The sequence below is a fragment of the Parasteatoda tepidariorum genome, chromosome 8 (genome assembly GCF_982258835.1).
Source record: "Parasteatoda tepidariorum strain Cologne lab strain chromosome 8, Ptep-v5.0, whole genome shotgun sequence".
Taxonomy (NCBI): Eukaryota; Metazoa; Arthropoda; class Arachnida; order Araneae; family Theridiidae; genus Parasteatoda; species Parasteatoda tepidariorum.
Genome location: NC_141762.1, coordinates 53,520,562 through 53,592,650, shown reverse-complemented (window position 1 = coordinate 53,592,650; position 72,089 = coordinate 53,520,562). Strand labels below are relative to the sequence as shown.

Below are 72,089 nucleotides of genomic sequence, written 5' to 3'. Positions count from 1 at the left end.
GGACAAGAAACATTCCAGTGAGAGCTGGAATTTCATAAGTAAATAATTCGATTAATTTTTTTTCAAATTTTTTTTTCTAAATGCCTCTCTATTTCGGAAATGTCCCAGATATTATCTTATAACCTAGAAAGAAATGTGTAGAAATTGTCATTAAATCACGTAAAAACCATATATTTATGTAAAAAATAATTTAAACTTAAAAATTATAAGCAAATTACGATGATACACGAGCGAATTTAAATTTTAATAGAATCGGTTCAGAGCGAAGTTATTTGTTTTAAAAAAAAAACTACAGAAACACGAAGAGAAAAAAGTAATAAAATAGAAAATGTTATAAATTTAAAGCAGAAGATAGTAAAAAACATATTTACGGAACATAACAGAAATGCTTTTATATAAAATACCATAAAAGTTACCGGCTTTTACAAGCAAACTTAATAGAATCGGTTGAAATGCAACGAATTTTTTTTCTTCTTATTTCTTCTAATCAAATACTTAACTTAGCCCAGTACTTACTGTCAGGGAATATTTGAAATAAAGCAAATAAGATGCTTTTACCTTATTCATCGATTTGCCAACGATAGAGGCAAATTCGCATTCCATTTCATTTCTATTAACCTTTATGTTTGTCTTCAAGCAATTTCTAAAGATTACTTTCTGTTTTGTTTACAGAATGGAAATTAAAGAGGAGTAGTCAAAATGTCATTTTATTTCTAAAACTAATTAGTTCGATTAGAGTTTATTTTCATTCGGAGAATTCTCGCTTGTTCATTAGAATACTATATTCAATTTGCTGACAAGTACGCTACAAACAAGAACGTAAGAACTTTTCCAATTGCTTTTGAACAATACAAACAGAAAGAATTTCGGGATTTCCTTTAATTTGAATTAGACGTGATGTCTGTGTGTCTATATATAAAAACCATAGTTTGAAGAAAGTAAAGACGATTACATAATACCACATTTTAACTTCAACTCAATTTATTATTAAATTTAATACGATTTTAATATAAATATTGTATAGAAATAAAGTGCGTATTGATAAGTCCGTAAATATATATATACAATAGTATAATATGTTTTTATGATGCATGAAATTTCAAATCAAATAATGAAGTTTTTGTTTACAATAATATTCAATTTTTTTTGACAACATTAAATTTTTGTTGTTCAGTGAATGTAGATTTTGGCAACCATTTTATGATAAATATTTTTCAAAAAAATCTCTTGTTTTTATCCAGGGAGACAAAAACAAAAACGTAAATATTTTTCTAGTTTAAAACAATACAAACAGAGAAAGATTTTCGAGATTTCATTTGATTTGAACAGGACGTAACGGCTGTGTTTGTAAATACCAACGTTTTGAAGAAAGTAAACACTTGAATTTTGCCCGCTCTGTCAATACAATATCCTATTGTTCTTTGGGTTTAAATGCACGTAGAGTTTCTTTTATTTCTCTATCCGCAAATTCAAGAATTTTTTCCTTGGAAGGAAATTCCGAGGCTTAAAAAACCTGTAGAGATGTTAAAGTATCTGTTGACATACATTTTATAACCGTCATTGAGCAACCGACCCAACCTTCGGGCTCATGACCCCCAATGTTCAACTCCGTAGTCTTGTAGAAGACCACGAGAACCTCCCACGGTTAGCCTGGCGGCAAAGGGACTCTAACCCATGATCCATTCACCATTGAGGATATTTCACGTCAGCACTGTGGTCGGTGCAAGCTGGATGCGGATTCATTTCGACCAGCCATCGCCGGGATTCGAACCCGGTGCACCACAGTGGAAGGCGAACGCTCCACCCTGAGCCATCGTGGTTCTGTTGAAATACATTGTAAAAACTGTGGTGTAATACCTAACAGACTTTGGTATTGAAAAACTAAAAATTGTGTATTATTATAAGTTAATACCAAATCGTGTGTTCATGCATACTTAAGGGATGTAGTTAAATCCAAACACCTGTTTTCTCTGAAACAGGGTCTTAGGGGAATTTCTTTGTACTAAGTCAGGTGCATTTATTCCATTCATGGTTGGCAACAGGCCGGAGGATATATTGTTGTCGTTTTTTAATGCTCCGTAAATTTTCGAGAATATAGTTAAATTGTAATTTCGTTTATGCTAGAAGTGATATAATCGATGACAGCAGACTCCAGCAGCTTAATGTGGTAGTTTACTTATTTAGCATTATTATTTTTGAATATGTACAGTAAATTTTGATGTTTATGTGGTATGAATTTTCTATCTGTGATAGCGAACATTGAAGCTGAACTAGGCTTAGCTATTGACCTCAGTGTAAGTTCCAAGAACATAGTCGATTATTAGTCACCATCTGCTTGTCGATTTGATTTGACAAATTGGTCATAGTCTATTTATTATCTAATAAGTTTCAATCCTCTTTACGGATTGAACGAGAATGCCACCATTTTAGTTGATTGTGGTCGATTATTTGACAAGTAATTTCAATCTTCTTGCCGAGTGGATTTGACAAACTGATTATAGCTAATTTAATACCAAGTAAGTTTCAATCCTCTTTAAAGATTGATGGAGAATATCGATTGTGGTCAATTATTTGCCAAGCAATTTCAATCTTCTTGTCAGATTGATTTGGCAAACTGATCATATAAATTATTATATAACACGTGCATGTTTTTAGTTGTATGATAAAGATATTTTTGTTTTCATAAGAAGATTCACATAAGCTTGTCTGTATAAAGGTATCCAACATTTCCGATTCTTGCGTTATACTGCATTGTAAAAGTAACTGTGCTGATTTTTATGTGCATCATATCATACTGCAATTATAAACTTAAATGATACTGAATAAAAAACATGGTGACAGCTACATTACGCCAAGCAATAAAAAAGAACACTCTAGGTGTTTCACTACACCGAGTGCAATCCTTGGTTTTGATGAGCAGTAGAACACTTCGAGGAACTTCGCTTTTGTTTAAAATAGTTACCACCATTTTTGGTGCTCAGACACACGAAAATGTTTGACATTATTTCCATGACGCCATTTTTAGCTATTTAGTTTATCTCACTCTCAAAGTCTGAAATTATTGCACCCGATTTTTAATATTTATCAACTGTAAAGCCCAACTCGACGAAAAATATGGTAGTTTGACTTGAAACACAACATTTTGTAAGACGAAACTTATTCGCTAGCTCTAAATATTCTGTCTGGCGAGAGGAAATTTTGCACCTCAATAATATAAAATAAATTTAATATAAACAATGCATATAAAACATAGCTTAAAAAAAGCAGTCCTGCAACAGCCTGCAGTGAGCCACGAGATTAAAGCTCTGCAATTTTGAAACTCGGTATTATTATGGCACTGTGGTTATCATTACACACACGCAGCCTTTATCTAATTTTTATCATCTAGAGCGCTTTAATGTTATTAATTAATTTTACAACTAGTTTTATCTATTTTTGGACATAAATGGCACCACAACAATTTCCTTCTTAATTTAGTTCTTATATTAAGAGATGATTTGAATATCAATAATTTTAAAAGCTATACTTAGTACGATGCGAAGTTAATAATTGTTCGAAGTTAATAACATCTTTTTCAAGAGAATATTTGATAAGTTTAATCCTTTGATTTTTTTCTTTTTTGATGCCAGCTATATTATTCAAAATATTATTCCATATATTGCATGCATCCCATATCTGAAATTTCAACATCAGGCTCAAAATAAGAATCTTTTTTTCGTAACGAAAAATTCTTGAAAAAGAATACTTCATATTAGTGGTACTTAAAAATGTTACATAAAACATTAAAGAGAGAGAGAAAGATTCATGATTTACTGTAATGCTCATCATGTTGTAGTAAAAAGTTTATTTAAAACATGGTCTACTACAGCATTCTGCATTAAGTTAAGCTTATTCATCTCAAAAGCAGGAGGTAAAATCAACTTTTATTTTTCCCTCATTATTTTCCCTTTTTCCTTCCTTTTATTCTCAAGAGATAAGAAACGTGGTTAGGACACAAAGGCAAACAAATTACTATGTGTCGTCCGTAAGCTTATGATGGAGACATAATATTTCCTGACCAAGCTTTTACAAATGCATTATGGGGCGGCTGTTTTCGTAATCTTATTATTGTAGTGCTCTGTTTTCCGAATAAATCTGTTCGGAACTTCATTTTAGGACATATAATTTCTTATAAAATTATTATAACTTCATTATTTTTGTTTACGTAACGTTATATGATGAATTTATCAGATTTATTAGGAGTATAAGACAATACGTTTTTTTAGAGTTTAGCAAATAATTTAAAGTTCTTATCCTTTGATAACGGCGAAATATGCAATTATTTCCAAATAAAATTCAGAGAGAATATTTTTGGATTACTTGAAATAAAACAGAACAGCATACTATTATCACACTTAGTCATACTATAATAGGCTTGGTCTTGCTTTTTGTTAACTATGCAGAGTAGTGAATAATGATATCTGTAAATTTTGAAACATATATTCCGACCAAATACTCATGTTTTAGATTAAATAAAACACGTTTCAATTTTCCCGTGTATCGTAAATATGGATTATTTTTAATACCCCAGTGGTATCCAATCTGCGTAATGCGGGCCAAATCCAGACTACCACAACATAATTGATATCTGGCCCGCCGTAATTGTATTTTATGTTTCATAAAGTCAGTAAATCATACAAAACAATTTTCTGAATAATCACAATAACTTACGCGCAATAAAATTGAATACATAATTTAATTGTTGTCACTAATCCTTCAAAATCTGACGAAGTCAAAACCAAAAGACTGAATTGTAATTCATTTGAATAACTGAACTGAATTTATATGAACCGATTGAATTGTCCAGGTCCAAAAGACTGAATTGTAATTCATATCACAATAAGTGACGTACCCTTGCACCATGGATTGATTGTTCACTTATTTTCGAGTTCTTAAACGAAAATCTTTGCGCAGTTTTTGGTACGAGAACTTTAATTTATCAGTACACTATGAGGTATGTTGAAATCAGTCAAATAACTCAAACTACCATACCGTAAGAAATACAAGGGGAAAAAAAAGTCTGGGAAAATGTTTAAAATAGTCTAAATAATTATGCCCGACTAAATAATAAATGGCTCTAATAGTTCTGGCCTTTGGGGCTTTGTGGAAGACTCATGCATAGTGGCTTTTAGGACTTAGTAGAGGAGTCGCGCAGTGTGGTTATTGGGACTTAGTAGAGGAGTCATGCAATATAGCCTTCGGGTTTATATATCTATATATACAACAAAATAAATAAATACAAGAAAACACGAAGAAAGTTAAGAAAAACAATGAGTTTCATTTATTGCGCATAAGCTGCAAGTAAACAGAACTCATTACCTAAGTTCAAAATGAAGATAAAACAAAGGAAAATAATAGACATCTGAAAAAAGAGGGGGGGGATAATAATGAAAATAAAAGAAACAAACAAATAATTTAGAAGGGGAAAAAAATGATGAAATTTTTTTAAAAAAACCGGAAAATAAAAGATATAATCTTTTCATCAGCCCACACGATTATATCCTTTTTTTTCCTTCCTAAATTAGTTGTTTGTTATTTTTTTTTTCGTTACTATTCACCCCCCCCCTTTTTTTTTCTTCATATGTCTATTATTTTCCTTCGTTTTATCTACAGTTTGTTTTATCTTCATTTTCAAAATATTTCGTATGTTAATTACTTTATAATTTATATTAATAACAAGTAAAACACTCATTCTTTATTTATGCTTTATCATTATTTGTTACTCTGTTATATATATATATATATATATATATATATATATATATATATATATATATATATATATATATATATATATATATATATATATATATATATATATATATATATATATATATATATATATAACCGCTTCGTAGAACAGCCGACCCAATTTTGGATTTACGACTACCAATGTTAAACTCCGTAGCCTTGTAATTCTGAATCATATTAGAAGACAAGAAAAATCCTCGATCAGTACCCCCAGAGTTATGATTTGTTATGGGAACATTGAGGACTTTGTGACTCGACAGATTTAACGTGCATCAGTCCCCATTTACTACACGGGAAGTCTGCGGTCGGCGGGAATCGAATCCACGATCTCTTGGATTTGAGCTCAGTGCCTAGCAACCCGGCTATCCCGGCGCAACCTTCGGATTTTATTTTATTTTATAACCGTCGTTGAACAGTCGACCCAATTTCATGGGTTTACGACTACTTACGTTCAACTCCGTAGCCTTGTAATTTTGAACCAATCCAGAAGACAAGGAAACTCCTGGATCAGTACCCCCAGAGGTATTGATTTGTTGTGGGAACATGGAGGACTTTGAGACTCGACAGATTTAACGTGCATCAGTCACCATTTACTACACGGGGAGTCTTCGGCCGGCGAGGATCGAACCCATGACCTCTTGGATGTGGGCCCAGCGCCCTACCGACCAGGCTATCCCGGCCCAGCCTTCAGATTTTATTTTATTTTATAACCGTCGTTGAACAGTCGACCCAATTTCATGGGTTTACGAATACTTACGTTCAACTCCGTAGCCTTGTAATTTTGAACCAATCCAGAAGACAAGGAAACTCCTGGATCAGTACCCCCAGAGGTATTGATTTGTTGTGGGAACATGGAGGACTTTGAGACTCGACAGATTTAACGTGCATCAGTCACCATTTACTACACGGGGAGTCTTCGGCCGGCGAGGATCAAACCCACGACCTCTTGGATATGGGCCCAGCGCCCTACCGATCAGGCTATCCCGGCCCCCCCCAGCCTTCAGATTAAAAAGTTTGGAAAACACTGGATTAGAGCATTAGTATTACAACCTGCAACTGTAAGCCTACAGTCTATTTCGTAAAAGATAGTTCGCTCAGTCTATTTAAAAAGCGAAAAAAAATCTAACATGACTTCGGATAACTGCTTCTCTATTTGTTCACAAAATAAAAGAATTAAAACATAAATTAAAATATTTAAGACAAAAGATAGTGGGGATAGACTAACTAAAATTTGCAAATACTTGAATAATCTTGCTAATTTTTTAAAAGATTTAACATGGCATAACTATAATAAAGTGGTGAATATATAAGCCTACGAACTATTTAGAAATAGTGGTGAATAAAAGTCTAATATATTGAATATATTAAACAAAGAATCACAATTAATGAACTACCACTCGAAAATATTTATTCGCTGTCCGGAATCAAGTTGGCATCTCTGTAATAGATACTAATTGAAATAAAAAAACAAAATTGATGGAGAAAATTCACTTATTCTTTACAAGGAACCATAAAAAGTGACTGTACTATTATTGAACTCAATAATGCTAAATTTTGGTTATAAAAGCTATTGACACCATGGTAATCGACGTAGCTTCGTTCTTCCGTGCCACAGGTCCTGGGTTCGATCCTCGGGCCGGGCAAGGTTGACTCAGCCTTTCATCCCTTCAGTGGGTCGATAAATGAGTACCAAGCATGCCTGGGAACTAAACACTGGGGGTTCCGCGTTCGGCTGACCACCTGACTGGAACATCTACTTCTGCCCCCCAGAGCCCAAGGTCAAGAAAACTGAGATGGGCACAGTAGGCCTTGGCCCTTTATGGGCTGTCGCGCCGCTGAGTTTAGTTTTTTTAGTGGGGATATATAGTAAGGGAATAAGAAAATTAAGAAAAAAAATGTTTTTATTAGTCATCTTCTTTTTTATGTCTTAAATATATTTTAACTTTAATAAATATATTTAAATTAATGTTTATTTTTATACAAAATAATTTTCTCTCTCGTTTAAATGCTAAATTTTAAAAATGACAGTGTGGTCGCAGTGAAATAATAATGAAAATAACCAAAAAATTTCGTATTGTATAAATTTGATGAATGTATGTTGAGATATGTATCCGTTTCAGAGAAGTTTGGCATCCTCCCAAAACGGCCTCTCATTCTAAAAACTAGTTACTTTATTTGAGGAAAAGTTAATTATAAATGGTGCAATTTCATTTTATTAATTGAGAAAAAGAAATCGATTTTAAAGCTAAAGGAACGCATACCAGAAACCATTCATTTATCATTTCAGTGCTGCGAAAATTAATTTTTATTAACATTTTTAATGTTAGAGTTTCACACAAAATGTAAAAAGATTAATAAAAACGATCGTAAATTCTTTATGGTTATATTAAATGTCTACGTAATGGGTTTTTTGTTTTTATTTAAATCATAATTGAACAATAAAGAAATCTATTTTAAACTTTTGATTCTTTCTCATAAAGCAAACATAATATGAAAATGTGACAAAACTTTATTCTTACAAATGAAATTTTATTTACAACTTTCAATTATCAAATATAAACTAGCTGAGGGTATGACAGCACGTCATTTCCAAACATAGAAGCTGTCATACTCTCGACTAGCCCTCATCGCCTCGACTTGCCCTTAACGATCAGTTCCGCAGTGGACTGATCGTTAAGACACGGCTCCCAGCAGATCACCGAAGTCAGGCATCACTGGCTGCTGTCAGTGTGCGGTTGGGTGACCACTTGGATTAGTCTGCGTAGGGACCGAGGGTGTGCGGTATTGGTCCTCGTTAAACTGTTCTACCGTAAAGTGCTCGACTTCGCTTGCAGGTCGTCTGGCTACCGAAGCGGGGGTGCCATCCCCTCTGCAGAGGATCAAAATTGTGATGGCATGTCTTCGGATCATCCTCAGGGATGTTTCCAAGACAGTCGCCAATAACCCATTGTGCAGCTCTAGTGCGACGTAAATTAACTACAACAACAGCAACCAAGCATAGAAGATATTTATTAGCTTAGACTAATTATTAAATAGCCTAAAATCTAATTTTTACTTTTACAACCTTTTTGAAAGCTTTTAAAATTAAGGAAAGAAAATCTAAAGGCATATACATATTTTCTTAGTTAAAGATAACTATGATAGTGAGTGAGCGTGCTAAAATTAAAAGCCAATGTGGATCAGATCGCATAAGGTTTTTAGATAAAAATGTTCCCAATCTGCTAGAAGATAATAACTGATTGACAAGATTGTACATTTCGATTAAGGAAAAACGATCTTATAACTTTCAATGTTTCTTTCCCAACAATTTTGATTATTTGCCTTATTCATCAAAAGAGAGAATATTTTAAACTTATTTGCTAATGTTAAGAACCATGTTGGAGACCATGGATCAAACACCACAATGCAATATAACTGTTGTTGTTGCACGCCCCCATTTTCCGTGCTAGACCAGGTCCATGACGTTATACACCCTCAAGAAATCCAACACGGTCAATGAATCATCTGCTAAATCCTGTTTGGTGAGCCCCAGGCACACGAGGATGAGGTGAGGCGAAGCCTGGTCTGAAGAACAGTTGGAACAAATTTCAAAGTTCTTGGATCCTTCCGAAAATTTCATTGATTTAAGGTGACCACTTCGAAAGCGGGCAAGAATAGTTTGTTCCTGTCTATTAAATCCTTGGGCCAGGAAGCCTCCAGGTCAAGAACACTGATACCATGAGTGCTTTGGGGGGACATTCCAAGACGTCTTGTTTTTGTTTTTTATTTTTGAGAAGATTTCCAAAAAGGTGAGGGGTGCCGGCGGCACAAAGACCTCGCAAGCACCAGCAATATAACTGTTCCCAATTGATATGATAGTAATAACTGCTTGACAAGAATGTACGTTTATAAAAATGCAAATTCAGTATTATAAGTAAGTATACTAATTTATTATTTATTTACTTTCAAATCATATATTATCATTTGTCTCATGGTTTTAGCAGTGTGGTGTTATCAACATACTATGTTTAAGTACCAAAGTTAGTGACGTGGCAAATCAGTAAACTTCTGTGTATCTTCAGTGTATTATCTGTAATCTTCTTCTTGAAGAATAACGAAATGAACAAAATTTTACAACGGTATTGTGGGGAGAGTAGAATTCGACAATGTCAACCTTCATCTATAAAAAGGTACCCCGCCATAGAATCGAGTTAACATGCGTTTTATACTAGGAAACTGGAGCTATATTTCTGTAGTGGTCGATACACTACAGTACTCCCCCACCGGAATTTTATCTGTGATAGAATTCGATAAACGGATGCCACTAGTTGATTCGTTGTTGTTTTGTGAGAAGCCGGGAGAGCTGTATTAAGATCATCGTACTTTTTGAGTGCTGAGATCGGGAGAGCTGTATTAAGTTCACGGTTGTCGCTCCTATGTTGCCTATAGCAGTCGAGTGAATACGTTGTACGTTATGTGTGATCGAGACTGGGTAGCAACAGCGTGAGGAGGTCAATATCGCAGTCACAAGTCAACTGTTCAATGTGGAACATCAATCAAAGTGGGCTTGTTCAAATCGTAGTGGGAGTTTATGCCAAGGTAGGCGCGTTCTCATCAAATCCAGGTCACCAATGTGGTGATTGTAGATATTGACGATGTCAACCTGCATCTATGAAAAGGTACCCCCCCCCCCCATAGAATCGAGTTAACATGTCTTATATACATACTAGGAAACTGGATCTGTATTTTTGCAGTGGTAGATTCACTACAGTATTTATACATTTCATCCATTTGAAATTCAGTTCAGTTCGTTATTCTTCAGAAGAAGCTTCACTTCTCCACATTGGAGGCCTGCGAACGGGATATGAACTCGTCTGCATCGAAAGTAATGCCCACTTTGAGCAGTTGACTTGCTATTTGTGATTGAGTCATCGTCCTCCTCGCGCTATTGCTTCTCAGCGTTATTTTATATATTATAACCGCCGTTGAACAGCCGACCCAATTTTTGGGTTTACAACTACTAATGTTTAACTCCGTAGTCTTGTAATTTTGAACCAATCCAGAAGACAAAGAAACTACTGGATCAGTACCCCCAGAGGTATTGATTTGTTATGGGAACAAACAAATCAATACCTCTGGGGGGACTTTGTGACTCGACAGATTTAACATGCATCAGTCACTATTTACTACACGGAGAGTCTTCGGGCTGCAGGGATCGAACCCACGACCTCTTGGAGATGGGCCCAGTGTCCTACCAACTAGGCTATCCCAGCCCTCTCAATCTCATTTTTTTTTTATAACCGTCGTTGAACAGCCGACCTAATTTAATGTTCAACTCCGTAGCCTTGTAATTTTGAACCAATCCAGAAGACAAGGAAACTCCTGGATCAGTACCCCCAGAGGTATTGATTTGTTCTGGGAACATGGAGGACTTTGAGACTCGACAGATTTAACGTGCATCAGTCACCATTTACTACACGGGGAGTCTTCGGCCGGCGAGGATCGAACCCACGACCTCTTGGACTTGGGCCCAGCGCCCTACCTACCAGGCTATCGGAATCCTGCACATACTCGACTGCTTATAGCAAAACACACACAACAGTGAACTTAATACAGCTCTTCCGGACTTCCGCAAACACGGCAACTAGTGATATCCGTTCATCGAATTCCATCCTTGATAAAATTTGGCCAGTTTCCATTCTGAAATCCCCAAGACCTTTATTTAACTCATAAATTATCAAACGTTGTAAGTAAGCTTAAATCCTCCTCTAGCTCTTCTCCTTTCTGGGGCCCAAGCAAGAGCAACAGATATTTTTTCTCTAAGTGCAAGATACAGCCATTTCCTTATAAGAATTTTATTATTATTCTATTGTGTTTATTTTAGCTTCTGCCGAAATAATTTAATTTCTTATCTAGCATAACTAGAGAATTAAAAAAAAATTATTCTCAAAATTGCTTCTGAAAGGTTTCTAATTTTTGTCTGTTTCTATGTCTTTGAACTGTAAAGTAGAACTGCTCTAACAATTGCTTTTTAACAACTAGTTTTGCTTTTATTTCAATATTTGGTGCTATCCAGAATTTATGCAGTCTATCATAATGTGCAGTAGGTGAAATATGAAAAAAAAACCTCACCTTCCAAAAGGAAAAAAAAATTGGTTTTAAAAATCAATTTGTTTTAGGTAATAAGCTAAGTGAATTTCTTTCTATAACTCAATCTCGGTCACAAAAATATTTTGACATAACATTAATAGGAAAAAGTGGCTTTATAAAACATAAAACGCGAATTTCTCATAAGTACAAGTGTTTTTCCAAAAATAATTTCCAAAAAACGGATGGAGTGGAAGAAAAAATTTGAAAAACTAGCATTATTTCTTTATGACTTTTAACTAACAATATGTTGCCTTGTTACAATTTATTTATTATATGATTGTATTGTGCATTTCAGCATCCATCTTTTTCAGAGCTCCATAGAGACACACAGCTAAGCATTATATCTTATTACCACAAGTAGGTATTGCTACATTCTTTGAAATGCAAATCATACTTCGGTGAGGCATTTAGCTGACTGAATTTGGCTCTATCCACCAGTAATTCACTCAGAGCAATTCCAACAATAGTTCTAAGTTATGCAGGAAAGAACATGATTTGAGATATCATATGTCATTAACATTGAACTCTGATTGAATTGGGAAAAAAAAACTTTTAATTTTTCCGTTGTTTCTTATAAATATTAAGGAAATAGTTCAAAAAAAAGTTTTTCATGATTAAGCTAAAATCATAGAGTGATATTTGATTTAAATTTATGAGCTTTTATTTCTTAATATAGAAATTGGAGTTAAAAATCTAAAGAAAAACAAATTGCCCAAAGAAAAATCTGAGGAACTGAAAACATTTCCAAGTAAACTTTTATAAGAACTTTTTTCCCTGATGGAATTTTTTTCCCAGAAAAAAATATGGCCAGACATTAATAGGTTAAAATGAGTAATGATAATTCAAAACCCCTTGAAGTTCAATTTTAGGTCTCATTCACCTGGAAGGTGGCATGTTAAAATGGAGAATGCTAGATGCCAATTGTTAATACTGACTGCTGCTGGGATTAATTATGGCACAATTAAAATAACTTATTTCAGTGCTCAAATTTTATCAAAACAGGATGCATAATAAGCAAAAATTATAATTTTAAGCAGAATCCATTGTCTGCTGACATCTTATTATAATGCTATGGAATTTATACCACTAATTATACATTAAATTTGGTTATATTCTGAGAAAAATATTATTAGCAAAAAATTAGCAAGAGTTGCAGTAAATAAACCAAAATAAAACTCACTAACTTTGCAGTCTACTCACGGTCTGATTCTGGGACAAACAAAATGGTTTGACAAACACTACTATTAATTTGTTCACAGGAAATTCTGTCCCACGATTATTTATCACACATAAATTTTTGTCTTGCAAAATATCACAAGATTGTGTCCCAAGATGTTTTGCCTGCTTAATATCTTATTTTAAAATACTTGGTAGACATATCCCACAGATTTTTTTTTAATTTCATTTGTTCTATAATTTTGTTTATGATATACTATTTTTTTTTCTCTAGTGACAAAGTAATGCTTAAACAGGTAATGTTCACACAGGTAAAATTTCCTAAGATTGCGTCCCAAGATGTTTTGCCTGCTTAATATCTTATTTTACGATACTAGGACATGAGCGATGTATCCCACGGATATTTTACTTCACTTGTTCTAAAATTTCGTTCATGACAGATTCTTTTTTTCTAATGACAAATTAATGCTAAAAAATACACACACACAATTAAAAAGAGAGAGAGAAAGAGACAGAAACGTGTTAAAACATAGTTATAACACCATCACATATACACACAGGCAAATTTTCACAAAATTGTGCCCTAACATGTTTGGTCGGCTTATCTTATTTCAATATACTTGGATGGTGTATTCCACAGATTTTTTTTAATTCATTTGTTCTCATAATCTTGTTTGTGCTAATTTTTTTCGAATGGTAAAATAATATTAAATACCAAAAAAGGATAAGAAAATGCATTAAAGCATTGCTCTAACACCATAAGACACATTTACAAACAGGCGATATTATATTAATCATTTGCGTAATTCTCTTTTCTGTCGTTGTAACACCACTTACTTCCAGGGATAATCAAGAATTTACTGTAGTTTGTTTATTCACTTTGAAACTAGGTGAGATTCATTTTTTACTCAAATCAAATTATGCAATGTGAAATGCTTCTAACTATTAATTAACCAATTGACTGAAAACAATTTTAATCTTGTATTTAAACTCATAAAAAAATTTCCTTGTGGAAAATGAATTTTCTACACATTTCCTGAAAACAGTGTCAAGACAATAATTTATAGTAAAATAGTGTTTTTAAACTGGGTCACTTAATTAGTAGCTTAGGGAAACGAGATATTTAACTTCAATAATTTTTAATATATTATTACATTAGAAATTAAAAGAAAAGTCTAAAAGTGAAAAAAATTTGGGAGATAATTTTATTCTCATTATATGATTTTATAGATTTGATTATGTTTTGAAGAAAAAAATAATTTGTAATTCGGTAAGTTCTAAAAATATTTAGCTACTTTCCTTAACAAATTAAATATGAATATATTGACTAAGTTTGATACAAAATTTTTTCTAATTAATATTGATTAAATGAATTCCAAAAATATCGGTCATCTTAAATTTAGGAAAATATATGCTAACATAGGAAAAAGTTTTCTTTTACTAAAATAAATAATGCGATTTAAAAAAAAAGAACCTTTTTTGTTCATTAATTTACAGTAAGTAAATAAATTTAATTTATAACTTTCTGGCTATTTAAGACTTTTTATATACAGATATTGGCTATAAGACTTTTATATTTATTATGAAGATGTACAGTGCATCAAAAAAAAATTTATAAAGAAACGGACCCCCAAATAACTTTTGACTTGATGATCAGATCTTCACATTCTAGGGCTAATTCTTAACGATTTGAGGGGGTTACCTCAAATATCTTAATTGGTGTTGACGATATTTTATATTACGAAATCAAAAACAAAAACGTACTTTCTAAGAATAAACAAACCGTTTTTTCAACGGATTCAGAATTATGACTCCCACAATATAGGGGTAGTCGCAATGTGGTCTCCATAGATTGGTCAGGAGAGCAATCAAAAGTTTGGATCCCATGGAATAGTTCTTAAGAAATCAAATTTTAAATAAACGAATTCTTTAAAATTCGATTTCTCAGCAACTATTCAACCAGCTTCGCTCAAATTTTGTATTTTGCCCTGTAAAATTACACCCTTTGAAATGATGTAAAAAATTTTATACCTTACAATTCAAAATTGTTTCGACTATTATTGAATAAAATAGCAAAAAATAATAAATATTTACTAAAAAAAGTATTTATTGCCTGGAATTATCTTAGGACAAACGAATTTTATAATTGTGTGTAAAAATTTTTCAATATGCTTTAAAAGTTATCGGGTTAAGGCGCAATATGCAAGAAGTAAAATTAACACTAAGGGCTCCAAACTTTGGATTCTAAACTGAGGGAGCCACATTTCCCAGATTGTGGTTACCCCTATATTTTGGGGGTCAGAAATCCAAATCTGTTGGGGAAAAAAAAAGATATGTTTATTCAGAGAAAAAGTACGCTTTTGTGTCTTATTTCGTAACTTGAAATATCGTCTGCACCAATTAATTAGCATATTTGAGGTCACCTCCTTGAAGCATTAAAAATGGCTCGTTTTCTTTTTTTTTTGGTGTACTGTATATTAAACTAAACACATTTCACATCTAAAAGATTTAATTGAATACACAATATTTTTATTATTATATTTGTGTTGGTTATTTGACATAAACAATAAAAACATGTTCTTATCCCAATTAGTGTTGGTTACTTAAACTGGCCTGGCATCTTGAACAAAGTTATTCTCTCTCACAAATTTGCCAAAAAGTAGTGAACAGCGAGTAACTTTTCCTACCCATAAGTGCTTAGAATGACAATTTTCGTTTGGCTGCAATACTATATTTGTACCGCAGAGAATAAAAATAATCCTTTGTCCAACAGATTGAGAAATGGTAGTTATATCAATTCTTATGGTGAAAATCTACTGGTTGAAACCAAAAAAGTAAACACATTTTGAAAGAAAGCATAAAACTTGTGGGTCTGAAAAATACACAGACAATTTATAACAGAGTAAGTTTTTAGGCACCCAAGAAAAAATTGTGAGACACTTGACTGAACAAATTATAAATTTATAAAAGTAAAAAGTTCTTTCTTTGTTCAAATTGCTTGTTCCTACATTTCTTTGTTCAAATTCTTCTTAATACCTGTAAGGAGAAAAAGGAAAAAACAATTGTTTTTATTCTAAATATTTCTTATTTAGTATTAAGTTTACAAAGCAACATGAAAGTGAGAATTATAAAAAAAGGCAATGTGTATCAAAATTAGTCAAGTTGAAAGAGTTTTGAAAAAACTGGAAAAATTACTTTATTTAGTTTTTAAAAAAATAAAAATTTAAAAAAAATAATGATTTTATTTTTCAATATACTTTAAAAATATTTTTTGCAATAAAAACTATCGTAATAAAAGATAAAGAAACTCCTAAAATAATTTTAAATGCCTACTTCTGTCTTACGTTTAAAATGTAAAGGTCAAGAGCATACATAGAGAGAAAAAGCAATTTTTTATAACTCAGTACAGAATCGAAAGTGTTTCTATACTTTACTCTTAAAAATATTAATTATTTTTCAAAATTTAAGTTTCAAATGATTCAAAGAGCATACTTTCAACTATAGTATTTAAAATATCTTTTGTAACTGATTCTGAATCCTTCAAGAACAATTTTCCTTCATCACAACCTCTACCTAAATATTAAAAAAAATTAATGCATGACATAATGATTTAATGCATGACATAATGATAAAAAGAGTTGACACTAAATACAGTAGAGGATCAATTATTCAAATCAGTTTCACTCAAACAATACTGTGTAAAACAAAACGACTTAGATGTGTTTTTTTTCCTTTCTTTTGTCTTTTGTAAGCATATTTAGTTTTTTCTTTTCTCACTTTTAATAATATGAGTCAAAATTTATGCAACATAAAGAATCAAAAGTTTATTTTTCTATGAACTATGTGCTTTAAACAGGCATTTAAATGTTTAGTCGTGAGTTAACCTGTCACTTTTGTTTTACTCATTTCACAATAGGGACTTTTTTTCATAGTTACATGTAAAATCATCACACCTCAAATAATTTCCGTGACGAAAAATATCATCATGCCCATTAGAGTAGTAGTTTGTGTATGACAAAATATTTCATCAGTTTCATTATTCAGTTTACCCAATTAAGAAGTTAAGAAATTTTTCAGAAAAACATACTTCTCACTTAAACGTAAGCAATTGAAGTTTTTGCACTTATTTCTAAAAAAATTTTATATTTTGAGGATTTTAAAAAATATTATATTATTTAAAAGAATTTGCAAAAATTTTAGATAGTATGTTAAATATTAAATACTCTTCCTAGAAAATATAAAAACTATTAAATATTGATATAAAAAATATAGAAAAATACCGCAAAGAGAAATTTTCAGTTGTAAATTAAAATTTTTTATCCACCATATAGAGATGAAAGAAACACAACAATAGAAGGGTAATTTATTAAAGAATCTTATAACAAAAACTTTTTTCATGAACTTCAAAATAACAAAAGCTATAAATTTTTTCCCACTCTATTTCATATACCATTTCTTATACAATTGTACTTTTATAATCGATTACCAAAATAACATGAAAAAAGAGAATCATATTAAAGGGACATTAATTCAACAACCGAAGAATGAAATTGCACTTTCCACGAAGCAGTCACTCTTCTGTTAAAAGTCACGAAAAGTCACTTTTCTATCAAAATCCAAGCATAGTGCAATGAAAAATATTTAATGACTTTTGTTTTTTTACAGTTCAGAACGATTTTTTTTTTCAAAATATTATTCTTAAAAAAAATTTCTCATAAAACATTGTTTATATTTTATGTCTATGTGGTTGGTGATGAACATATTTTACATAATAATTAAAATTTCTTTTCGGTATACTATTATATCTAATTAAAAAATATATGATTCTGTTTGTTATAGCAAAAAAAAAAAAACAGTTGGGTTTATAAAAACCATATTCAAAAAAACTCTAATCAAGTGTCCTACAACAGCTGATTACAGTTTTTTTTTCACAGAACTCTTTATCATAAAATCATTATGTATTCAATTTTAATTTTTTACAAAATAAATATCAAATACAATCAATTTTCATGTTTACAAAGCTATGAAATATAATAAAGCAAATTCATGTGATTAGATGATTTTGATTAAAGCATAAACCACTACTGTAGAAAATAGGAAAGTCATATTATTCAATTTTAGCAATAATTTTAAGCTGATTTTTAAACTTAATTTTTCAATTAAATGATATCTGTAGCAAAATCAAAAAAGAGTAAAATGAAAGTATCAAAAATTATTTACTACTGGGTATCCAAATTAGGCTAATTTTACAGGGTATTTAGTGATGGGCAACATTCATTTATATTCGACACAACCATATTTAGATTACTACTGATATAGTAAGTTTAAAATTGTTCATAGAAATAATTTTTGTTACAATTGCGGCTACCCACTATATTTTGGGGGTCAGAAATCCGAATCTGGCGGAAAAAAAGGTGTGTTTATTCAGAGAAAGTACATTTCTGTCTGATTTCGGAACTTAAAATATTGTCTTCACTAATTAACTAGCATATTTTAGTTCACCCCCACGAACAATTAAAATGGAGAACTAGAACGTGAAGATATAATCATTAGATCAAAAGTTATTCAAGGTGGTCTGTTTTTTAGGGGGGGAGGAGCACATAGTACTTAGTTTTCTTATATAATTTTCTAGACAAAATAGACATTTGTATGAACGTTTTCTTCAATGCAACCACTAAAGAGTTAGCTGATTAGCATGGAATATTTTACTCTTGTGCAGAGTTTCAATTCAGAGAAATCTTGGTAAAGTGGACATCTTTCGGATAAAGAAATATGTTCGCTAAAGAGTCTCTTTAAGTGAAGAACATGCAAACAGGGTGCGTAGCCAAATTATTCACCAAAAAATAAGCACCTTTTAGCACTTTTCAAGTACTCAAAAAATATTTTTAAGTACTTTAAAAAAATATCATAACTAGGCAGGGTTGGAAAGTTTTTGACAATTGACGTTTTTATCTTGTTTTAACCGTCATGTCAAAAAAGGAAAAAAAAAACTTTTGGTATTGTTTTTGACAATTGACAAAAATTATGAAATTTTGAATCATGTAAAACGAATGGCGTTTTCATACGCTACGGACTGATAATACCCCGAAATAGATTGAGGTTGAATTAATTGTGAAAATGTTGAACAGAACAATGCAAACTGCGTTTTTTGCAAAATTCGAAGCGAAAATCAACATGGTAAAGGAAAAATCTTATTTCAAAAAAGGGAAAAATTAAAAACACCAAATGAAAAAGGCACCTTTAAGGGCTTTCAAAAAACGAAAATCGAAAATAAGCACATTTAAGCACTTTTTAAAAAAGCTGCGCACCCTGATAAACTCAAATATAATACTAAAAACTATTTTAACTAAACTAATATGATAATTAAATAAATACAAAATTAAAAATAGGGAATTACAGTGATATTTACTTAAACTAAATAAAAGCACGTTTAAAATTTAAAGATAACTTTAGAAAAATACATTACATGTGCCAACCCAGAAGTTATAGCTTAGCAGCATAAGAATATTTAATGTGATAACTAAATAACAATTTAATGTAAACTTAATTTTGTCTACATTTTAAAACTTCTTGGTAAAATTATTATATTTTACATCTGTAAGCTCGTTGCATGTAGTGTCGGAAAAACTCATCCTTAATTAAATTTATTATAATAAAATGTTAAATCATAAAATTTACTATGATTCTAAATATTCAAATAAAAAAGTTCCTATAGATTGGAACAAGTTGCCAGTTATATGTATTACTATCAAGTTTACCTATTTGAGAATTTAAAGGAATTTTTCCAAGAAATGGTACATTCATTTCCTCAGCCATTTTTTGGCCTCCACCAGTAGTTGCAGGGAAAATCTCACTAGAAACCTGTTTACAGAAAAATAGTTATTTAATAAACATTAGAGACTGAATATTTAAAAAAAAATGAATTAGTCAAATTTTGTTTGTAAATATTTATCTGAAGATATAATATATCTTCAGATCTAAAGTACCAGAATTATATAATAAATACAAATTAAACAAAACATTTTTCTAAATTCCTTTTTCTTGTTCTTGATGATAATTATTTTCTCCAGATAATTTTAGAGTAGTTAGCTGTCTGTAATGATAATAATAAAATCTTTAAATATAAAACCTAATCAAGTCAAATACACATAGATCCTAACCCAGAAATCATATTTCCATACAATATTTAAAGCGACAGCTAAAGAACAATTAAAATAAACTTATTTTGTTTAATTACTAAAGCAGTTAAAAATGGTGGTTAAAATCAATGTAAATAAAATTTGTTAAACCAAAAATAAAACAGTACAGCATGAAATTTACTACCACTTTAAATGTTCAAGAAAAGTCTTCCTTAAAAACAATTGATGTTGGCATACAATTCATGGATATATGTTATGCATATACATATAAATAATAAATGACACTGAATTTTATAGCAGAAAAAAAACCAAAACAATATCCTATTAAACATCACATAAAAAAATGCACATGAAGTATTCATGCGAGATCAATTAGCTTAAATACCTTGCACTTGGGGCAAACAAATATACTCATGTTTTCTACAACTCCCAAAATAGGCAGATCAACTTTTTGACAAAAGTTAATTTCTTTACGAACATCTAAAAGAGAAGCTTCCTAAAAGAAAGAAACAATTAAATCTTATAATCAAACTAAATAGAGAAAATGTAGAAAAAGATACCGATCTGTTTAAATTATTTTACAGTAGAAAGTACCAGAATTATTCTTCCAAAAATTCACTCATATAACTTGAGATACATTTTAGCAATGATAGTGTAAATAATATTCAACATTGTAAAAGCTTAAAATAAGATATTTTAAAAAATATATAGGAGAGAAGAATACAAGGTTAATTATTATACATTAGTAAGATCAGACAGTATAAGTTGTTAATATCACACAGGTCCCAAGTAATATATATAAAAAATTAATAACAGAAAATGTACAAATGCAATGACAAAATAATATTCTTGAAGAAACAAAATTAATAAAATGCCTTGCAAATAAATTAAGCAATGATTGTTTAATCTTAAAAAAAAAAACAGTAATGAACACTTGCATTGTTAGGCTGTGTTTGTAAAGAAGTAATATATATACTAACAAAGCTTATTTATATTTTACACTATTTTAAACTAGTAATATTCAGATTAAAAAAAAATCTGATTTTATAGTGAAGATATAAGTTTTAAAATTTGCCTTATGTTCATAGTTTTTTTTTTTTCTAACAGCAAGCACTGAATTTTTCGAACTTTGCCTCGGAAGATGGAGCAAGTGTTACTCATTTAACCATGTGGTCACCTGTGAACCTAAGTCATGGAGGTAAGCAACATTTTCCCACACTACACTGCCACAGATGCCCGTTCATAGAGTGGATCACATTTACACAACAGTGGACAACACACAAAGAGAAACATCCATGACCAGAGCAGGATTTGAACCCACAACTATTGGCTACACACTGACTACTCTACTACCTGACCACCTTAATGTTTATAATACTCTTAGATATTTAAAAGGAATTTATTCTTACCAAGTTTGATAATTAACTACAAAGCTAATCAACAGTTAGTGTGGCAGATTTGAAGGGAGAGAAACTATAATACACTGCTTCTGCTGAATGATAGAATATTTAAACTAATTATTTTTGCACAGGCATGTGTTTATCAGACTTCTTCTTCAGACTTGTTTTTAAAATAATTATCATTTACAAGAACTCCATGACGCAAATGGTAATTAACAAACATTAAAAAACATTATTTTACAGTTTTTCTCAATTAACAGCATCATTAGTTTACAAACTTTGTAACTAATTTTGAAATTTGGTGAGAATAAAGTTATCTTAAGCAGAAATGCAGCAAATATTTCTAGCATCTTCCAATTTTCTATAATTAATATTTTCAAATCATCACACATTTTTGAAACCTTCAATACATTACTATCAAGCTAAATTACTAAGTTTGTTTACTATATATATATAAAGAGAGGCAATTAAGAATGAATAAAAAAAGAAAATTTATAATAAAAATAGTAAATAGAACTAGTATAGTAGTAGGATGGTAAATAGAAATGCTATAAGTAAATATAACCCAGTATCAGATAAAAATGCAAAAAAAAGAGGGAAAGAAATTAAATAGGAAAAAGAAATCTAAGAAGAATAGAAAAAAAATAATAATAGAAAAATATTAAAAATTTAAAAAAGCACTATTTTTTGCCTTTTTGTGTAAGCTGATGATGAGATTATATCTTTGAAATTTTGACTGTTTTTTTAATTTAATTTTGTTTTTAAATTTTTAATATATTTCCTTCTCTTTGATTTCTTTTCTTTGCATTTTTATTTTATAAATATATAAAACACGTTGAGATATAATGAGAATTGATATGTATCAGTAATTTTTAAACACTACAAAAAAATACTTAAATTTCACAAAACAAGATATTAAAAATTTAGTTTACAAGCAAGGGATAAAAATCCAAATCAAAATAAACATTATGAACCTGTGGAGTGGTAACAATGACTGCACCATTTAAGTTTGTTCCTTGAAGATATTTTACAATGGATAAATGTTCATCTGAAGTGCCAGGTGGAGTATCAATCAGTAAATAATCTAAATCTCCCCAATCAACATCCTTCAGAAACTGTTTAATAAGACCTAAGAAACAAAAATAATATACTTTATATATTTAATACTTATATCATATTTAGTGGACATAGAGTTTAAAAAATTCGAGAATTTTTTTTTAAAACTAAAATGTATGAAATTGTTTCAAGAACTAGTACTAAACTTGCTAATTTTAAAATCACAGATTTACACATTTTACTATAGTCGCAAAGAATAAACATTAAGGCTTGTAATAAATAAATTTGAAAAAAGAAACATCTCTATCAGCGATGAGTTTGGTAAAAAACCAAAAAGCTAAAAAGAGAAAACCAAAAATGTTACATACACAGTTTAAATAATTGAAAAAATACCTGAGATTTGAGCTAGAAAAAAGTGAATGTCAGAAGCCTATATCAATAGAATATTGTCAATGTTTTAATAAAAAAATATTAATATGTGATATTTAAAAAAAAATTGAGTATATTAATCACAATGTGTAATTTTGAATCATATGAATACAAACAGCAAAGTTAAATTTGAAAATTTCAGCGAAACAGAATCACAAAGTGAAAGTGTAAACAATGCAAATATGATTTTTGATGCAATATTTTAAAACACATGAATGTAAGCCAAAATGTTTTTTCTAAGGTTAAATCTATCAAGGCTGGATCACATTCTTATCTGTAACAAGGTTCAGTTTTAAAAAGTCACCAATTAATGGGATACCTGCAAGAGACGCAATCTTGATTGGTTGTTGAAACATGAAATTTTTTAACATTAAAAACAGTTATTCACATTATATTTCCAGTAAGTCAATCAATTCCCTTAAGTGACACATTCTACATTTTTTCACTATATATTTCTTACTTAACACAAAGGCAGGCAGGAAGCCATGTAGAACATATGCAATCTAATTATGCATTGAAGTTGACAGGTACACAAAACAAAAATATATGGGTCTGGTTCATTTCATCGACAGGCCATTTCATCGACACCACTTCATCGACAGACCATTTCATCGACTAGGTCATTTCGTCGACAGGCCGTTTCCTCGACAGGGTTGTTTCGTCGACAGGCCATTTCGTCGACAGGGTCATTTCGTCGACAAGTCATTTCGTCGACAGGGTCATTTCGTCGACAAGTCATTTCGTCGACAGGGTCATTTCGTCGACAGGGTCATTTCGTCGACAGGGTCATTTCGTCGACAGGGTCATTTCATCGAGAGGGTCATTTCATCGACAGGGTCATTTCGTCTAAAGGGTCATTTTGTCGACAAGTCATTTCGTCGACAGGGTCATTTCATCGACAGGGTCATTTCGTCGACAAGTCATTTCGTCGACAGGGTCATTTCGTCGACAGGGTCATTTCATCGACAGGGTCATTTCGTCTACAGGGTCATTTCGTCGACAAGTCAATTCATCGACAAGGTCATTTCATCGACAAGGTCATTTCATCGACAGGGTGATTTCGTCGACAAGTGATTTCGTCGACAAGTGATTTCGTCGACAGGATCATTTCAACGACAGGGTCATTTCGTCGACAGGGTCATTTCGTCGACAAGTGATTTCGTCGACAGGGTCATTTCGTCGACAAGTGATTTCGTCGACATGGTCATTTCGTCGACAGGGTCTTTTCATTGACAGGGTCATTTCGTCGACAGAGTCATTTCGTCGACAGGGTCATTTCGTCGACAAGTCATTTAATCGACAAGGTCATTTCGTCGACAGGGTCATATCTTCGGCAATTGATTTCGTCGACAAGTGATTTCGTCGACAGGGTCTTTTCATTGACAGGGTCGTTTCCTCGACAGGGTCATTTCGTCGACAGGGTCATTTCGTCGACAAGTCATTTCTTCGACAGGGTCATTTCTTCGACAAGTTACTTCGTCGACAGGGTCATTTCGTTGATAGTGTCATGCGTAATTCTGAAACTATTTTAGAGATTTAATCTAAATATTTCTATTATTAATAAGAAAAATGCACTTATTTAATCTTATACTAAAGTAAAATTCTTTATGGCTGTTTATTGTTCCAATTGCACTAAAAGAAGTTCGCTTTTTAAATTAATTAATAGGTAGTTGAGAAGCGTTTAAACGGTTGATGTATCGAAATCTACATTTCTATATCTAAATCGTAATAGCTCGACACTTATTTTCAGGATAGGTAAGGATTGTCTTCAGAACATTACCAAGCATGATATCCGGACCGTGGTCACTAGTTAATATAGTGTGACGTTAACAATCAAATTGTTTTTAATATCAAATCAAATTAATAAAATATATTTTTAGAATTAAAAGTAATAAAAATATATTACAATGAAAATTTAGACACTATTTCAAGCAGGGGAAAGCTAAATTTATTGCTGTAAAAAGTTTGAACATTTTTACATAAATTTTAACAAAAACATAGACTTCAGTCGAATTCTCACAGAAATGAAAATAATCATAGACCTAATTATTATATTTGCATAAGTAGAAAAAAAAATTCGTCCCGCAGTGGACTGATCGTTAAGACACGGTTCCCAGCAGATCACCGAAGTCAAGCATCACTGAGTGCGGTCAGTGTGAGGGTGGGTGACCCACTTGGATCCGTCTGCGTAGGGACCGAGGGTGCGTGATATCGGTCCTCGTTAAACTGTTCTACCGTAAAGTGCTCGACTTCGCTTGCAGGTCATCGGGCTACTGAAGCGGGGGTGGAATCCCCTCTGCAGAGGATTAAAATCGTGATGGCATGTCTTCAGTTCATCCTGAGGGATGTTTCCCAGACCGTCGCCATGTGCAGCTTTAGTGCAACGTAAATGAACAACAACAGAAATTTTTTTTTTTAGGTTTTTTATGATGGAAAAGTAATTTCTTAATGTTCACTTTAATTGCAATTTTAAACTTTTTGTTCAGCATCGTTAACATTAGGACAGGAATATGCTTATTCGAACTGAGTCTTAGTTTCGTTACTACTATTAAAGATTTCGAAGAACAATAGGAACACGAACTTGATGTTTAGGTATTTACCGAGGCGGTTGTAGATTCCCACAATATTTAAAGTGCTACTCACCTTACCAAAATTGTTTAGAAGCACGGGCGTAATGTTGCAAGCGTGTTAGTGTTTGCTCTTCACAAAATGTGTTTTTTCTATTAATAGTGGATTTAATAATAGTATTAATTATTCAATTCTAATCTAATATTATCAAATTATACTATTTTTGAATTATACTATTATTATAATTAAATAAAAATAGTATAATTTAATAGGAATAATAATAGTAGTAAGTAAATGATGAATTAATTCATTTTTTATTTGTAGGATTTAAATTAGACGCATTTTGTTTAAAAGAAAATTAACAAAAAGTCAAGCCTGGAATTTAAACGTAAGAATAAATAACTCTTACTTTACGAAAAAGAAAAAAAAATCTTGCAATTAAAATTTGACCAATTTTTTAATAGTATAAATTTTTAACTGATTTTCTGCACAGGATGAAAACACAATTTTTAAACGCTTACTGACAACTATTAGCACGACTTATCGCCAATCAAAATTTTGATTATTTTCTGCCTGAACAAGCCAATCCCGCAGTGGACTGATCGTTAAGACACGGTTCCCAGCAGATCACCGAAGTCAAGCATCACTGAGTGCGGTCAGTGTGCGGGTGGGTGACCACTTGGATCAGTCTGCGTAGGGACCGAGGGTGTGAGGTATGGGTCCTCGTTAAACTGTGCTACCGTAAAGTGCTCGACTTCGCGCGTAGGTCGTCGGGCTACCGAAGCGGGGGTGCCATCCCCTCCGCAGAGGATCAAAATTGTGATGGCATGTCTTCGGATCATCCTCCGGGATGTTTCCCAGACCGTCGCCTATAGCCCATTGTGCAGCTCTAGTGCGACGTAAATTAACAGCAACAACAACAACTGAACAAGCCAGGAGGCTCAAAACTAAAATGCAGAAAAAATGAAAATAAAAAATGCATATATATTTAAAATATCAAATTTGTTCAGTAGACTACAAATGAGAAAAAATAATTATGAAAATTTTCACACATAGCGAAAACCACAAGGGCAAAATTTCACAAAATGTTCTATCAACATTCAAAATTCCACTTTTTTCGTTTTGGTAACAAAAATTCACATTTCTTTTTCAGAACACATATCAAACATGATATTTAAAAACATTTCCATTTCCGATTACACTTTCTAAAGGACTTATTGCTCGCCTTTAAAATATATACTCTCACCGCAAATTTTATTAATTTAAATAAATTTTTATTCTCTGGCAAGTCGAAAAGAAAAACATTTTAATATTTGATTAAAAAAACAAGTTTGCTGAACTTATTTTAATAAAACATTAAATGAGAATAAAATCAGATGCATATGGATAACTCTCCTTAATTATAAACTCAAAAGTCAATTTATTTGTTATATCGTAATAAATTGCGTTTTTCCCCAAATGTTTTAGATTATAAAAACCAATTAGACAGGTTTCCTCCCCTCCTCTGATTTAGAACCATTTTTTATATCATTTCGATTGCATCGCATACCGAGAATGTGGAGTCATTGTAAGTTTTTTATTTTTTTTTTTACATTAACGAAGTTTATTTTATAAGGTAAAAGAACTTATAAATGTTTAGGGAACATATAGGACAGGGATGGCGAACCAATGGCACGTGTGCCATTTATGGCACCCGACACAATATTTTGGGCACGCCACCAATCACATTTGTTATTACACAAATGTTATTACACTATAAAACATATGTAACAATTAAATTAAAATTCATAAGAAACACAACAAATAATAAACAATTATTAATAAAAAAATTAACATCTTCTTCTTCAGGAGCGCAACAGCCCTTTGCAGGCCTTGACTGCCTCAACAGCACGCCTTCTCCAGCTCCCTCTGTCCATGGCAACTCCCCTCCAGTTCTTAATTTTCAGGACTTTGAGGTCGTTTTCAGTGTCTTTGAGCCATCGAGTAGGTGGTCTACCTTTAGAGCGGGACCCCTGAGGGTTCTTGAAGGTGGCAATTTTTACAGGGCTATCTTCAGAGCCTCTCCATATATGTCCGAGCCATCTTAGTCGGTTGCTTCGGATTATCTGCATAATTTGAGGATGTTTATAGAGCCCATAAAGTTCAAAGTTGTACCGTGTTCGCCAACATCCCCCCTCTGGTATGGCACCAAAGATAGTTCTAAGTATCTTTCTTTCAAACGTTTCTATCGGGCGTTGTACGTCAAGGTTGTACGTCAAGGTCACGTACAAAAAATTTCATCAACATTATTTCCCAATATGTTTTCCAAGTTGGATTTTCATTTTATTTTTCCCCACATGCATTTTTTTTCCTAGATTTTTATAATACTAGGAAGTTCAGCCCCTTGCTCACTTCGCTCGCCAACCTTCGTAATAGCCACTCATACAACTTAGTTTGCTTTTTTACTATATCGATATTTTTTTTAAAGAGAAAATATGTCGACGAAACAACCCTGTCGAGGAAACGGCATGTCGACGAAATGACCTAGTCGATGAAATGGCCTGTCGATGAAGTGATTGTCGATGAAATGAATGCGACCCAAAAAATCATAAGACTAGTTTCAAAATTACGCACGACTTTGCCTACAAAATAATCTTTTCTTAATATTGTCAACGAAATGACCCTGTCGACAAAGCTACCCTGCCGACGAAATGATTTGTCGATGAAATGACCCTGTCAAGGAAACGATCATGTCGACGAAATGACCCTGTCGACGAAATGACTTGTCAACGAAATGACACTGTCGACAAAATGATTTGTCGATGAAATGATTTTTGGACGAAATGACCCTGTCGACGAAATGATCCTGTCAATGAAAAGACCCTGTCGACGAAATGACTTGTCGACGAAATGACCCTGTCGACTAAATGACTTGTCGACGAAATGACCCTGTCGACGAAATGACCCTGTCGAGGAAATGACCCTGTCAATGAAAAGACCCTGTCGACGAAATCACTTGTCGACGAAATCAATTGCCGAAGAAATGACCCTGTCGACGAAATCACTTGTCGACGAAATGACCCTGTCGACGAAATGACTTGTCGACGAAATGACCCCGTCGAGGAAACGGCATGTCGACGAAATGACCTAGTCGATGAAGTGATTGTCGATGAAATGAATGCGACCCAAAAAATCATAAGACTAGTTTCAAAATTACGCACGACTTTGCCTACAAAATAATCTTTTCTTAATATTGTCGACGAAATGACCCTGTCGACAAAACTACCCTGTCGACGAAATGATTTGTCGATGAAATGATTTTTGGACGAAATGACCCTGTCGACGAAATGATCCTGTCAATGAAAAGACCCTGTCGACGAAATGACTTGTCGACGAAATGACCCTGTCGACGAAATGACCCTGTAGAGGAAACGATCATGTCGACGAAATGACTTGTCGACGAAATGACCCTGTCGACGAAATGACTTGTCAACGAAATGACCCTGTCGACGAAATCACTTGTCGACGAAATCAATTGCCGAAGAAATGAACCTGTCGACGAAATCACTTGTCGACAAAATGACCCTGTCGACAAAATGACCCTGTCGACGAAATGACTTGTCGACGAAATGACTGTCGACGAAATGACTCTGTCGACGAAATGACCCTATCGACGAAATGACCCTGTCGACGAAATGACCCTGTCGACTAAATGACTTGTCGACGAAATGACCCTGTCGACGAAATGACTTGTCAACGAAATGACCCTGTCGACGAAATGATTTGTCGACGAAACGACCCTGTCGACTAAATGACCTGTCGACGAAATGACCCTGTCGACGAAATGACCCTGTCGAGAAAAAGGCCCTGTCAATGAAAAGACCCTGTCGACGAAATCAATTGCCGAAGAAATGACCCTGTAGACGAAATCACTTGTCAACGAAATGACCCTGTCGACGAAATGACTTGTCGACGAAATGACTTGTCGACGAAATGACCCTGTCGACGAAATGACCCTGTCGACGAAATGACCCTGTCGACGAAATGACTTGTCGACGAAATGACCCTGTCGACGAAATGACCCTGTCGACGAAATGACCCTGTCGACGAAATGACTTGTCGACGAAATGACCCTGTCGACGAAATGGCCTGTCGATGAAACAACCCTGTCGAGGAAACGGCCTGTCGACGAAATGACCTAGTCGATGAAACGGCCTGTCGAGGAAGTGGTGTCGATGAAATGGCCTGTCGATGAAGTGATTGTCGATGAAATGAATGCGACCCAAATATATCACGGTTACAATAAATACATAAACAAATAATAAATCTAAGTAAAGTAAAAGACACAGACGAGAAAGAATTATATTTCAATGAATTCAGTGTGTGATACAGCACTGTATTTAATCAATTTTATGTTAATTAATATTATAACGTATATGGAGAGACTTAGCTCAACTTTAACATGCCATTTTGCTTATAAACGATCAGTTGGTCATAGGTCACAAGTGTGGGTATCCGTGATATTTTTCCCGAAGTGCAAGAACTCAATTATTATTTTGTGTCCATAAAATATATATGCAGGGCGATTCTAAAATTAATTATGGGACAAACTTGTAGAGGAAATGGATCCAAGATTATGAATTGCATAAGAACTCATGCCCAGAAATGTCCTTGCATGAACAGTTTCTATGTATGCTTTTGAACGGGTACTTTTATTTACGTATGTTATTTTCATTTGAATGTTTTGTAATAATTGTCGAAAATTACATTTAAATTGGTACAGTATTAGCTGTTTTATTGTAATTTAAGGATTTGGTGACTAACTTTAAAGCTCGCCAAATCATTAAATTACAATAAAGTTATATATGAACCTCTTTTAATGCAATTTAGTATGACAACATTTTCAATCATGAATTCCTTTGCAATTCTTAATGCTTGTATGCTCTATGGCCCTTCCAAATTTGTCTAATAATACTAAAATCATTCTATATGTAGCTTTTCATTCATTTGAATGAAACAATAAAAAAAATGTGTTAGAAATTATTATAATAACTAATAATTGGAGGTAGGTTACATCACAATTATTAAATAGACTTATTGTAGTACATTTTCAATCGATGAAAATATAATTAAAAACTTAATTTTTGATAAGAAATCCCCAATCAATATCTCACAAACCTTTTAAGTGAATTGAAATTAAATTCAAAGTTAGGTTTATCAATTTTAATAATTTAAATTTAAATTAAACTTATGTAATTTTATTATTAAATTATAATGACACAACCTTTGAATTTTAGACATAATTCTACTTTTTAAAAAGCTTGTCATTAGAGTATTAAAAAGTACATTGTTGTCTTTAAGCTGCAAAATTTAGAGGCGATTTTGTAATAAATTGGTTTGTGTTGAACCCATGTGTTTGAAACTATATCTTGTTTAATTAACCTTGGATCTTTTGTAAACGGAAAGATGAAAATATTTCTAAAATCCAGTGAATTTTTTTGTTTAATTTCTAAATCCTATTATACAAAAAAAAGAACAAAAAATTCACAGAATTTCTCTCTTTTTAAAGGTCTCAGTACTTTTCTAGAAAAACTTTCTTATCTATAAGATTCTAATTAGTCTGATTCTAATTTAAGGTTATGGTTTTTCTTTAACCAAAAATACAAAAGTTCAGTTTCCAGCAGAAGGGTTCCTTGAAGCATCTTTGGCAGTGTCAGAGAAAATATCCCTTGACAGAGACCTTTCAGTTCAGAAATTTGGGGAATATTTAACAAGCTTGATATTATTAAAATTAAAAGAATAAACTAAACCTCAAATGCTGCTAAAACAAATAAAAAAAATCTAGTAACAAAGGTTTTTGCTGCAAAAGCCTTCCCTACTTGGAAAATAATATAGCCAAAAAAATTTTAAAGTTATGTTAAATCAGATTTGTGAGGATTAGGTTGTAGAACTGGTATATCATGGCTAAAAATAGGTCATCATACAAAATGAAATGTATGTAACAACATATATTTACATAAAACAATACAAAAATAATGCTCTACTTGAGCTGCTTATATTAAATCAAAATGCACGTATACCATTCTTTTTTGGTCCTCTCCAAATCACTGCTTCATCAGGACTTGACAGCAAAAACCCAACGGACATAATACATAGGTTTTCATCCACAAACTAAAACAAAATAAGATTTCTTTTAAATTTTGAGACTAGACAAATTATTTGCAAGAATCACATTGAAAATGCAAATTTTAATAAATTTTTTAAGTAAGTTTGTAAGTTGATAACATATTCAAGCGACAAAAATTTCAATGTCGCAATAACAAAAGTTAGCTCAAAAACTGTTTTTAGTGCAAATTATAAACTCAATAACACCAAACTATTTAAAGAAGTTGTTTTAAAACTCATTATTTTTAGAAAAAAATTAAAATAGTGTTAAAAAATAAATAATACCATAAGATGTGAATAAAATGGGGTAACAAAGAAACTATATGTTATAAATATATTACACAGAAAAAACTTTTAAAATATTTATTTTATCACTTAAAACAAAAGAAAACATATCAATATTTATAAAAAATATATATAGCATTTATCACTAGAAAATAACTTTTTATAAATAATAAGTTAAGAAGTTGTCACAAATCCATAAAAGATTAATAATTTTTATTTTTATTTTTAAAAAGCAATATATTTTTAAAAAAAGTATGAGAATGAAAAGAAAACCATAAAAGATACATTTTATCTGGAGTCATAAATAAATGTGCAAATCACAATTGTTGAATTTTATGAATATTAAATTGGAAAAAAACTCACCACAGGAGACCAACCAGAACCACTTAAATGAACCTAAAATATAATGCAACAATTTTAACCAGTGAAAGTTCACAAACACATAGTTGCTTTGGTAAATGTCCAAAATACATGCTAGATCTAATATTAATTTATTCGTCAATATTTAAATACTTATTCAATATTTTAAAATCTGATTCGATAAAACTTCAGTGTTAGGACACCCTGCAGGTGAGGTGACAACCAATGGCATTCTTTTTAAAAAATTTGTCTGTTATCACCTGATTATCAATGATTTATTTAATTTTTTTCAAAAGTTAAGTTTAATTGCCGAGTATACACTTGCCTTGTATTCTCCACACTGTTTTTTTTAAGGTTAAATGCCATTGCCTGGTGTACATTCGCCCAGTATTTCCAACACTGATGTCTTTCTTAATCTATCCTAATTTTATATTAGAAAATCGAATGTCAAAATATTAATGAATAAATAATTATCAAATCAGACATAACAAATGTTTCCAAGAATCACCAAAGTGAATATGTTATTGTTAACATTCACTGGTAAAAGCTGACATTCTCCCTATATATATGTATAGTAAACTTCCGATTATCCGCCAGTGGATTATCCACTTTGCGGATCATCCGAGCTTCATATTTTTATATTAAAGGTGCATTATATTACATAAAAAATATTTTTAAGCACTATACAAATTAACAAAATGTAAAACAGTTTTCAAAGACTTCACATGATCATGATTAAATAACTAGTTTCCTACAAAGAACTTTTCCCTTGATTATATTAGCCATTTTAAAAAGATCAAGATATTTTTCGGTTTGATTTCAGAGGAAGGAAAATCAAGCCTGAAATTGAGAATATCTTGGAAAATGCAGCAGAGTTGCACATGAAAGTGCTTAAATCTCATCGAACCCAGTTCACTAGAGTAGACGCACATGTGGACTTGAAAGTATTTCATCAAACATGTAAAATTAATGGTGCTTTCATGCGATGGTACGCCGAAATGGATTAGGGTTAAATGAATTGTAAAAACGTTGAATAGAACAATGCAAAAAGCACGTTTTTGCATAATATGTGGCAAAATCAACAAGGTAAAAAAATCTCATTTCCGGAAAGGGAAAATAAAGCACTTTTTAAAACCACCCAACTAAAAAAACACTCTTAAGGGCTTTTAAAAAACGAAAATCAAAAATAAGCACCTTTAAGCACTTTTTAAAAACGCTACGCACCATGGATAAACAACATAGCACTACTTAGAATTGAAAATAAATATATTCATAAAGATGGAACAATATAAAGAGTTTTGAGAACAACATACTAGTAAATATTCATGTTCATAGCCCAGGTGCTCGAATTAATCAAATAATGGGTCTACATTTAAACATTGCAACTTCAAGTGCAATACATAAGTAAAATGGAGCATTGAAAGGGGGAAAATGAGGAGGCATTCATTAATAGTGATGCAGAGCAAGGAGTCCCAAAATAGTAAATGCGCCAAAAACATCGATAAAGTGAGCCAAAGGGTGAGTTTGGCGAAGTTCCCTCTTGCTGTAAGGGTTGCCATTTAGAAATCAGTAGAAAGTTTGCATAGCTGAAAAAAGGTGACCTGGTTTTCGAGATGACACACCTGGTGAGTGAATCCTAGATTCTTTCCCCCTTTGTATTACTTATGTATTAGTATGTATTCAAGAATATTTTAAATCATTAAATTCTTAATTTAACGTTTATATGTTTATTAGAATTTTAACTCAAATTAACATGATGCATACTAAAGTGAATTTAATAGGTTAAACCTCTTTATTTTTACTCAAAGAAATTAAATCCATCGCAAGCTAAATATAGTGCTACAGTTTTAGAATTTTTTGCAATCTATTCAGCATTGATTTTTTTTAGAACATTCTTAATAGGTAGAAAATTTAATGTTTACACTGATCACAAACCTCTCGAAGGTTTTTTATCCAATAAGAATCCCTCATCTAAAATTTTGAGGTGGAAACTAGCTCTGGAGGAATTAAATTATAAAATAATTTATATCAAAGGCAAACTCAATGTAGTCGCTGACCATTTATCACGATATGTCAATAATCTAACAATTGTTTTTCCAGAAAAATCAGAACTAGTTAATTTACAAAGCCAAGATCCTAAATTGAAAAAAATTATTGATAAACTAAAAGAAAATAACAATTCTGAATATCCAAATTATTTGTTCGATGAAAATGGAGTGTTAATTCATTTGTCCAAACGGAACAGTAAGTCTCCGAGAAAAGATGTTAAAAAGCAAATTTGTGAACCCACTTCTTTAAAACCTAAAGTATTAGAATCAGTCCATTCAGAGATAGGAGGTCATCTCCGATTTTTTAAAACCTATAATAGGTTAAATGAAAATTTTTATTGGGACAAAATGTATAAAGATACGAAAAATTTTGTGAATTCATGCATTCCTTGTTTATCAAGACGTAGTGTTTTTAAAATGCAATCAGCCCCAATGCAGATGGTCGAACAAAGTATATATCCCTCAGAGCGTTGCCACGCTGATATTTTTGGACCGCTGAAAGCTACCACATCGGGGAACAAATACGTTTTCTCAATGATAGATGCATTTTCTAAATACATCCATTTAGCAGCCTTACCAGACATGAAATCAGAAACCACCTCAAAAGCATTTTTTGACAATTATTTAGTTCACAGGGGTTGTCCTAAAATAATAGTAACTGACAACGCCAAATATTTTTCAGGTAATGAATTTACAGAGTTTTGTAAGATCCAAGGTTACAAAAAAATTCACACTTCAAAGTATGCACCTTGGGCTAACGGTAGGATAGAAAAACCGAACCAATCAATTGCAAATATTTTGGCAACAATTTGCAATGAAAATAACGAATGGGACAAACAACTTTCACAAACTATGTTGGCAATTAACTCTGCAATTAACGAAAGCACACAAGCTTCTCCATTTTTTATCGAACACCTTAGAGACATGAGATTGCCCTACAGTTTGGGGGAGGGTGACAAATTTCAATCCCAATCAGAATATGTAACTAAATTAATTCAGTCCCTAGACGAAATTTTTTCCAAGGTTTTAGAAAATTTAAAAACTCAAGAAGAGAAGAATATCGGGAGAAGCGAAATCGGTAAAAACATCGACAAATTTAATTATCCAATAGGTTCCCTCTGTTTCGTAAAAACTCCAAATTTAAAGAAGTCAGGTTTGTCAAATAAATTACTACCAAAATTTGAAGGGCCATATCGCACAATAGAGCGCTTTTCCAAAGTGAATTATCGAGTCAAAAGTGTCGAAAATAATCGAAAAGTTTTTAACTGTCATGTAAACAGATTGACACCGTATATTCGAAGATATAATTATTTGCATCTTACTCCTAAAAACATTGCAGACCTGCAGGCAAATTTCAAGGAGACAAATAAACCGGTTAGTAAATATAATTTACGTCACAGTAACAATTAAATACAAATGATAAATAAGTTCTAGATAAAATATTTTAATGTTCATAAATGCTTGTAAAATAAATTTTTGGTCCATTAAGATAAATTTATTACTAACATGAGTAATTTTTTTTAAGAGATAGGTTAAATTTATTTTAATTTTTTCAGTCTGATCACCTGGAAAAGTTGTAATGAAATAATTTATTTCTTACTTAAGGTTAATTTGTAAATTGGTTCTGACACCCTGATCAAGTGTTTGAATTCATTTCAAGTTAGTTTAAATAATAAATTTACATAATAAAATCATTTAAATTACGGGGAAATCTAGGATGCTCACCAGGGGCCTGTGATCCCTGGCTATTTTTGATCCAATTGGACTAACTAATATTTTTACTTACAAAGCTATTGTTATTACTTATACTTGCATTTAGAGTTTAGTGAGGACGGAAGAGAAATAGAGCGACAATTAGGACTGCCTGCTAGCACAATTAAGGTGAAGTCTTGGTTTCAAAGCTACTGCACCAGGAGGTGTGCTGACCATCCTCATCGAATGTTTGTTGATCGTCTCCATGAAGTGTTTGTTGATCGTCTCAATGAACTGTCTGCTGATCGTTCCCATGAAGTGTTGCTGATCATCTCATAGAGTGTTTGCTAAGGCTCTACGTACTGTTGGTGCCACAATGACTGTTCCCACTCACATGGTTCCTCCACCTGTCCTTCAACCGGATTTCCCTGCTCCTCCAGTTTTATCATTTGGTAGGATTCCTCCACAACCACCTTCGTTGCCAAAACCAGCTGCATCTCAAATACATGCTTCACCACTTCCTCCGAAAGTACTCAGCAGCCTACATCTGACTACGAGAGACGAAGCATTAGCTTGGACATAAGCCTGTGAGATTCAGCTCGACATTGCTTCCAGTGCCAGAAGATGTCTTCAGGAATCGCAACTTCGAACACCCATGGACTTTTGCCTTGGACACTAATTTTTTTTTCACTTTTAGAGAACTAGGTTCCTCACCAGGTGCGTCAATGAATTTCTCGGTAGTCCCTTGTCTGTGGCGGGGGAGGGATGATGCAGAGCAAGGAGTCCCAAAATAGTAAGTGCGCCAAAAACATTGATAAAGTGAGCCAAAGGGTGAGTTTGGCGAAGTTCCCTCTTGCTGTAAGGGTTGCACCCATTTAGGAATCAGTAGAAAGTTTGCATAGCTGAAAAAAGGTGACCTGGTTTTTGAGATGACACACCTGGTGAGTGAATTACCTAGATTCCTTCCCCTTTTGTATTACTTATGTATCAATATGTATTTAAGAATATTTTAAATCATTAAATTCTTAATTTAACGTTTATATGTTTATTAGAATTTTAACTCAAATTAACATGATACATACTAAAGTGAATTTAATAGGTGTATCAATAGCAAGAAAATGTGACTCATGTAACAATTGTTGAACTACAAATGCAGGATGAAGTTCAAATTTCAATGAATAGATTCCACACCCATCAAAGATTTTCTTCTGGATCCTATTGTTTTCAAAGCATTGATATTAATAGTAAGTAAAGAAACTTAGTTTTTTCTGTCTTGCTTTCATATGATGAATTATCTATTATGTATGAATTATTATTCTTAACTATAAGTTATAAGTTATTTAATTGTCACACGTTGCATAGATAATTATAATACATATATATATATATATATAGAAAGATAGATAGATATGTATGTATATGGGTATATATTTATATAAAGGTATATATTATATATATCTATGTATATATATGCTGAGTTTGAAAAATAATTTACCTGTTCATTTTCTACTCCAAACATTCTAGGCAATGAAGGACCACATAAATCTATATCCATAATGCCAATCTAAAAGTGAGAATAACTTAACAGTGACTTCGATTTAATACTCAATATGAATAGAAAAATTGATACAATCATTTACATTCATCCATACATTATTATTAATACACACAGATTTTATTCCATTTCAAATTTCAGCATACATTTTGATACTTCTAGACTCTTTAGCAAATAGTTTAATTAAATTTCATTGGAATGATAATCATTGTCATCACTCAAATGAGTTTTCTAAAAAACTTTTGCGTTCAATTCTCAGAGAAATGTACCTGCAATTTCCAGGCATCTTGTCTTAATTGCTTTCTTGCAGAAGAACCTGGAAAATTGTATGTGAACCTGGTAAAAGTTTAAAACATTAGAAAAGTTTGAATCCTTTCAAGAGGACTACAGTCAGAAAGTAAGTCACATTACCTATTTAAAGATGATTTTTGCCTCAATTATTAACCATTTACAAGACAATCTCCTGAAGGTATTGGAAATGATACTAAAGAATCATATTAAGGTGTAAGAAAGCAAATAATATTATAGGAGCATAGATTTCATTTAAAAAAAAATAAAACATCAATAAGCCGTTTATTAGTTTTAAAATAGCATATTTTTAATACTTATAACAGTGTTCAAAAACAATCATAAAACGTTTTAGCTGTAAAGATTACCAATAGCACTTTGAAGAAAATCCGATGCACACATCATCATATCAAGTTTTCAATCAATTTTACATCTCTTATCTCATAATTTTCATTAGCTTAATATTTCAATTTTTTTAAATAAAATTATCTAACATGCTTTGTAATATGTATAATCATATTTCTCATGTCTTAAACGGTAGTTAGCAGGGTTTTACATCAAATCAATGAATATGTTATAGCTAACCTTTTGTACTTCAGCCTTACAGCAAATTTATATTTTAAAATGACTCATTATATTTTTTCAAAAAATCTTACAAACCTCCTATCATTGAACCTGAAACTTCTAAGCATTAGTAATAAAAATAAGCTATAGCAATGAATCCTCATCCTCATAATAGGGGCAACTGAGATCAGAGTATCTGATACAGAAAAAGGTTTCCCATTCTCTCTCTGTACATGTAAGTATAAAACCTAATATAGCATATCATTCAGGTACTGGGTATCTTACTGTATTTGAAAGATATAAATAACAAAACCATTTGAAATTAAAACGTACAAATAAAAAATAATATTAAGCTATTAAGGGTGGAAATGGGTAACTTTTTACTAAGCAAAAAATCAAATGCTTATAAAAACCTATGTTTTTGTATCAATTCTTATAAAATTTATTAAAATTATTTAAAATGACATCTAAAACTTCATAACTCATTAGAAACAATCTAATCCCTTAAATACAATCGAAATAACAAACATATTATTGTTCTAAAACTCTTATGAAATGTAAAAATTTTAAGAATTATAGAAAAATACAGATATGAGACATTAACAAAACTTGCATTTTCTTCCCTCCAAATTAACTGGATGAACTCATATCATAGGCAGTGATTAATAATCAAAAATCAATCACTGATGATGTTTATCAATCATACGTGCTGCATAACAAAGTCAACTTAAAATAATAAAAATAACAATTTAACAATAATAAAAATATTATTATGATGTCTATATGTCTAAGCAGGGTTTGTTGATTTAAATCAGCTTGATTTAAATCACGATTTAAATGATTTCAATTAAATGATTTTTTTAAAAAAATCATTGATTTAAATCATCTGATTTATATCAATTTTAAAATCAATATATATATTGATTTTAAAAGTTAAAAAACAGTGTTTTAAATTATTGATACTTTTATTATTTTCTTTTCTTAGTTTTAAAATTTATTTTAAATAAATTGCTGTGTTAATTAATTTTAGTTAACGAAATTACTTTCTTTCTTGGTGTGTGTTAAATTCCAACACATTTGAAACGACATTTTTAAAAGTATTTTGATTCTTGAGATTGAAAGTACAGATTAAAATACACATTTAATGCTGTCTTATTATAGACTTGCATAGCTGTAGAAAGTAATTAATAGACCTGAATTTCGAAGAAAAAAATGCAAATAATCTTAATTAAAATTCTACCTTTTGATGTAAACCGCATGGAATTAAAATCTACATTATATTTCATTGGTGGAAAATGTATATTTCTAAAGCTTGAGGTTATATATGCCAAAAATATATTTAAAAAATAAAAGGCTAATGAATTCAGATATTTTTTCCTGATATAATGTCATTCTTCCCTTTCAAAGTCTATTTGAGGCAGTAGAGTTATTAACTGGTATTTTTTTCTCATAATATGTTTACAGTATCTTTGACATTATCAGATTTTCTATTAAGAAATTTTGTGAAAAAGAATTCCAATGAGTGCATAGATTTTTTTTAGTTGATCTATTTTGATATAGAATTAAAAATGAATATTTTAATATAAAAATATGTAGATTAAATATTTATTTATTTTTTGATGAATGACTACATTTATAAACACAATCTGTTACATTTATTTTGTCATATTAAAAATCAAGAGAAAAAAAAACACAATTCTAAATTTAAATTATTGTTTGCTGATTGAAACTTTAATTTAATAGTTAAAGAGTCTGTCCAAGTCCAACTTGCTACTGCTTAGGGTACCTTCACAAATTCAACTTTGGAAATCAACAAAGGAAAAAAAATAGTTTCACAAAATACTTTTTTTTTTAAATTTTATTTTTGTGTTTCGTAAGAAAAGAATAAATCCACATTTTTGTGTTGATTTTTTAATATTATTTTTCATTATCACAAATTATGTCGAAATTTTCACAAAATAAATACCTCTCAGAAAAACCTAGACAGACCACTTTCATTAAATTCTCTATTTCATCTAGTCTTCAAATTTCAGTTATGCATGTGTTTCAAAATGGTTGCTATGCATTCAAAGCCATGTATTGTAATGAAAAATTATACTAGTAAATTAGAGTTTCTAAAATATTCTTATAATATTGTTTTAATATTAATTTAATTTTGATTAAACGTTTATAAAGGATTTTTAATCATAAATTAAAGTTCTTACAATGAGTTTGAATAAAAATAAAAAAAATATGATTTAAATAAAAAATAATTCGATTTAAATCAAAAAATTCACGAAGTGTCTAAGAAAGGGTGAGGAAAGAGTCTTCTTAAGTAGCAATTTTATATTTCCAAGGGAAAAAAGAAAAACAGAACTAAAAAAGAAAATCTTTACATTTTTCTCCAAATCATCAGCCAATGTTTGAGCCAACATAGAAGTAAAAGAGCTTTTGCCAACACCTCCTTTTCCAGAAAGAATGAGAATAATGTGCTTCACAAGAGACATCTTTTGTTTAATAATTTCAATATCTAAAAAGTAAGTAAATAACTTAATTAGAATTTTTTGTAAAAAGCCTTAAAAACTAAATATTGAATGATACAATAAAAATATAAAATGAATGAATTTAACAATAAAATAAAATTCATTATGCATACTTGGGAATGAAACAAAAAATTCTGTGCAAAAAATAAAGATTTATAAATCTAATATTTTTAAACCAATTTTACAGTATAACTGGCTTGATTTTCGTTATTTATTTCAAAATTATAAATATATGTACATACAGTCAATGCTCAAAACCACAATCCTTATGGTCAGGGCAAAAATAAAAGTTGTAACCTGAGGTCGATATATTGTGAGTGCACAAAAATATCATAAATATTAACTTAGGAATGAAAAAAAAGGCTTTTCGCATTAAAGTGCCATCTGATTGTTAGATCTTAGAAAGTTGAGTATTCATGGGTGAAAAATACCTTAAAAATAATATTATTTTAGACTGCCATTTACGATAAATAATATACATAAGATAACTGTGAACACCACACGTCTTTTATTTTAAAAAAATAAATCATGCAAGGGGATTGATATTTCCCAAAACAAACTAATTTGATTTTCAAACATAAAAAGGTTGAGTGATAAATTTATTGTATTCTGTGAAAAGAAAGTTATACAGATAACAAATGACCATAAATTATGACCACAGAGGACTTGGGATAAGAATTTAGGAGATCATATCACTCATCTTTCCCTGAAAGGGAATTCAAGGTATTTCATTTTTATGGTGTGGTAAAATCAATGGAAACGATGGTTGAAATATTTGAAACTTTTTCTCAATCAAATAACTAAATTTCAGTTGCTATATTGAAATGAACTGTTCAGTGTAGAGATTTTGTAGGATATTAAAATAATATTATTTATGTAGAATTGCAAACAGGATTTTATGCAGCACTCAATAAAACAAAAGGATCATTGTAATGTAATGGGTCACTATAATTAAAGAGCATTGCCAGTGTATAAGCAAATAAAAAGATATAAATTATTATTTTTCAAAACTAAGACTAGGGCCAATATGTTCCTTAATAAAAAAAGTAATTTTGAATCCTATCCAGAAAACAAGGGAACCCTTAAATCAAGTAGTGGGAGAAATTTGCCTTTGTGGAGGACTTTTTGATGGAACTAACATGGAGAAGAAAGTCACAGAAACCTGCCTGGATTAACCAGATGGCAAGGGGGCTTTTAACCCATGATCCGTCTACTACTGAGGATATTTATGACACATTGCAAGTCGTGAACTTAAACTTCGGCTGACGGTTATAATATTAAAAAAGTAAGGCAAAGAATTTAAAATGCGTAAAATGAGTAGTAAAAAATTACGATGGATTACATTAAAATGAAAAATAAACATAGTAAAAAACTGAATTAAAACAAGAATTGTTAGAATAGTCAAAGTAGCGGTTTTCCCTTAAACAAGGCGACCTTTTTAGTGAACTGGTGGGAATAAATAACTTTTAAGTTAGAAAGCTAATGTTAAAAAAATTTCAGCCCAAGTTTCTAGGATCCCCAAAAATTACACAATGACACTAAAAAGAGATAACTTTTTAACATTATAAGGCAATCATAGACATACAAGTTTTAAATGCCATCACAAGCAAAATAAGAATTGTATAAGTAAATTATTATGTAACTAAAATTTCAAATACTTATGAATATAAATAAGTTTCGAATTTATTCATAAGAAATTATGAGTGGGTATCAAAACCTCTCCTCTTATTTTACTGTATATAAAGTAAGATAACATTTCATTAAATAGTCAAACATATTTCGTATGACACAAATAATTATAAGAAAATAGCTATTGCACATTTATTAAATTCAACTTCACAAACCTGGGTCAGGTTCATCATTTTTTAATGAGGAACATATATTTTGATTTGGACATCCAGCACATGCTTCAGCTTTTCCTGCTGCACTACTATCCACACCAGGGCAATCTAAAAAAGAATATAGGCTGTAATTAGGAGGGAAAATAAACTATTTTAACATAAAATACATGTGTTCACATATTTCTAAATTTGACTTGAAGAAAATACTTTTTTTTAAAAAACTTAGTACAAATATTCAAAGGAAAGGGAGAAAATCCTCAGAATTTCACATTAATATTGTAAATAAAATTTTATATTCTTTTCTGTTTGAGCTAATTTTAACCTATTTATGTAAATCAAATTGCATTTATATAATTTTATTGTTTCAAAAATAATGCATTTTCATATCAAACTAAGAACACTGATTTTCTAAATCATTAGAAAATGCGACATAATATATATTCTTTCAGTTCTCAATTTACAATTCGTTGATCATAAGTGATACATTATTGTTTAAAACATATTCGAAAGAATGGCACAATGGATAAAAGCTTCACTTGACGGAATTCAAAGAAAAAGTCATAAAAAAAGCACTTAATAATGAATATTTACTTTAAAATAATTTATATTTAAATAAATATAATTCCTTTTTACTCCTTGTTTAATTGTTCCTTTTTACTCCTTGTTTAAGTCCACTTAAAGTTGAACATTGTATATGGATTAATTTTTCCAATAAAGCCATATGTAACAACATATTTAAATAAATGAAACAAACAAAAAATGATTTTCGAAGATCGGTTGCTACATTCCATCTGGAAAAGATTCACTTTTCACAAATCACTTTTTACACAAAGCATGGAAAATAAATACAGTAAATTCTATTACTTAAGATTTAATTTAAACAATTTGAATCATTACGCTAATAAAAATCCAAACAAGAAAGTCTTAAATCCAAAGCTAGGAAAAAACTTGATATATTTCATAATTTTTTAACCAAAATCACAGATAATTAAAAATTTTACCAAAATCGTGGATAATTCCCGGATTTTATAAAATTTTTACCTTAATACCGAAGTCACATCAAGATAACTCACAAGTCTTAGTTCAAAAATATTTAAACAGAAAAAGAATCAGTATTTTAAAATTGTTACAATAAGAAAAAGTGGATACCCATCAATCAAGTTTAAATAAAAATCTAATGAAAAATCAATTTGAGCTACTAGTCCAGATTTAATTCACTCTGTCAGCAGTAAAAATTTAGCAATTTATATAATTTTTCTGCTTAATATGTTCTTATTACAGGAAAATTGGTTAAAATTTTCAAAAAAAAAAAAAAAAAAAACAGTTCAATCAACAACTTATTCTTCATATCCCTTTCCTAAAACTTTCATTTCGATGAACTTGTAGCATATAAAGTTAAGTTATTTTTGAATTGGGAAAAAAATAATTTTGAAGTTGTTTTAGTAACATATTGTTACAATAGAGACAATATTTTATTTAAAAATTTAATTGTCAGGTTATAAGTAAAATACAGTTTACACACATAGAGACCTTACAACATCATTTACATCAGATGATAAATCAGTGATATTTTTTATGTTTTGAAAACTAATAGAGTTAAATTATTGTTATATTTTGTGATTATTATTAATTACAATTTTATGTTAGTTTTACTACCTTGTTATCACTACACCCAGTGCAAAGAGGATGTAGTTAGTTAATATTTACTAAGTTATAGGTAACTATAACACAGAGTAAAAATATGAGTTAAGGCAAGAGAGTTGTAGTGTTTCCAGAAAGAAAAAAAAATTTTCAGCACTTAAGAGACAATTGACTAAAAAAAAAAATTTAAAGCTTAACCAAACTAAAAATTTTTAAACTCTTTCCCATTGTTTTTCAACACAAACTAATTTTTCAAAATAAGTTATATACATATATTATTAAAAATTTTGAAGGATTTAACCATTCCACTAATTTGTTCATAAACAAAAATTGTGTTGCAACTTTCTAACATTACTTAAAAAAATTGACATTATAGAAAAGATAAAGCTTTCTGCTTCTGCCCTCTCGAACAACTAAAAATATGCAGAAATAAAAAAGAATTTTTAAAAAAATCATAATTCCTTTAAACTTAATGAACTATTACACAGACAACTATTAATTGAACTTTAACTCAATCTTAAATAAATTTTTCTAAGAATGTTTAGAGTTATTATTATCTTCCATACTAATTTTTAATTTTGGAGCACAAACAAAAAATTTTAGGATTTTGCTTATTGGTGAAAGACTTTTTTAGCATGCAAAAAAAATAAAAATAATAATAATAAAAATAATAAATCATAAATGCAACAGCATATGTCAGTTTATAGAAGTTAAAGTGTATATTTTTAAGAAAATGAAAGTAATGAATTAACACTTCACTGATTTGCAATAAAAATAAATTTATTTTACCACTATAAAATTATGTTGATAAAAAAACAAACACAATTCTTGATTTTTTTCTGTTAACACTAGGTAGATAAAATATTACTAAATACATAATTATTATGAGCAAAATAAATATTTCACAAACTTAATTCAAAACATATAAGAAATAACCAAAGCTCTAGTTATAACAATTATATAATATGAATATTAAACACTTTTTAAAAAGATTTAACTCAAACACATTAGTTAACGTATAAAGAAATTAGATGCCGAGAAATGTCACTACATATTTTAAAAATTATTACTCTTGTTTAATTAAAAGCTATGGAATAAGACAGAAAGATATCACAGTAAAATTAGTTTTTTTTTTATTACCAATATTCTGAGCTGAGTTAAATGCAGCAAAATACAACCAGAACCTAAAACCGTTTATTGCACCAAACGTAACAGCAGCAACATTCTAATACTTAATATAAACGCTCATATTATAACATTAGACTAACTGGATGGAAAAGAAAAAGTTGCAATAAATAAAAAAAACTCTTAAAAATAATTAAATAACATATTGTAGCAAATCAACTAATGAAAATATGTCAAAATGTTATATGAATATATAAACTTTTCATTATAAATATTTATTGACCTAGTTCAAATAAGATTAAAAAAATTTGGAGAATTACCTTTTAAAAAATTTCTGAACAATGAGACATCATTGTTAAAAACAATGAGACATCTTAGAGATGTCTCATTGTTTTTAAAAAGTTTTCTCAAAATTTTTTTTTAACATTTAGCGACAAAACAGTTTTTTAAACATGTTAAAACTTAAAAATTTCTTATTTCATAATTTAAATAATGAAATAATTACAATAACAGTCATAAAATACAAAATTTTCATACTATTATCATATATATGTAAGGCATTAGTCAGAAGTATATAGAATATACAAAATACTTATATTTATTAAATATGACCTTTTTGCCACTAGAAAAATATTTTTTTCTTCCAGTTAGAAAACAATAAGCTTATAACCAATGTATATATATATATCTACAGTAGAGCACCAATTATCTGAACGCCAATTAATCGGATTGTATGATTATCAATGACCATGCATTTTTCCCATCTTCTTCTTCTTCATAATAATAATTGCAAAAATGTTTTTATTTTCAGAATATTTTAAACGGTGTTTAAAAATGGCTTTTGTCCTTCTGTGACTTTGCAGAGAACCTAACGTTCTTTCCACTCAGTTTCGAAGTGGGTGGCAAGGAGTTTAATAAAGAAACAGTTTTTCAATAAAATTTTCAAACTTTTCAACACATTATTTGTAGTATACTATAATAGACGCAATTACAATTGCCAATCCTAAGCCTGGAAAAAGTATGATGGGAAGTTACTTAAAAACATTAACAAAGCCATTTTTTAAAGTTGTCCAATTACCTCAGTTTTTCTTTACCAGGATCAGACTTGGTCCGGATAATCAGCGGTCTACAGTATTTCCCATACCTGTATCCTTGCTTATTTCTAATATTATGTTAAAGATCATTTTAAGCAACTTTAAATAAAATTTTACTATCTAATTTCACCAATATACTATACATGTAAATACTTTTAATTAACTTATTTATTAAAAATCTTAAAGCACATTAACAAGATAAATATATCCTTTATAATATAAAACTTTTATATCCCTAATTAAAAAATTACTACATGAAGTAGAATAATATACCAATTATAATAAGTTAATTTCCCATAATGAAAACTTTGTTGTATAATAACACAAAACTGAGCCTTTACCCTATTGTTGCGTTCCATATAATCAGTCTAATCAGCTTAAAAATATTTTTAAAAATATATCCTAATATTATAAAGTAAGGATGCACAACCTGATCCAAATGAAATGCAATGGAAAAAACAATACAGCTTTTGCTGAATCGAACTAAATAAAATTTGGCCAGGTCTCTAATGATTAAGTTATTTATTGCTTCATTTATATTAATAATAATAAAAAAATTTAAAATACCTTTTGTTGCTGAAAGAAAAAAAAACGTATCGTCAATATTTAAAATAGAATAAAGTAAGTTTTAAACTTTTCTCTTTCAAAGAACAAAATTACAAGTTACAATCCTTTCCTTGCTGATATTATTGCTTAAAGCATATATAAATTTATTCATGACTTTATATTATTAAATATTGAATAAATCTTTGATATTGAATAAATCTTTGATATTGAATAAATCTTTGATATTGAATAAATCTTTGATATTGAATAAATCTTTGATATTAAATAAATCTTTGAGTTATTAATATTCTAAACTTACTTTCTTTTTTACAAGTAATAATCTTTTAACATTTTGATTAGGTCCTACACACTTGTAAGTTTAATGTTACAACAGATTTAAAAGTAAAATAAAAAACTACAGCCTTCCCTAATGCAATTACATAGTTTATACATTAGTATCTGGTTCGAAGGTACGCTGGCCATATGTTGTGCACATATTTATATTGAGAGGAAATATTAATTCATTCACAAGCTGTTTAACCTCATTTTCTTAAGCAATATGAAAGTTGCAAATTCTGTTAAGACTTATTGGTATTAGGCAGATCAGGTATATGGCGACGGCTAATAGTGTCTCCAATTAAATTTGCCACCATCTCTCTATCTTCATCACTAATAAACCCGTGATATACTAATTCCTCTGACAAACCAGCAAAATCATCATCTTTAGTTATTTCACAAGACAACTGCCGATTCATTTTGTCATCCATCCTCAGAAGTATAGTCAACACATAGTTTGGCCCCTGCTCTTGTGGTTTAACATTACACATTATATTCACAATTCTACGAGTTTCAATTTCTTGCGGGGCAATCGATGTGGACCTCGAAGAATCAGACAACAAGGGACGCTTCTGTACGATGGGATGAGACATAGCGTAAGCAGTGAGAGGGTATATACCATTCCGGACATCATTCAGAAATTTTTCTATCTCCAACTTCTTAGCTTTGGTTCGGGTTACCATAGGTCCAGGTAATTTACCTTGGAATGGCACGTGAGCAAGAACATCTTCTGTGTCATACTTAACAAACAAAACCTCATCGGTCAGCTGATCCGGTTGGTAAATGGCAGAATTTACAATGGCATGAGCAGCTAACAGTTTTAGAGAATGTACTTCAAATATAACTGAATGAAATAAAAGTTCTCTGATCGTTGCTCTATCACATGGATTTTTACAAAGGCACTTCTGGATAAAATCTTTTTGTAGATGATTTTCCAACGAATCAATCGTTTTATTCACAATACATTCTGTAACTTGGCTCTCTTTATCGCCAGAGGCTGATATTTCTAAAGCTGCCATTTCTAAAGCACACATACCAAAAGCATAAACATCAACAGCTTGGGTCAGATGAGGAAGTGTTTTAGACATGTACTCTGGAGCAGTGAAATGTTTATTTTTTAAGTCTTTGTGGTTGGTTTTTATGTGGTAGAGAATGGCATCAGGAACAACGGAACATATCTTAATCAGCCCATTATGCTGTATAAATATAGTATCACATGTCAAATTGCCATGGATTATAGGGGGAGAGCATGAATGTAAATAATTCAAAGCAGAAAGAATCTGAGAGCACCACCGCTTCCATGACAGTAAAGGCAACTTTATGACATTACGCTTGGTTTTCTTCAAAAACTGCTTCAGAGATCCACTAGACATGTATTCAGTAATAAATATGACTCTAGGACATTCTGAATCCTTATCCATCCAATACTTATGAAGCTTAACAATGTTAGGATGATCCAGGCGAGTCAGACTATCAAACATGTCACGAATTTTGTCCTCTTGAGACAAGAAATTTTTCCTTTCAGAAAACTGCACTTCATTCCAAACCACTTCAACGCCTTCATCAGTATCCATAGCAAGATATGCTGCATCGATACCTGGTATGTCTCGTTGTTGAACCTCTTCACGTCTTTTGAACCATCTCCCACAAGGACTTTCCTCTAATATTTCACTTTCATCTTCGGAATCATCGCAACTTTCACGCGTTTTAACCACATCACTGGAATCGACACTTTTATTAGTCGCAGCCATATTAACCTGTCTCAGTACAAATACATAAATGCTTTTGAACACAAGTTTCTAGAAACGTTATTTTAAATCAGAAAAATTGCCTTACGTTGAGGTATGCTTTCCATGCTGAGTTAAATTGTCAAATTGTTAATACAATTCAAGATTTTTCTTTAGAGCAAAATTTTTGTACAGTAACACACTTATGTTTGTTTTGTCACTGATATTAAACTTTTCCGACTACTTATTTCTGCTATATAAGTAATGCATTAGGATAATTTATTTTCTGTGTTAATATTTAGTAAATTTTTCTTTTAGCTCAGGTTAAAACAACCTGAGGAAGCATTCTCACTGCATACTATTCGCAATTAAAACTCTCTAATTTGCTCGATAAACTCTTGCTTAGAGGTCTAGCAGTGAACTGATCGGACAACCTATTTGTCAAATACCTATTTGTTGATAGTGCCAAGATGAACCAGTTTTCAACATCTTAAATGATTTTCAATCAAATTTAAAAAGTGGAAATGTGATTTAACATAGCTCAAAAAGCAGTCCAAAGAAAAATTTTGGTATGGCATAAACGAAGAAATTTTTGCTATCTCATATTGTAAGTAAAGTAAGTAAAGCAAGTAAAAATTTTTAAAAATTCTATTAAGTTAGTCTATTTAAGTAAATATCTTTGCACTTAGTGTTACAAAAACACAAATATAGTCTTTAACAAATAAATTTTTGCTGACATTTTTTGTGTAATTTTGTTGAAATAAGAAATGCTTTGACCAAATTCACACTAAAACTTCATCACCACTAACAAAATAAAGTGAAAAGTGGCTGCGAAATTTTTTTTTTCTAAATTAAGTTTTAAAAACACAGCTTTTTTCAACTTCCACCCCTGGTAACTAGCATTTATGAAGTTAAAATTTATAAAAATGAGAATTATAGCATGCACAGTAACTTTTATTCATGGTATGAAGTTGTTATTCTCTGATTTAGAACATTTTACTAAGTGATGTTTCTTTTTAATACTTTAGAAAAATGTAGCAAACAAATAAAAAAAGATAGACTAATGTATGTGCTTTGAAAATCTGTTGACTGCTACTAAAAAAAATATGTTAAGAGATAAGAAATTTCATAAATAAATGAAACTCCCCTCTTGAGAAAAATATAATCAATGCTTGAAACTATCAAATAAAGTAAATAGTAATAATTATTGTCAACATGTAAAGAATCCAGTACTTTTTATTAACAATCTCACTATTTTAAGATCAGTAATTGGTCTATTCAAACATTCATGATTTTTAATTAAAATAATCCTTTCTTTAATCCTTAAATTTGTAATTTCGGTATCCGTGGCATTTTATTATTCCGAAAAGGTCTATCTCCTGAGTGGTTGAATATAATATACACAATCACTAAAAAAGAAAGCCCCATTCAGCAAGTGAGATATTTAATTGTCTCAATGTTTATTTTCAAGAAAACAAAAATTACTGAATAGTATACTGTCAACTCAGAACAAATCTCCGAGATCCAAAAGATACATTCTTTCATAAGATTTTATAAACACTTTAAAAGATACAGAAAAAAGTATACGATATTCACACAAAATTATATTATGATTTCTCATGTATTTATATTTCAAAACTGATAAAACAATACAGAACTAAATTTAGTTCTGTATTGTTTTATCAGTTTTAAAATGATGTTAACATCTACGATGTTAGATGTCAACATCTACGAAAGCGAGATTGTCGTTCTCTGACTATAAGCAAACGATCGAGGTTCAAAACTCGTCTGCCTGGTTTAAACCTACCTCAGACTAGGTTTAACTTAGACAAGGCTGAACTAGGTCTTTAGAACCGCGTTTTTCCTTGAACTTCGTTCTGACAATTCAGCCACGGTTTCCAGTAGAACACTGAAGTTAACCATCACTGGCAGCCGTCAATAAGCGGGTGGATGACCATTTTGATTGGCCTGCGTAGGGACCCAGGGTGCGCGGTATGGGTTCTCGTTAAACAGTTCTACCGTAGAGTGCTCGACTTCGCGTAGAAGGTTGTCGGTCTACCAATTACTTGGATACAATTGTAATTAATTACTCATATTGTAATTAATTGTAATTACATGATATACCAAAATGCAGATCGCTGCTGTTTAAGTGTTCAACTTTATTTTGCTGCTCAGAAGCTATCGCAGAAAATATGTAACATTACAGCAACCCTATGTCGGAATTTTCTTTTAATTGTTACGAAATGTTTGCGTTAAAAACATTTTTTTTAATAAAGTAAAAATATTGCAATATCACAAACCTTTCATCCTTGAAGGATAAAGAATGATTTAGGAAGCTTTTTTTCAAAAATATTGTCACTTGGGTTAAAAAAATAAAAAAAGAGCGAATGGTAAACCTTGTTTTAGTATTTTTATTGTAATTGTTATGATAAGGTAGACAGATACAAAAACCGAAAAGCTTTTTCTAGGGAAACGAAATGTTGCAAATACAAACCTTTACAACAAAATAATAATAAATAAAAAGTCTTATGCAGGATCCTCATTGAAGGGAAAGAAAATTTATTAACATAATACCTAATTTTGTATTTGTTTTCTAAGGTCCTGTAATACTTTTATGCAAAAATTTTATTTTAAGACTTTCTGTAGTCACCGATTGGATTTAAGAAGTAAGGAAGATATTTCTTGTCTATAAGCTTTTTATACTGGATAAAACAGCTCAAATTACGCGTTTAAGAAAATGGATGCAGTTCAAAATGTGTGTTTATGAGAATGGACCTAGATAAAAAAAAGCGTGTTGAAGAAAATGGATACGGCATTTGATTATATTTTTCAAACTTCTCTTATTAAAAGTGTTCTTTTCTAAAGAATAAACTAATTAATACAAATAAATTTGTAATGTGATATCGTCTGCTTTATAAAAACACCTACTACATTTTCTTTAAAAACTATTCCATTTTTAAGCATTCAAATTAATTGACTATAATGTAAATGAGTATACATGAAAATTAGTATTTTAAAAATAATACCTATGTAATGCTTTTTTAATTCGTCAGATACAAAAAAATTGCTATGTCCCAGCCTTCTCAGCTTTTTAATTCATCTGTAATTAAATCAACTATTTATTGAAAATAATTTTTATTTATGTGGTTGTGAAAGTTGTGTTATATTTGATGCATAGCAAAGCTGATATACAGTTTAAAAATTACTTTTGAGTAAGACATTTTAATGTTGTCCCAGGATTTTTTCCACTCTGTTACAATAATTATTGTATTAAATTATTATATTAAGTATGCAGAAATGGGTCCTATAGCTTCCTGAATGGTATATTTTTAGATAAGGCAGCCCTTTTAAAAATTGCCATATTGCTGTATTAAAAAAAATAATGAAATTTTGACAATGTAAGGATATTTTATTCCCTTTCCCCTCTGTTTCTAGAAAAATTGCACTAAAATTACAATCCCAGTGTTCATACTTTTGCTATAATTTGTCGTTTCAACTTACGTACGTTTTGACGTATTGTTGACGTAAACACTTAGGTAAAAATTATGTACTTATTCCAACCTAGTAAAATGTGGTTAGTAAAATATTCTTTAAAAAATGAATTTGCTTACATAAAATTTCGATTAAATTTTCCGTTTTTTGGATAGCTGTTTTTTGCTTCGAATCGACATTTTAACCTGCATAAATTTTGACATACTTTTGACATAAATAATATGTAAAAATAGAGCTCTCATTCTTACTTAATATTAAGGAAAAATATGCGCAAAATAAAGGAATTTATTTACTTACAATTTTACCTTTTTGGCTAACCACTTTTTGTTATAATTCGACTTTTAAGTTTTATATACATTTTACGAATGCTTAGAAAAATTTAAAGGTGTAATATACGTATTTTTGAAGTAAAACCGATGGGTCTCTATTATATGGAGTATTTTTATATTGAGATCAAATTACACTTTTCGGTTTTCAGTTTTCTTTCTCTTTTTTTTCATTCTTTTTTAAAGGTGTAATATACGTATATTTGAAGTAAAACCGATGGGTCTCTGTTACATGGAGTATTTTTATATTGAGATCAAATTACGCTTTTCGGTTTTCAGTTTTCTTTGTCTTTTTTTCATTCTTTTTTTATTTTTATTTTTGCAATTGAACCAGTCCGAGTAAATTGACTTGGAATTTTTCTTCCCCTTCTGTTACTCTTCTACTCCTCTGTTACCATCCTGATGGTAACTTTTATTTATTGACTTTTATTTCTGAGCATTTAATTTAGTGTTTCACTACATATTACGTTTATTAAAGGAAATAAAGATAGGTATCAATATAAGTGTGACTAAAGGTCAGTAATTTGCAATGCAAAAAAATTTAAAATTTAGCTTTACTAACAATCGCCTTCCTTTATTTTTTTATTATTTTTTTTTGGAGCTCGGCGATGCTGTTTTTAGAGAAGTTAAATAAGGAAAAATGCAAATTTTTAATTTTTTTAAAGTTTGAATAGTTATATCTAGTAGAAGTATCGATAACTCAAAAAAGTTCTGGGTCGCAGAGCTTCCCTTACGAAAATTTAAGGTATATTTAAGGTTGATTTGAGGTGTTTTTGAGGTTTCAAGGTTGATTTGAGGTATATTTGAGGTATATTTAAGGTTGCTGAGAAAACAGCAATAAAAATTATGCCTCGTAGAAGGTTGTAATTAAGGTCTACGAGGTTGTTTTATATATACTTCAGCTTATTTTGAGGTTGTTTAAAATCAACCAGGCCGATGAGGTGATTTTTAAGGTATATACCTTAGGAAAATTTGCCATAGAGAAGCCTATGGTAATCTATGGCAACCTATGGCTACCATAGAAATTTGTATGGCAAGATACCATACGCCTATGGTTACCATAGAGATTTGTATGGCACAACACCATAAGCCTATGGCTACCATAGAGATTTGTATGGCACAACCCCATAAGCCTATGGCTACCATAGAAATTTATATGGCAAGATACCATACGCCTATGGTTACCATAGAGATTTGTATGGCAAAACCCCAAAAGCCTATGGCTACCATAAAGATTTGTATGGCAGTATACCATAGACTAATGGTAACCATAAGGATTTGTATGGCACGTCACCATTGGCCTATGGCAACCACAGAAATTTGTATGGCAGTATACCATAGGCCAATAGTAACCTTAAAGATTTGTATGGCAGTATACCATAGAGAAAAGCTGATCTAGATCTCCACCAACGAAACAACAACTTCTATGGAGTCCTCAAAAACATCTTCTAAAAGAAATAAATATCCATTATTTCACCCCGAAGTTAATTAAATTCAACATGTAAACCCACAAGGCATTCCTGGTGAGTCTTTTCCGGCCTCCGGGTGGCCAATTTTTCCATTTTTGAGTGTTTAAAATCCGATGTTCCATTGATTTAGGCTTAGTGTATCAGACCGCCATATTAACGTGTCATCCACTACAAGTGGAATCATTCGCTAACTTTGGCTACTTATTTTAATATTTTTTCGATCTCATTCTTGGTCAGAAACATTTTATTGCAAACGCCTATGCAATTATCTATCTGAATCTATTAAGTTTTTTAATTTCCGGCTGTCTGGTACTTTTATCAGTGTTTACATTCTCATTAGTTTTTTATTTTAATTCCACTTAGGTTCTTGCAATGCTTTTTTACATTATCTTACATATGTTAGGGCTTTATATTTATATTTTGTGCTTAATTTTTGCTTGCCATTAAATTGTTTTTTATCATGTCTTTGTGTTTTACTATTTTACAACTAATATTTCTTAAGTATCCACATATATTTGTGCAATGTTCTGTTACATGTTTATACATAGCTTAGGGTCATCACTTAACTAGATTTGCTGGATTACTGGTTGACAATTGTTTTGCTTCAATATCATCAACTGGACAGTCCCTGGCCATATCATCTGCTGCTGTAACCAAAAATGCTTTTAACAATTTAATCTTTCCTTAAGTTTACAACTTTTTCGTCATAGTGATTCCCTATACCCAATTAATTTTTATTTACTATCCCTGACCAAGTGTAAATTTGTCAATAACAATTATTAATTTTACCAATTTTAATCATGTCTTAAACATGTTTTGTATTTACCAATGTTTCTATATTGTGTTCTCTTTTCTAAATGTGCTTATCACAACTCAACATAAATTTTCTGAGTTTTTTTTATCCCTCATTAGTAGGGGATCAATTAATTTAGCCTGTTTTCTATTCTTAGCTTTTCATAGTCTAATACCATCTTTTTTATAGATAAAATTTTGTTCACATGCCACCACTGGTTGCACCGTTACATATTCAGCTTTTGTCCCGTTTGATCTATTTTAAACTAATTTCGCTTCGACCACCGGCCCCACTCTTTATCTTTTGAGTTTTAATAGTATTTTATTGTTTTAGTAGTCTGTTTAATTTTTAGTTTAGTATCACATATCGAAATTTAAAGAATTTTCATACTTGCTCCGACCATCGGACCGTTATTTTGCTTTGCGTTCTTTTAGGTTCCTCTAATATCTGACGCTTATCTAACTAATTATGATACCAATCAATCAAACTAATGTTTTTTGTACTCGCTCCGACCTCCGGACCCACTTTCTATTTTCGTGTTTTTACAGCTTTAACAAATATTAGTAGCCTGTACTCAATATATTTTGCTCCTAATCAACATAACCATTATTTTCCTCACTCGCTCCGACCACCGGACCCATTTTCTAGCGGTTAGTACTAACTGTTTGAAATTTATTTGAATAAGAACCTCATACAAAAAGGATTCTGCAAGTAAAACAGGAGAAGTTTATCAAAGAAATTTAAAAAAAAGATTTCTGGATATATATTTATTCCACAATTATTAAGTTTACCATTTTTAATATTATCCATTGCGAAAGATTCTTGTAAGTAATTATTTTTTGACGTATGGTAAAATATCAACGAGAAATGTTGCCATAGCTGTATGGCAAAGGTGTACCATAACCTATGGAAAAATATTTCTTCATAAACTGTAGCACATCTTAGTTTTATGGCAAAAATTTTCCATATAAAAAAATGCCATAGGATATTCCTATGGGGTTTTGCCTATGGCAAAATGTTGCCATACACTTTTGCCATACACATATTTCAAAACTTTGCCATATAAAAAAATGCCATAGGATATTCCTATGGGGTTTTGCCTATGGCAAAATTTTGCCATACACTTTTGCCATACACATATTTCAAAACTTTGCCATACAAAAAAATGCCATAGGATATTCCTATGGGGTTTTGCCTATGGCAAAATTTTGCCATTCAAAAAAATGCCATAGAATATTCCTATGGGGTTTTGCCTATGGCAAAAATTTGCCATACATGTATGGCACAATTCTGCCATACGTATATGGCAAAAGTGTATGGCAAAATTTTTGCCATAGGCAAAACCCCATAGGAATATCCTATGGCATTTTTTTATGGCAAACCTATGGCAAATTTTCCTAAGGGATACTAAGTTGATTTTCTGATACTTGTAACAAAAAGGGTATTTTTGAGGTATAAAATTTTTTACCTTATTTCAACTAAAGAGAGTGAGGTATGTATTGAGGTATATGAAGTCATTTTATTTATACCTAAGCTCATTTTGAGGTTGTTTTAAATTCACTTCATATTAACCAGACTGATGAGGTAGTTTTTAAGGTATACCAGGTTGTTGTTTTTTTACACTTGTAGAAAAAGATGTATTTATAAGGTATAAAAAAAATTTACCTTATTTCAACCAACGAGAGTGAGGTATCTACGAGATATAAAAAAATGTACCTTTTCTCATCTAAAGAGAGTGAGGTGTATGAAGTCATTTTATTTACACCTAAGCTTATTTTGAGGTTGTTTTAAATTCACTTCATATCAACCAGACTAATGAGGTGATTTCTAAGGTATACGAGGTTGTTTTTCTTACACTTCTAACAAAAGAAGTATTTATGAGGTATAAAAAAATCAACCTTATTTCAACTAACAAGAGTGAGGTATTAACGAGGTATAAAAAATATACCTTATTTCAACTGCAGAGAGTGATGTATTTATCGAGATGTATGAAGTCATTTTATTTATAGCTAAGCTTGTTTAAAGGTTGTTTAAAGTACGCTTCATATTAACTAGCTCACTTCCCAGAGTTCCATGCGAGCCGGCAAATGGCGCGTCTGTTGATAATCGAAAGTCTATTCGAAATTCGGTAAGTGTGTGCTTGACATTTATTAATTTAGTTTTATCACTTTTAATCAAATATATATATTTAATCAAAATCAAGGGACCGAGGGTATGCGGTATTGGTCCTCGTTAAACTGTTCTACCGTAAAGTGCTCGACTTCGCGTGCAGGTCGTCGGGCTACCGAAGCGGGGGTGCCACCCACTCTGCAGAGGATCAAAATTGTGATGGCATGTCTTCGGATCATCCTCAGGGATGTTTCCCAGACCGTCACTAATAGCCCATTGTGCAGCTCTAGTGCGACGTAAATTAACAACAGCAATACATATATATATATATATATATATATATATATATATATATATATATATATATATATGTATGTATATATATATATATATATATATATATATATATATATATATATATATATATATATATATATATATATATATATATATATATATATATATATATATATATATATATATATATATATATATATATATATATATATATATATATATATATATATACAGGGCTTATACACAGTTCCCTGATATTGCTGACATGACCTAAGCTGTAAATAGCACATGCGCAGCGGTGCAGAAGAAGAGACTAGCAAGCTACTGCTCAGCCTTCCCCTAGGAAATAGATCTGAATTTATACCTAAAAGAAAAAGTAATCTCTCCTAATAAACTACAGAATTTATGTCATTGTTGATAACAATAGTTTGCTCGATATTTGATAATTGAAAACTAGTAACTGTACTAGCTCACTTCTTCATGTTTGATTACAAAACTGCTATTTTCACTGCATGTTACTTTTTCGCAATATACCCAAGTTAATTATTTACTAAGTAGATTGTTATTAGTTATTAGAATATTGAGCAGAATTAAATTAAATCCAATTTCAAGTTTATATGACAATTTGTTTCAAGGTTACGAGCATTTTTATGCAGCTGTTTATGTTTCACTACTTCAAAAATTTGCGAATTTCGGAAAAAACATTTATTGTTGAAAGTAATATGCATTTTTTGGAATTTCATCCTATGGGATGTGTGTTTATAATTAAACGCCGACCAGCCTGTGTAGGGGGCAGGGGACTGTCCTTGCATCAGAAAGGTTCTGGGTTCGAATCCCGGGCAAGGCATGGACGTTTCTTTCTCTCTATCTGAGTTCTATGTCCTTTCTCCTTTGTGTGTGAATGTGACCCACCCTATAAACGGGTTGTGGTAGTGCGACGTGGGCGACGCTGCTCCATCGCCGTGGCTTCACCACAGGTGCCCACTGGTTAACGAAAAGAGAGTTAGCAGTTCTGGCACTTTCTGTGGCCAATGGACAATAGTTCCAAGTACCCGCCATAAAAAAATATATTTTAACAAGTGTTTGTAACAACTAACTATTAGTTTTATTCTGCTCGGTATTATAAGTTATATAGGAGATATTATACTCAACTTATTTTAAAAGAATTATTTCAAATCATTCTCTCTTGGACATTTTCTTCACATAAAAATTACTCACAATTTTAAAATAAATGCTCCTTATCAGCTTGTAATTTGTTCTATTCGATTGAGCGTAAAAAAAGAATAAAAATTGGTACATAACATTACATTTTTAATTTATTAAACGATTGTTGATTCTTGATTACATTGACTAAAAAAATATTAAAATAACTATTTTTTAAGAAACTCTGATGTGATTGACCATAACGTAAGTCCTTTTCAGAATCAGCGTCAAAAATTTAAAAAAAGCTATTAGTTTCATGAAGTCTGACAAAAAGTTTAAAAATATAGACTTGGTTTGTTGAGTTTAAAGATTTGTAAAAAAAAACAAAGAACGAAAATCTAATTATCAAACTTACAAGCTAATGTTCAGATGTATGGAAAAATAAAAAGCATTAAAATTGTAAAATAAGACTGGAATTATGCATTTGAATTTCTGTAAATGTTGTTAATGGTAATACTGTCTTCAGTGTATTTTATTTTGTGGCTGTGATACCTGTCATGCTTTTTAGCTACGAGGATTGAATTGAAATGGAAGAAAAGTAATACTATTTATCTGAAAAAGAAAATTAATTTCATCCAGTTAATTTAAATCATAAAAAAAGCAATTTCTAATATTTTAATGTTTCAAAACCTGCCACTATTATTGTAAATATAACTTTCTTATTAATTCATATTTTTTTTTCTTTTAGGTTCCAATAATTACAAGTTTCAACATATAGACGGAAACACAGTATTTAAAATAATTTTGTTGGTTTGTAAAATAATGAAATTTCAGTTTTAAATAAAAGTAATTTGAATTTCAGCTGACTAATTATTTAAATTTGTAGTTTTATAGCTTTAAAAATTCAAGCACCTTAGGCAACTATCTTCTAAAAATACGAGTATGAGTTTCCATAAATAATTTTTACTAACTGTAGAATTTGGATAATTTTAAGATAATTTAATTCGATCTATTGAAATTATAGAAGAATTATGCATTTGAAACTTTCTTTTGTAGCTTAACTAAAGAAGCAATTACTGCCGAAGGTTTAATATTAAAAACTTCAGGTTGATAAATGATCTCTAGTAGTGAAAAAAATGTAATGATATACATTATTTTTCCTATAATATATATAATATCTTTATATATAATATATTTTTTATATAGTTAGCCTAAAAATTAATAAACTAGGTGGTCCGTATAACACCTCACCTTCGTAAGTGCTAAAAAAAAATTAGGTTGAGCTACATAAGCCAGAAGTGCAAAATGTCGCATCTTTGGTTGATAAATTAATACTTCTAAAAATACAAAAATATAAACTTGAGGTTACGAAAATAACTTAAGGTAGAACATGGAACAAAAGGCGTTAATAAAAAATAACCTTTCCAAGTGTTGAAAATACACTTCAGGTTGATTTATAACAACCAGAAGTTTAAAATGGTACACCTTAGGTTGAAAAATATCTACCTCTACAGGCATAAAACTATATACCTGAGGTTGAAAAATAATTACCTGAGGTAGAACAAAATACACCTGAGGTTGATTTATAACAACCAGAAGTGTAAAACGACACACCACAGGTTGATAAATATATATATCTCTACAAGCATAAAATTAGATACCTGAGGTTGAAAAATATTTATCTGAAGTCGAACAAAATACACCTGAGGTTGATTTATAATAACCTGAAGTGTAAAATGACAAACCTTAGGTTGTTGAATAAATACTTCCACAAGTGTAAAAAAATATACTTCAGGCTGATAAGTAATAGCCTAAGGCCTATTTAGCCTAGGCCTAAGGCCTATTTTAATAGCCTATTTGAGGTTGATTTTGAGGTCTTGCACCCTTTTCAACCTTAACGACGTATTTAAATAACAGCCGCCTTTATACCTTTAAAATATACCTCGTTTATACCTCATTTATACCTCGATTTTTTCATAAGGCATCGAATCGTCTACTGCATATTTTAAAAAAATTGGAAGGAGAAAATACAATTTTTAAAATATCTTAGAATTTAAAATATGGCTAAAAAATTAAAAATCATGCTTCGTAATTTGTTTACAGTTGTACTTATTTAGATCCACGCTGAATAACGTATTTCAGAGCTTACGTTATTCCCGCAATCTGATATACAGACAGACAAACAGACAGGCATACAAATTCTTTTTTTTAATTAAATATTTAGAATATTAGATTTATTAACATAACAATCAAAACAGAAGATTATATCATTTTTGTCCTTCCAACATTAGTCCGTGATTTCCGCATTAGCTGAAAAAGAAATGCCAGAATTATAAAACAAATTTTTCATAGAGTACTCTTGTACAAATCAATTATGGTTAAAGGCTGATTGTTACTCGGGGGAAAAAAATCTGTGGACAAAATATCCATGACGATCGCTATTTATTACCATTTATAATGCATACACGTTTGCTAACTGTTACGCTTTTCGCAAAATATTTTGAAGTGTGGTGGACAACTGAAACCTGAACTGAATTTTAGCCAACACTTTAAAAGAATCATCAAAGATGCAAAATGCTCCACTTAATGCAAAAGTTTTAATAAATTGGTAGTGAATTAAATAGTGAAACTTGTAGAGCAAGAATAATTACGTCGACTTAATAAAATGTTACGACGAGATACAGAAATAAAATTGCATTTCACATGATACTTTGAATTTTCGATATGCAGTGGGGGGAAAATTATTAAAAATGAAAAATACTAAACTAAAAATAACTTAAAGTTTGAGACCACTAAGAAATATTTTCTTACAAAACAGAGCAAGTTGGCATCTCTGCATCTCCACAAGAGAGCTGCGTTTCATATGAACTTTTCAATCATTTGCATGTAGTGGTGTAGAAATAAAACTTTAAAATGAAATTTGTAAAACAAAGAATCTCGACTTAAAATAGGGTTGCCAAGTTTCTATGCTTTCAGGGAAAATTTATTCTAGTGGTAGCCATGTTTATGATTCAATGTATTATTAGTTTTGTAAATTTGTTTTAAAGTCATTTTCCCTAGCACTACATGTACATGATTCAAAAGTTTGTTTCAGTTCTTTCGTGGTGAGGCTTTTCAAAGTACCAAATATGTTGAAAACTTCACATTTTATCTGTGTACAACTCTATAAAATATTTTGCAATAATCTCAGTAGTTAGTAGCCCTGCATTTAAAACTTAAACTTAGCTGGCAACTCTTTCATATTTGCCGGAAGATACGATATGTAAAGTGATAGCGAAATTTATATTCTTTTTTTCTAAATTATTCTTGTCTTGAAATTTGTGCTGAGCACCTGGGCCGCGCAGGGGCCCCCATCTCATCCATCATGTTTCTTTTAAACTTGTGGTAGAACATTGAGGTTAGCAGTGTATGTGGTGGCTGTTATTGGGATTCAAGCACCTTGCTTGAGCAAATAATAATAATGGAAATTATAAGAAGCAGGCTTGCTTTAAGCTATGTGTGGCTTTGAATGTAGATTGATGGTCAACGTGGGGAAGCGCTTGATCAAGTTGGCAGTATTGTTGTTGAATCTGATGCTATGGGTGAATATGTGACTAGTCACATATGGGATATGTGACATCCTTAAAGGGAATAAAGTAGGCAGCTATGTAGCTACCAGTAAATAAAAGTTGAAAAAAAGTTGAGCATTGAAAATTGTCTGTCCTAATATATATACGGGTTTATATTGTGAAACAAATGGCAATGAAGCCTCCCTTTCGAGCGAATTTATCGATCTGCCAAGTAAGCGGAGGTAGAGAATTAAAATCCTACCGTAACCTCTAAATTGTACTTATGATTTTCAACTTGAAAATGAATTACAAGCCGTCCTTAAAACAAACAGATAAGTGAGCAAATGAAGATTGAAGTTGGCAGCACAGAATAATTCAAATATTTACAATATAACGCTTTATGGTCACTAACATTTTACTACTTAAGGAAAGTAGTTGGGCACCTGAAAATTTTACTCTTTCACCAAGTAGTAATCAGCTCTATATGGTTACAACTGCTTATATTACAAAAGCACATTCTTAAGAATTTGATTCTTAGTTGAACCATTACATTAAATCATTAAAAGCAACATTTCGTAACGACTGAAAAACTGCTTTCTAAAAAAGTTAGAGGACATTTGTGCTTTAAATCGAGAAGGGATATTTTTATAATCAACTACCATGATTAGTTTGCATTGTGATTTCAGATCTCAATAAAGATAATGATTGCTTTCTGTGTTATCTCGTGGAAGAGATGGAAGTATTTTTATACTGTTCCCGAACTCATATTTATGGAGGTTTGTGCAATTCAGTGGCTGCCGAAAAGATTTTTAAAATATTACTACCAAAGTCTGATGGTAAATAAGATCTGAAAGAATTTTGAACGCCACTACTAATACATATTTGAAACATCTACAAGACGTTCGATCGTAAACTGACAAAAGTTCTTATAAAATATCTATTTGTTTTTTTAAAAAAAATTGACTACAAAACATCAGAAGTTAGAAATGACATGGATGGTAAGTTGATTTGCAAAAAAGAAGAAAAACTCTTACTTTGGCAATCCTGGAGATTTCACTGAAGACCGGGTAAAATGGACTGTAGAATTGGTGCGAGTGCGTTAAAAAAAGGTTCAAGAGCATCTTGGATAAAAGCAACTGAGTAAAAATAAATATGATTAGTAAATTGATAATTTGAGCACATTTAATAGCATTTAAGTATGAATACATGTGGCGCTGCAATAAACAATTATATCAAGGAATACAAATTGTTAGTTTTTTTGAGTTCTATATCTGCATTTTTCTACCCTTAAAAAAGGAGGAAGATGTACTGATGTTTTTCTCACAAAATTTAGTCATTCTTAAAATTCAACAGATGGCAATCCAATCATAGTTTTTGAAAAGAATTACATAATATACCGTTCTTTCCTCTTGATCTTCAATGATGAATAAGAAGCAATCACGGGGGTTGGTGAGCGAAACAAACGGGAACTCATAGTATCTTAAATAATACTTAGTAATTTCGATGAAAATATTATGGTAGATTGAAACTTGGTAGATAGAATTAATGCATTTAATAATTATTTTACCAACTTGTTCATTTTACAACGACCTGAATATGATGTTAAGTGTATAACAATAAAAATAAATTCAAATAACAAATAAGCCATCTTTTTTTGCAATGATTCTGACATTTACTATTACTATAAAGTTTCTTTTTGAAAAAAGTAATGAAGTTCGAACGCATCTCTTTTTTTTTGCCAGAATATTAATTTCTTAGAGCAAACGACATCCCTTCTCCGTCATTTAAATGGGGAATTTTCCAAACAAGCCACCAGCGGTAAATTTTCCCTTCGATCAATCATAAGTAGTTTCTCTCTTGATATCTCTCTTCTAATTTAGTCAAAATCGCCGAAAGAGATCGAGCAAGGGACAGAAGGAACTCTAATGATGATGCTTTGATGTAGGAGATGAGAAAATAGAGCTGTACGCTTATTCTACTCTATAGTTGAAACATCGATTTTTGTAACCTTAATAATTTTTGAAGTTAATGAAGTTTTTATACTTTCAAATATATTTCATTTCATTTGTTACAACTGTGATTAAGTCATGAGTTTCAAATTTCTTCATGGTATTTTTTCCTACCGAAAAAAAAAACGTTATCGAAATTGTAATGATTTTTTTATCAGTTTTTTCCCCGATCGACACAAACAGTCCTAAACCAAAAAAATATATTAATCACATATTTATTGTAGTATTACATTGTTATATACATTATAAGTATTTATTACGAAATACGTAAAAGAGCGAATCCCGTTACTACTAGAAATATCTTTCTAACCAATCGAAAAAAGTTGAAATCTCTGTATATGTGAGAAAAAAATTAAACTTTTTGAAAGAAAATTCAAATATTATTTTAAAAAAAAGTTTCAAAAAAAGCAGATTCAATCACTTTAAGTTAACCCACAAATCTAAACTATGTGAAATTATTCTGAACAAAACCGAAAAAAATATTTAAAACACCTGGAGGAAGGGAATAAACAACGGTATTTAGGCAGTAAATTTTACATAGATAAACACTTGGGGCAATTGGAAAGCTTTTTAGAAATGGTGACTTAATTACCCCATGTATATTTTGAATCAATCAAAATGTGAAGTTCTATCTAGCATTAATACCAGTCTATTGGATCGAGATATTCAAATACGACCAATTTTAGAATTATAATGGTATCAAATGGAAAAAAAGAAAGCTTTAAACTTCCTACGTTCATTTTAGTAGAGGCTAATTTTCCACGAGTAAAAGTGATACAATTTTCAAAAGCTTCAGGCATGAGCTTTGAAATTGTTTTGCCATGTAAAATCTTCTAAAACATTCACATTCGCTGCTGAAAGAAAGATTGTTTACCTAGAGTTAGTATAGAAGTGCTCGCATTATTCTGTTCTGTACCTGTATAGAAAAGCAAAGACTCCAAACGAAAAAAATTGATTTGTTTCAAACTTTTCAAGGAAATGTCGAGTCAATCACTTTCATATTTTATAACAGTCGTTGAACAACCTACCCAATATCGGGCTTACGACTACTGATGTTCAACTCCTAAGCCTCGGAATTTTGAACCCAATCCGGAAGACAAGGGAACTTCTGGATCAAGTATTGGGGAGAAATTCGCTTTCATGGAGGACTTTTTGATGGAACTAAGCAGCATTTGCGTTACATGAGGAGGAAAACCATGAAAACTTCCCATGGTAAACCTGAAGGCAAGGAGACTCTAACCCATGATCGGACTACCACGGAGGCTATTTTACGTCAGAACTGTGGTCAGCACCAGGTGCGGAATCCGTATCGACCAGCCATGGCTGGGATTCGAACGGGGTTCACTTCATTGGAAGACTAACGCTCTATCAACTGAGCCGCCCCGGATGAATTATTTTAATAATGAAATTTAGTGCATTTGTATGATGAGAGTCAGAAATGTTGGACGCAATAGTGATTTGCGGTGGAGAAACAGCAAATTGTTGATTGCCAAGCCATCTCCTACCATTTTTCTGTTCCTTGAGTACATCATAAAGAATAGCTATACAGCAACACATATTCGGAAATTTATTATATGAGGAAACAAATATACTTACGAAAGCCACCCACGGTAGCTACAATAAGAATAAAAAGTAATCAGATTAAATTTAATGCTATAAAGATGCAGATGAATGGTTTTGAACTTGATGGAAAATAGGACATATCGAAAGAAACAAGGAATCCATGACAAAAAATGTGAGTTTGCGATGAAACAAATGTACTTACGGGTCAAGTCTGTCAATTTTGCCCCGTCGTTACCTACAATAGAAAAAAAAGTAATCAAATTAAAAATAATGTCGTTTACAATTTTTGATCCTGCTCAGTTATTACAAACTTGGAGAGCAAATTAAAAGAAACGAGAATTTTACAGCAACTCAAAGCAAGAATTGTCCTAGAACACCGCTTGGGAAGTTTCCTCATTATAGACGTTGTAGGAACTTTTTGAAGCAGTACTTTTATTTGCCTAAATTGTCTTAGTTTTATGTTCTCGAAAAAATATTGCTAACATTTGCATTTAAGCAGAGCCAGTGTTTATTTTTTTAGAGTAATTAACTTACTTAGTGAGCTCTGCCAGTTAATTAACAAATCTATAAACTACACTAAAACAGCTAGCTTAAATCTATTTGAAAGCTATTTTTGACAGTAGATATTGGAAAACATTAAATTAAGATAATTCAGATTTAAACAAAAGTAGAGATTTAAATGTGCAGGAACAGTCAGCCCATAATTAGAAAGCGGCCACACGTGCTGCAAAATCTTTGAACATGGTTGTTGCTACTCTATTCAATAATTTCCTTCCAAGTTTGCAATCGTTGCACTGAATAAACCTTGTATAAGTGTTGGAGTTGAGCATAAAAATTTTAAAAAAAGTGTAGATGAAATTAAAATTGTCTCTTGCGTTTAATAAGAAAGTGTTAAATGAGTTTGTAAATACCTGAAATTATTTGCGAATTAAACGAAATATGAGCTTGAATGCTTGAATTTATAAAGTGAAAGTTATTCCAATGAAATTGAAATCAGCATCATGAAATATTTGACTTCACCTGATATTCTTGACATTTACACCGGCGCTTTTAGCTTTCATTGCTTTTAAAACATGTTTTTAATTACCTTAATTTTTAGTTAATTGGCTTTTAACTGTTCACCACCACAGTCATTTGGCAAAATTTTACTGAATTTTTAGGTTTTTAACTTAAATATTTAATGTAATAATTTAACTTTTTATCTCCGTATACCCCCCTGGGTGGGTTGGAGCTCTACCTATCTTACCTTCACCTCATAAAACTATAGACTATTATAATCCTAATATGTGTCAAAGTGTTGTCTCCGTACCCATAAAACCTATAACAGGATTCCCAAGAGTCTGACAAACTTAAAAAGCAGTGATTAAAACAGAAAAAAAACGCTAATATTTTAATATATTTGTGTCCAAAACTTGATAATATTTTTAAAGTATATGCACTACTGACCATTAAAATTGCAGAACCAGGAAAACATGCGAATAAATGAGAGCTAATTAATAGATACTTAAATTGTAAAAAACAATTGCGAATTAATTTTTTAAAGAAATCAAGGGCTTATTGCTTCAAAGAAATTAGTACAAAGAATTGCAATGTTGGACCACGATATCAGCATTTATACACTTATGGCATTTTATTATCAGAATGACATCTTCTTATCAGAATGTCAAAGTTGTATCTTACTATTCGAATTCTCAGACCACACATTGTTTAGAAATGAAGAGAACCTGTTGTCAAAGACAGCAAACTGTTCTGTAACAGAGAAGGCTAGGACAGAACGATCAATACGCGGTTGTGCATAATTCTACTGAAAATTAGAGTTAAAGGCATCTTATCGAAGATAGGACTGAGACACGGACGTAAATACGATTTAAATAAGAAAGTTATCGTTCTCAAAGTTATAGGATTTTATCTAATAACCGTCGTTGAGCTGCCGACCCAATTTTGGGTTTACGACTTCTAATGCTCAAATCCGTATTCTCGTAATTTTAAACCCCATCTAGAAGACAAGGGAACTCCTAGTTCAAGTAGTTAAAACAATTGTAAAACACATTTTTCAAAGTGCTCAACAAAAATTCGAAGTAATATTACCCAAGAATTGTTTTTGCTCCAAACGTATGTAACATTTTCAAATTGGCTTATTAATTTTATTTTATAGCCCTCGTTGAACACAACCTTTGCTGAGCTGACCCAATTTTTTAAATTTACGACAACCGATGTTAAACTCCGTAGCCTTGTAATTTTAAATCCAATCTAGAAGACAAGGAAACTCCTAGTTGAAGTATTTGGGGTCATTTGCCTTCATCGAGGACTTTTTGATGAAACTAACCCACATTAGCGTAACGCGGAGAGGTAAATCAAGAAAACTTCTCACGAGTAGCATGGCGACAAGGGGACTCTAACCCATGATCCGTCAACCACTGCGAATATTTTACGTCAACACTGTGATCGGTGAGACCCGGGTGTTGAATTCATATCGACCATCTATCCCTGGGATTCGAATCTGGTTCATCTCAATGGAAGGCAGGCGCTCTTCGTCAGAGAAAAGAATATTGCGCCTTTTATTTCTTCTCCAATTTGTATGCTCTGTTACTCACTTCATGCGAGAGCGACTGTTTCTTGCTGTTAACATGGCACACACCATTGTTCGGCGAGAATACAGACCTACAGCGTGAAGACGATTTCGGAGACGGTGTCGAAACTGTGGAGCCAGTAGCCCAGTGAAGGTGCTGTTGAAGAAGAGTAGCATTCATATTACGATGTCTCCGAGCCGTTATCGTTAAATAACGATCTTCATTGTTGCACGTCTACGCTCATGCCTTGATCTTCGGCCTGCATTTCTAATGTCCAAAAAACTGTTCCAAAATCTAGAAATCACACTTGGTGAAACTCTAATAGCTTCTGCTACTTCGGCTTCTGTTTGGGCCCCCTCTAATCGGTCAACTATTCTCCAAGCTTCTGATTCGGTTAAATGACTTCGTTGAGATATCGCACTCATCGAAACAACGCCCTTACTGATAATGTCGATCATTCTTTTCAACTTTATCTTGCATTAAGTTGAAAGCCAAATCAAATTCGCTGCCATTAAGGCCTGTTCTTCGACGTCAAACTCAAAGTTTGCATATTTAAAAGTTTGAAAATAAGAGAAATTTGCATTTGTGACTCCCTTCTTCCATTTTATGCAGCAGCAAAAAAAAGTTGCTTATATCGTTATTTTATACAAGACTTTTAATATATTTTAAATGTTTTGAGAAGTGTATTAAGAAACATATATTCAGAAACGTTTCGGATTTTCTTTTTGTACAGTGTATCTTTTATTGGATAGACTAGATACAGCTCCAGAATCGTTAATTTAACTGTCGGACATATAACCAAATTTAAAGTCCTTATAAATATATTAAATGGTTTCAAAAAAGCCTTTTGTCAATACCTTCACATTTTTTTTGTATACTTTATTTATAAAGTCGAGTCTCCTCCAGAAAAAAGGTTGATTTTTTTAGCGTTCCACTGCTGAAAAAATTTGGGAACCGCTGGAATATTTCTCTAAAACTTTGACGGCACAGACTGTACCCCTATTTTTAACATTGACAAATGAATAACAATTTGGTGCAAACTAAAATTACTTTCTTGCCAACCCAATATTTATTTGTTTTGATATTGGATGGTTTTTCATGCATAAATCCATCCACCTGAGAAACCTATTAAAGTCAACTAGAATATATGTGAGTTGGAAATATTGATTTATATTTTATTATTATTTAGTATAACAGTTTCGCAGTAATAAAATAATTTCAACAAGAGTAATTTTTAACTTACAAGACATAACATTTGCTGATAAAAAGCACCATTTGGCAACACTAGAAAATCTTATAAGCAGGCGGTCGTAGGCTTGATAATTTTTAGTTTTGCAGCGAGTATGGATGATGTTTTCTACACTAGAGAACGCTGCAAGCTTGGCGCCGTCTAAATTTCTGGGTTACTGTTTCCGTTGTATTTTAAAGCCATTTGTCAGCATTGTGTTTTGAGATTCTTGCAAACAATGTATTTGATTACTTATTACTTGCGTTTACAATGCTATCAATACTTGTATTCACAATGCTAAAAGTGTCAACACTAACGTAAGATGGTGCACAGCTTGCAACAAGAATAAACAGCAATAAACTTATGGAAAGAGGCCATATCTTGACTGCCAAAAAAAGCGAGTTATTCAAAATCTAGCAACCATGTCACCTTTTTTAACAATATATCTCTAAATAACTGAAACAAAATTTCACTTCAAACTCACCAGAATTACATAATAACTTTAATATCTAATGAAATACGGCAGATTTGAGCTCTGCAATTATCTAATTTATTTCTGTTATTGAAAACAAAATTATCCGTTTGAAAATATCGCCTCGCAGAATAACATGTAGTAATCAGCTGCAAACTTTCTAACCGGAACTAGAGCAGGCGTAGAACTCGAGATTATTATTGTGTACATTTCTACGGAAAACACCATCCATGGGTACATCGTTAAAGAAACATACTTATTTTAAACAATTTTACTTTACTGGATTTCCTTCAAACTTTGACTCAATACTAAGTTATGAAAACTTTAAATTAATCTAAACATTTAATTGAAATAAAATATAGATAAAAATTATCACAATATCAATAGATAAATGGCATGTAGAAAAATATATAAAAAATAGTTATATTTAAAATATAAAAACAGTTGATATGCTTACCACCACCTTGCTGGCCTGTTATAAGGAAAAAACTAATTAGCAAAGTAAATAATAATAAAAATATTTTAATTATACTAACGAAGGAAAAAATTTATTATACATTACATTATGAGTTGAAATTGAAATAATTTTATGGACATTATGTATATATTTGAATAAATTCATAAATTCAATATTATAAAACATTGACACCGCATTAGAAAAAATAAGACAGATTTTTAAAAGGTAGCTATAGTGCATTTATTAAAAAATTCACTTTAAATATAATAGTCAGGTTTTTTAGTGCAATTCAGGAGTTCGTGCACAACAAGAATTACAAATTGGTCCTGATTTAATTGATTTCAAAACATTAAATTTTATTACCAGAATATTTTTATTGAATACTAAGTAAATATGTGTTAATCCAAAGATCACAATATAATAGCACTAACGGCAAATAATTAAGATTATGAAACATTAATTTTAGATATGCTAATTATTTTTAAATAATTTATTGATTAGGTAACCACGAACAATAAACTTATATTTAAACGTATACTTGGGACTATTTACTCTGACATCATCATGATGTATTTTTTTTTATTATTATTTATTTATTTTTTATTTTTTTTGAAGTTTTGCCTGACCTTACGGGCCCTAGCGTCCTCTAGCAACACTTCAAGGAAACAGTTCATTGATACAGTAGACAGTAATTGACACTCTACGATAAGTTATGTATATTTTCTTTATCATATTTTTATTCATTCCTGTACGATTATATTATAATAAATTATAAATCTTTGTCATTATAATAATAATTATTTGCTTTAGAGATGAGTATTTATGCTTTTGAGATTTTTTCGCTAGTACATTGATATCGAAACATAACAATTTTTGAATTAATTCCAAATCTTTTACTTTAGATTTTAATTCTATTATACGCAAAAAGTGCTTTTTTCATGTTTGTATTTCACTCCAATCTGTTTTTATTTTGTATCGTTAAATTCCATTGTCAGCAAAGAAAAGAAGAAAAATCTACATTAATCACGAGTTTCCGTATTTATTCTTTCATTAGTTTAAACAAATAATGGTGCATGTCATCTATGTTAGTAAATATTAAATTCAACATTAAAATAAATGTAGAAAAATGACAAGAGATTAAAATTTAAAAATTGATCG

At 30.9% G+C, this 72,089-nt stretch overlaps 2 protein-coding genes and 1 long non-coding RNA gene across 3 annotated transcripts in view; all 3 read right to left on the bottom strand.

Annotated features, from left to right (window-relative positions):
- Window positions 1–15,959: 15,959 nt before the first annotated feature.
- On the bottom strand, window positions 15,960–49,725 carry Nubp1 (NUBP iron-sulfur cluster assembly factor 1). The gene is made up of 11 exons (XM_016071586.4): window positions 49,565–49,725; window positions 42,990–43,094; window positions 40,999–41,132; window positions 37,712–37,780; window positions 32,480–32,512; window positions 31,747–31,837; window positions 22,609–22,763; window positions 20,620–20,730; window positions 19,854–19,956; window positions 16,588–16,668; window positions 15,960–16,131 (listed from the first exon to the last, which is right to left on the bottom strand). Exons 1-11 carry the CDS (start codon window positions 49,581–49,583, stop codon window positions 16,100–16,102), a joined length of 933 nt encoding a protein of 310 aa, XP_015927072.1. The 5' UTR covers window positions 49,584–49,725; the 3' UTR covers window positions 15,960–16,099.
- Window positions 47,743–49,558, bottom strand: LOC107454383 (nuclear receptor-binding protein). The gene has a single exon (XM_043040003.3). It carries the CDS (start codon window positions 49,477–49,479, stop codon window positions 47,971–47,973), a length of 1,509 nt encoding a protein of 502 aa, XP_042895937.1. The 5' UTR covers window positions 49,480–49,558; the 3' UTR covers window positions 47,743–47,970.
- An 11,548-nt stretch (window positions 49,726–61,273) lies between the features above and the next one.
- Window positions 61,274–72,089, bottom strand: part of LOC107454379 (uncharacterized) — a 14,663-nt gene continuing 3,847 nt past the window's right edge. Inside the window, exons 2-6 of the long non-coding RNA XR_001585440.5 lie at window positions 70,932–70,946; window positions 66,407–66,439; window positions 66,238–66,255; window positions 63,667–63,768; window positions 61,274–61,394 (exon numbers count right to left, since the gene is read on the bottom strand). This is a non-coding gene — a long non-coding RNA (uncharacterized LOC107454379). The remainder of the gene's footprint in view (window positions 61,395–63,666; window positions 63,769–66,237; window positions 66,256–66,406; window positions 66,440–70,931; window positions 70,947–72,089) is intronic.

What these genes read in the sequence shown, in the direction of transcription:
- LOC107454383 (XM_043040003.3), bottom strand. Translation starts at nt 49,479, where the DNA reads ATGGCTGCGACTAATAAAAGTGTCGATTCCAGTGATGTGGTTAAAACG.
- Nubp1 (XM_016071586.4), bottom strand. An exon ending in AAATGATGAACCTGACCCAG is followed by an intron (nt 41,133 to 42,989) that starts GTTTGTGAAGTT and finishes CTTACTTTTTAG; the next exon opens with ATATTGAAATTATTAAACAA. An exon ending in TCCTTTAAATTCTCAAATAG is followed by an intron (nt 16,669 to 19,853) that starts GTAAACTTGATA and finishes TTTAATATTTAG; the next exon opens with GTAGAGGTTGTGATGAAGGA.